General features: G+C 45.8%; 2 protein-coding genes and 1 pseudogene across 2 annotated transcripts; 1 reads left to right on the top strand and 2 right to left on the bottom strand.

The window, feature by feature from the left end:
• Positions 1-25,754: 25,754 nt before the first annotated feature.
• Positions 25,755-26,278, bottom strand: LOC125536496. Its single transcript, XM_048699722.1, has 3 exons — positions 26,078-26,278; positions 25,919-25,981; positions 25,755-25,832 (listed from the first exon to the last, which is right to left on the bottom strand). Exons 1-3 carry the CDS (start codon positions 26,276-26,278, stop codon positions 25,755-25,757), a joined length of 342 nt encoding a protein of 113 aa, XP_048555679.1.
• Positions 26,279-35,153: 8,875 nt separating this feature from the next.
• Positions 35,154-44,961, bottom strand: LOC125541504 (actin-depolymerizing factor 9). Its single transcript, XM_048704897.1, has 3 exons — positions 44,953-44,961; positions 39,865-40,130; positions 35,154-35,304 (listed from the first exon to the last, which is right to left on the bottom strand). Exons 1-3 carry the CDS (start codon positions 44,959-44,961, stop codon positions 35,154-35,156), a joined length of 426 nt encoding a protein of 141 aa, XP_048560854.1.
• Positions 44,962-47,218: 2,257 nt separating this feature from the next.
• Positions 47,219-47,956, top strand: LOC125536495 (annotated as a pseudogene).
• Positions 47,957-72,089: the final 24,133 nt, after the last annotated feature.

The following is a 72,089-nucleotide window of genomic DNA, read 5'->3' as shown; positions in this document are numbered from 1 at the left end:
CGTAAGTAGTATTAGGATCACTTCTTGATCACTTCTAGACTCTCAAACGTGCGTTGCTTCTCTTCTCGCTCTCTTTTGCGTATGTTAGCCACCATATATATGCTAGTGCTTGCTGCAGCTCCACCTCACTACCTTCTCCTACCCATAAGCTTAAATAGTCTTGATCTCGCGGGTGTGATATTGTTGAGTCCTTGTGACTCACGGATACTTCCAAACAGTTGCAGGTGCCGAGGATACTAGTGCAGGTGACGATACTAAACCCAATTGGGAGTTCGACGAGGATTCGGTCCGTTACTATGTTTCTTTTCCAGATGATCAGTAGTGGAGCCCAGTTGGGACGATCGGGGATCTAGCATTTGGGGTTGTCTTCCTTTATTTTGGTTCTGTAGTCGGGCCTTTGATTGTACCTTGGTTGATGTATGGATTAATTATGTATTGTGTGAAGTGGTGATTGTCGGCCAACTCATTATCCCTTTCTTATTCAGTACATGGGATGTGTGAAGATTACCTCTCTTGTGACAAACCTACCATGCGGCTGTGCCTGTAAGTTGTGCCCCGACACGTGGGAGATATAGCCGCATTGTGGGTGTGACAAGTTGGTAATCAGAGCCATCCCCGACATAGGAGCCCCCTGCTTGATCGAATCGCTAACGTTGTTGAGTCTAGAACAAAATGTTTTGAGTCTTAGTATTATATATATATCGGAGAGTAAGATTTTTTTTACTGCTCAGTCCCTTCGTCTCTCTGGTGAGGCCTCCTGACGTAGAAGTTTTGACTCTTCTCTCCTCAAATTTCATGAAAAAAAATTAGAATCATGTGGGTATCCTGGAATCGTCCTGATAGTCTTGTGACGAGAACATTGTTCTTGGTGCCTCCTGACAATTAGTGGTTGTGGCAGTGTCCCGGGGAGTTGAGCTCCGAGGTGTTGTCATCACAATTTTATCGTTGTAGTTCTGGAATACCCGAGTTCGCCGACATCGAAAATCTCTTTTATGCAGTTGTTGGTGAGATAACCTCGACGTCACCCAGTACTAGGGCTTGACTTCGGGAGTATTGCCATAACTCGTATAACGGATGCTTTTCGAAGGTTGAGCTACATGGTTTTCGAAGGTTTCTTGGTTATGTGTTGAAGGATGGATACAGCTGGATGTAGGTTTGTTAGTTTGGGTGAGATATTATGCTTCCCCTGTATCCCCAACACCTGATTGCATAACCAGAAAGTTTAGGGAGTTTCATAGGTGGGAATTCAAGTAACTCTAGTATTTCTTCCTGCAGATATTTGGTTTATGATTGGGTAATCCTTACCAATTATTTGTTCATATACGTACCTTGTTGTTTCATTCATCTACCTTTATCTAAGTGGCTTCTCAACTTAATGGACGTGTGATGATTTACTTTGGAATTCATTCGTTCATCCTTGTTCGAATGTTAAGACTATATGTTGCTATTTCGATCCATTGATTCAGCTTGTATATCTGTCTTTCAAGATTCTAACGGATGTCACCCTCTTCAGGATGGCTCCTCCAACGCGCCAGAATCCGGACCGCAATGATGGGGATCAGTCGAACCCTCTGCCACCACCTCCACCTCCGGAGGCATGGCAAGCTGTCATGGTAGCCACCAACGCCAACACTCAGATGCTTTTGCAACTCTTGCAAGAGCGCAACTAAGGGCAAGGCAACCAAGGAAATCAAGGCCAAGGCAACAATCGGCCTCAGTTTGCTACCCTCAACTAGTTCCTCGCAAACAAGCCGAAGTCCTTCAGCAACTGTGCCGAGGCCACAAACACCGACGACTGGCTCGTGGATATCTGCAAACATTTTGAATGTAGCAATGTCAGACCTGAGGACTTTGTCAAGTTTGCTTCATTTCATCTCAAGGACCAAGCTGTTGAGTGGTATCAACAATACAGAGATTCCAGAGGAGGTCGTGTGATTACCTGGGATGATTTCCGCCGAGACTTCAAAGCTCATCACATCCCACCAAGTGTTGTTGAGAGCAAGCATGAGGAGTTCCGCAATCTCAAGCAAGGCAGCATGTTCGTGTATCAATACAATATCCAGTTTCAGAAACTTGCTCGCTTCTCTAAACAAGACATCCCTGATGAAAAGATTATGATCTATCAATTCAGAGGTGGCCTCAGAGAAGATCTGCAGTTAGCTCTCGTGCTTCTTGAGCCGACTAAGTTCGATCAATTCTATAAGATGGCACTAAAGCAAGAAGCTGCTCAGCTCAAGTGTGAGGTTTCTAAGAAGAGAGTCAGGGATGCAGTTCAATCTTCTTCTTCATCACAAGTGGCAGCTAAGCAACAGAAGTTTGGGTTGCCTCCTCCTACGTTTCGCCAGCCCTACCAGCAGAAGAGTAAAGGTGGCAATGGATCTTCCCACCCACCCAACCCAGGCTATCAGAACAAAGCTCAGTCTCAAACTCCAAGGTCAAGTGCTCCTTATCATCGTCCGCTCTCAGAGGTTACTTGCAACAAGTGTCAGCAGAAAGGGCACTATGCAAACAAGTGCTTCAACCAAAGGCGCCTTCCGCCTCCTCCTCCTGTGAGATCTTCCAGCAATGAAGTGGTCAAGCATAATTCCAAGTTTGCAAAGGTGAACATGATGAACGCAACTTAGACAGAGGATTCTTCAGAAGTGATCATGGGTAATCTTCCTGTTAATGACTTTCCTACAAAAGTTCTTTTTGACACTGGTGCATCGCTTAGTTTCATCTCAAGACCATTTGCATCTAAGCATGAGTTGGCTTTCCAAGTTTTGCCTAGACCGTTATCAGTTGTCTCTCCGGGTAAATGCATGAACGCAAACTCCATGGTTCGGGATGTTTCTATCAAGATGGGAAACTATAAATTTCTGCCTTCTCCAATTGTTCTTGGTGACTCGGATATTGATCTAATTCTCGGGATGGAGTGGCTTTCTAAGCACAAGGCTCAGCTTGATTGTGCTGCCAGGCAGATTCAATTGACACACTCTTCTGAGGATGTGATCATCTATGCCGCTCGCGATGAAACCATTCGACTGTTTTCTCTCAATGAGAAGGGCGAGTTGAATGCCATCTCTCATATTCCAGTCGTTTGTGAATATCAAGACGTCTTTCTAGAAGAGCTTCCAGGAATGCCTCCTCACCGGCCAATTGAATTCGTTATCGATCTTGAGCCTGGCACGGAATCCGTTTGCAAGCGTCCTTATAAGCTTGGACCAGAGGAGTTGAAGGAGTTGAAGAAACAACTCGATGAACAAGAGCGTATGGTTCTGATCAGACCGAGTTCATTTCCATGAGGTTGTGGTGTTCTTTTTGTCAAGAAGAAGGATGGAACGGAACGACTCTGCGTCGACTACCGTCCATTGAACAAGAAGACAATAAAGAACAAGTATCCACTTCCCAACATCAATGAGCTTTTCGAGCAACTTAAAGGTGCCAAAGTATTCTCCAAGCTTGACCTTCGTATGGGTTATCATCAGATTTGCATTCATGAACAAGATATTCCCAAGACAGCCTTCAGAACAAGCTATGGTTCTTATGAATATACTGTCATGTCTTTCGGCCTTGTCAATGCTCCTCCAACGTTCTCTCGCATGATGAACTTCATCTTCAACCCTTACACAAATGATTTCGTCCTGGTGTATCTCGATGATATCTTGGTCTTTTTCAAGAATAAGGAGGATCATGCCAAGCATTTGAGATTGGTACTCGACAAACTCAGAGAGCATCAATTCTATGCGAAGTTTTCCAAGTGTGAGTTCTGGCTTGACGAAGTTCTTTACCTTGGTCACATCATCTCCGTCAAGGGCATCGCTGTTAATCCCGAGAAGGAGTCTGCAATTGTGAATTGGGAGCCTCCTCAGAATGTCAAGAAGCTTCGCAGTTTTCTTGGGCTTGCAATCTATTGTCGAAGATTCATTGAGAATTTCTCTAAGATTGCAAAGCCTTTTTCCAACCTCCTCTAGAAGCATGTCAAGTATGTCTGGACGCCTAAATGTGACGTTGCTTTCAACACCCTCAAAGAGAAGCTGATCACAGCTCCTGTCTTGACTCCTCCTGATGAATCTAAGTCATTTAAAGTTTTCTGTGATGCCGCCTTACAAGGTCTCGATGCTGTGTCAATGCAAGAGAAGAAAGTTGTGGCTTGTACCTCTCGTCAGTTGAAGACCAACGAAAGGAACTACCCCACTCATGATCTTGAGTTGGCGGCAGTTGTCCATGCATTATTAACATGGAGACATCTCTTGTTGGGAAGGAAAGTGGACATCTTCACAGATCATAAGAGCCTCAAGTACATCTTCACTCAACCCAACCTCAACCTCAGACAGACTCGATGGGTCAAAATGATTCAAGAATACAATCTGAGTATTGAATATACTCTAGGCAAGGCCAATGTCATTGCAGATGCTTTGAGCAGGAAGGCTTACTGCAACAGCCTAATTCTCAAGCCCTTCCAACCGGACCTTTGTGAAGCTTTCCGCAAACTAAACCTCCAAGTTGTTCCTCAAGGCTTTCTTGCCAATATCCAAGTCTCTCCTACTTTAGAAGATCAAATTCGTGAGGCACAACTCCTGGATTCCATGGTGAAGAAGGTGAAACATGGGATTGCCAAGAGCCAACCCAAATACAAGTGCTATCGCATTGATGACAAAGACACTCTATTCTTTGAGGACCTGATTGTGGTTCCTAAAGCTGATATAAGGAAAGTCATTATGAACAAGGCGCACAATTCCCTCATATACATTCATCCTGGAAGTACGAAGATGTACCATGACCTCAAGCAGTCGTATTGGTGGACTCGAATGAAGCGAGAAATTGCTCAATTCGTGAATGAATGTGATGTCTGTAGAAGGGTGAAAGAAGAACAACAATGGCCATCTAGTCTCCTCCAACCTCTTGCTATTCCAGAATGGAAGTTTGACCATATTAAAATGGACTTCGTGACTGGATTTCCCAAGTCCAAGCGTGGAAATGGTGCTATCTTCGTTGTCATCGACAAGCTTATTAAAGTGGCTCATTTCCTTCCAATCAAAGAATCTATCACAGCAGCTTAGTTGGCAGAGCTATACACCTCCAGGATTGTCTCTTTGCACGGCATTCCGCAATATCTTCAGATCGTGGAAGCATTTTCACCTCCAAGTTCTGGAACTCCTTCCAGAAGGCCATGGGCACCAACATTCGCTTCAGCACAGCGTTCCATCCTCAAACTAGTGGCCAAGTCGAGCGAGTCAATCAAATCCTTGAAGATATGCTCAGGGCTTGTGTCATTTCATTCGGTATGAAGTGGGAAGATTGTATTCCATATGCCGAGTTCTCCTACAATAACAGCTTCCAAGCGAGTTCGGGCAAGTCCCCATTCAAGATTCTCTATGGCTGAAAGTGTCGTGCTCCTCTCAATTGGTCAGAGATTGGTGAACGCCAACTTCTTGGCAATGACTTAATCACAGAAGCTGAAGAAATGTGTAAAGTCATCCAGGGAAATCTCAAAGTCGTGCAATCGCGCCAGAAGAGTTACTATGACAGCAAGCACCGTGACTTGGCTTTCGAGATCGGAGACCATGTCTACCTCCGCGTCTCTTTGATGAAAGGTACTCGTTTCTTCGGTATCAAAGGGAAGCTTGCCCTAGATACGTGGGTCCTTTCAAGATCATTGGTAAAAGAGGCGACCTCGCCTATCAACTTGAGCTTCCGTCCAACTTCGCAAACATGCACGATGTGTTTCACGTGTCACAGCTTCGCAAGTGCTTCAAGACTCCTCAGCGCACTATCAACTTCGAAGAGATTGATCTTCAAGAAGATGTGTCTTATCATGAGCATCCCGTTGCTATTCTTGAAGAAACCGAGCGCAAGACTCGCAATAAGTCAATCAAATTCCTGAAAGTGAAGTGGTTACACCATTCCGACCAAGAAGCCACCTGGGAGCGCGAGGATCAACTCCGTTCCGAATATCCAGAGTTCTTTCAGTCCTAGATGTCAGGACGAGATCCTCTCGTACTGGTGGAGTGTTGTAACACCCCAGATGTAACTTGCCATATTTGTAACTCCGACTCTTGCCATTTTCGGCTTCAAATTATGAGATTTCCCTTTGTTGTTGGGTTTTGTCGTTGTTTTTCTTTTTGTTCATGTCATGCATTTCATATCATGTCATCATGTGCATCGCATTTGCATTCGTGTCCGTCTCATGCATCCGAGCATTTTCCCCATTGTCCGTTTCGCAATCCGACACTCCCACATGCACTGGCGCCCCCCTCTTGTCTCTTTTCGTGAGCGGGTGTTAAACTTTCTCGGAATGGACCGAGATTTGTCAAGTGGCCTTGGTGCACCATAGGTAGACCGCCTGTCAAATTTCATCCCATTTGGAGTCCGTTTGATACCCCAACGGTTAACCGGATAACCGCAAAAGCCTCTTGTGTGTTGCAGCCCAACACCCCTCCAAAACGGCCCAATAACCCATCTAAACCATCTCTATGTCCTCCATCGTCGTATCACGATCGTGTGGGCGAAAACTGCACCTCATTTGGACACTCCAAACTCCCTCTACCTATATAAATGCATCTCCCCCTCCAAATTCGCAGTTGAAACCCTAGAATTTCCCCTCGCGCCACCGGACACCTTCCCCGCCACCAACGGACATGTCCACCGCCACCGCTCGACCTCTCCCGCGCTGACACATGGCCTCCGCCGCCCACCGCCGTCGCGGCCCGGCGAGCCCGCAGCGGGACCATCCGGCCCATCGCGTCGCGCCACCCACGCGCGTCCCCGCCGCCGCGAGCTCCACCCTACGCCGCCGCCCCGCGCCCGCTCCGGTCGCCATCGTCGATCCGCCGGTCACCGCGCCACTCCGACGCCGGCAGTCGCCGCCTCGCCGTCCGCACGTCCCCGCGCCTCCTTCCTCCATCTCCGGCCAGATCTAGCCGCAGGAGGGCCGGATCCGACAACCTCGAGCTCCGGTGACTACCCTCTCCACTCCGGCGAGCTCCCCGGTCAAACTCGGTTCGCATGCCCGAACCCTAGATCTGGGATTTTTGAGGGTAATTTTCACTAAGTCCCGAATCCCTCTGTAATTTTTATGCCCTGTTCCACATGTCGTATCTCCGCGCTCGTTGCTCCAAATGATGCATATGATATATTAGATCGATCGCCTCATTGAGATCTCCATGCCAGTAGCATTTCCATGCATATTGCTACCCATTATGATGCCATTTTAATTTATGCAAGAGTGCTATAAAATGTTAGCTGCTGGTACTTATCATTTTATGGCGATTTGTCATTTTTGTTACATTTGATGTGAGCATCCTTTGAGCATGAGGTCTACATGAGTTTTGAACTACACCATGCCATCTTTACAGGGGTGCTTGTATTGCATTTTTGTGATCTATGTGGTGACTAGCACAAGCATGCAAACTAGGCTTCGTGATGTTGCTGTTTTCAGGGACTTAGGATTTTGCCAAGTCTTTTTCCTGCTGCTATTTTTGATACCATGTAAACTTGATGCTACAGTGAGATCCATGCTTATTTTGGGATACTTCAGTAAGGTTGTTTTGAACATGTGTTTATGCTCTATCCATCCATGCCCCTGTTTGAAATTATGGAGTGCCCTAGCATGTCTTGTTCTTGCTCTACTTTTGCTATAAAATGTTCCTGGCAGAATGTTAACATGTTAATCAATTTTGCTATGGTTGTTGCTAGTGATGCATGCATCCTATTAACTTGCTCTTGCCATGGTTAGCTTCCTGAACATGTCATCTTGCTGTTGGTATGCTTATATTGTCATGCAATGCTTTGTGGTGAGTGGTTTGAGCTCGCAAATTTGCTATCATAATTATGTTTATGTGATGCTCTGTTTTTCTGCAAAGTCTGAAACTGTTAATAAAACTTGCTATGTTTACATGGGTGCCATCATATCTTTTGTGCCTTTTTGGCTCATGTTCAGTAAGGGACTTTTGATCTATGCTTTTAGTAAAATCATGTCGTGCCTTGGTTTGCTATGTTATGTTCCTGTAGCATGATGTTTGCTTACTCTAAACTTTGCTTCCTGATGTTGTTTTTGTCATGTTAGTATTTTCACGAAGTCTGTGATGCTGATATCTTTTGCACTTCTGCCATGCTTGTTTGAATCTGCTCTTGTGTGATTTAGCCGTACCTCAGTGTTCATGTTTTGTCAAGCATCTCTTGTACATCACTGCCATATGCTTTATTGCTATGTTGGAGTGCAGTAGCTTAGTTTTTTGTTGCTTTCTAAGTGGCATCGTGCTGTTAATCGCAAAATAGCACCATCTTTGTTTTGCTTGCCAGTTGCAAACCGTGCCTCCGTTTCCGGTTATCTTTATATCGATTTTAACTGAAATCATCTCATCTTTCCAGCGGCACACTTGGTTTTCCAAGTTGATGCCTTGATCTTTCTTTCCCTTCCGGAGCACGCATATGCATTGCATATCATGTCTTGCATATCATGACATGTATTGCATCATGTTGCTTGTGCATTGCATCGTGATTGATTGTTGTTCCATTGCTTGTGTTATTGCTTTGGGTAGAGCCGGGAGACGAGTACATGAACGAGGAACCTGTTGTGTCGGGGATATACCCCGTAGTATGACCCGGCCGGAAATATGACCCGGCCGAACTTGGCGGTTTACTTGAGACCCGGCTGACCTGGCGGTTTACAAGCAACCCGCCGGAACATTATGACACACTGGTGACCTGTCGGGCGGGTCAGACGGATGACAAGGCCCAAGGCCCAGAAGGCTTGTTCATGTTAATGGTGGGTCGGTTTATGAGGAAAGCACAAGGAATATTCTCCTACAAAGGAAGCAAGACTAGAACTCCACTTGTAATAGAGTAATCCTAATCCAACTAGGACTAGTCATATAAACCGCCCCTTCAACATATATAAGGAGGGGCAGGGCTCCTCAAAGGGGGACAAGTTTCACAAGTTAGACAGATTAGGGTTAGAAGTCTATAGCTCTCGAGTTAGAGCACCCGTGTAATCGTGGTCATCATCATCAATATCAATGAAGCAGGATTTAGGCTTTTACCTCTACCGTGAGGGGCCGAATCTGGGTAAAACATCGCGTCTCTCGTCCCGCTCAACCCCTCTCAAGCTACCACATAGATGCGTTGGCCACGTGAATAAGTCCTGACACTAAGGACATTTGCCGTGACAATTCCACAACAGTTGGCGCCTACCGTGGGGCATGCGCATGATGGTGTTGAGTTCTTGAAGGGATCTCTTCTAGGGTTCAAGAAGCTCACAATTTAGAAGAAATGAAGACTATGACGAGTAGTAAAATCCACCAGTGTTGACCTGCGTCGCCGAATCCGGGTTGCCACCACGGTCCTGTTAAGCCGCTCCAACTTACTCGCCGAGTCATCATCGCCTTCACTAACCTGGCAACAAAAGGACCAGAGCAACAGCCCTAGATTTGGATTTACACGGGAAGTTAAAAAAAATGAAAAAGAAAGAAGAAGTCAACTGCTCCGGACTCCTCTGCCACCACGGATCGCTCGTTGCCTCCTCCGGTCGCCGTAGCTGAGCCGCCAGTCGCTTGACCCGCCCCTGCTGCTCTTCTTATCGTGAGTCGGCTCCTCCTCACCAACGATTGCTATTCCGGCCTTGCTGTGACCCGCCGCCGGAGCGTATCGGAGTCAGCCACGGCCTCGCCTTCATCGTTTCGAGTTGCCGCTGGCCTATGGGTCGCCTGACTCCGACTCTGACTCTGCCTCGCCCCCGCGGGCCTGCCGGCGCGTTTCCAACCCACCTCCATCAGGAGCTCTGAGCCGCCAGCTGCCTTGGCTTCGCGCTTTCCCTGAGCCGCCGACCTCCGTGGTGAGTGGCTGCGCCGGCTCTCCAGGCGCTGACCCGTCGCGCCGCCCAGTTCCACGACCGAGCTGCCGCTGCTTCTGCTCCCGAGCCTCCATGGCGGCGCTCCGTTCCCATGGTGGCCGGGTCAAGCGGCCGCTTTGTGCCAAACCGAGTCGCCCATGACCCGCCGGATGAAGCAAGAGCCGGCGTGAAGAGGATCTACGCCATCAACAAACAATGGGAAAGGCACATACGTGATTAAAATCGAAAGAAATTATGGTTGTAGGCACAGCCGGCGAAAGTCCTTTAGCGATTTGACCGATCGTTTTCTGTCATGAAGGACGGCATGAATTTGGAGTTGTGCTGATTCGTTGCTGCTGCACACAAACGAGGAGTACCTGTCCACCAGCTAATCGAGTTGCCGCCGTGCTATTGTCTGATTCATGGAAGTTGCAGCTGGTGTGCACAGCCTCCGCATCAAATCCATCTGAAAGGAAAAAAGGTAATCCGCCAGAGCCAGTACATCACCACGTACAGGTACAAGCTCCCAGGAGGACCCGGTGTGGGGCAATCTTAGGCAGAGCGGCCAAGCTCATCGTTCATCCGCTACAGTTCATGGGCGAGAAGAAAATTTTGATTGACAAAAATTTGAGATCGAGAAGATTGAGATTGCGTACGCCGCCGCATGTGTCGCAGGCGATCCGTCGAGTACGACTCTCTGTCCGGGTAGCTAAATCTTACTGTTTTTCCCACAGCATGGAAGTTCGAGACCTATCCAGTTACGCTGTTATACAACTTTCGTTGGTTAAAGTTTTAAGGCGACAGCAACACAGCAATTCACCAGAAGATTTGATAGATCACTATTACTGCCGCGGAGGATTTGCACAGCTCCCACGCGATCCTGAGGCGACTCAGTTTTTCCGGGCATCCACATCGTGGATCTTTGGTGATGGCAATGCCTGCCGCTTCTGGTTGGACCCGTGGCTGAACGGTCTTTCCCCCTCGACAGCGCCCCTTCCTTGGTGGCGCTGGTTCCTCGCCGTGTCCGGCGCTCGCGTACGGTGGCCTAGGCGCTTTCCGACCGTTGCTGGATCTCTGGCATCTGAGGCCTCCTCGGCCCCGCGGCCGCGGTTGAATATGTGGAGCTCTGGCGCCGCCTCTAGATTGTCGAGCTTGTCCCGCGCCCGGACCTGCTTCGCTGGCGCTGGACTGCCAATGGCGTCTACTCTGCTTCCTCATGCTACAGCGCCCTATTTCATGGATCCACGGCCTCTGAGTTTTGGCGCCTCACCTGGGAAACTAGTGCCCCCACCTCGGTCAAATTCTTCATCTGGCTCGCATTTCTTAACCGGTGTTGGTCTGCTGATCGCCTGGCTCAGCGAGGTCTGCCACACGAACCCGTGTGTGTCTTTTGCTGTCAGGAGCCCGAAACACTCCATCACATCTTGGTGGGGTGCATGTTCGCGCGCATCACATGGCACAAGATCCTCTCGTGGTGTTCCCCAACGACGATTGCGCCCGATGGCACCACCGGCTACTTTGCCTGGCTCTCCGCAGCCATGATTCCCCTCCCGGCTGCGCGCAGGCGTGGCCTGGCCACTATCGCCTCCCTCGTTGCCTGGTCCCTGTGGCGACACCGGAACGCGATCATCTTCGACAAGGTTACCCCTTCTTCCTCTTCCCTGATCGCCGCCATCAAGGACGAAGCTCGTTCATGGGCTGCTGCTGGAGCTCGAGGGCTAGCCTCGAACCGTTTTGTAACCTGACATTGTAATTGTTGGGGCTGAGCACCCCCCTACCTCTGCTCCCCCGGGTTCATAGGCTCGCCATCCGTGCGCACGAGACTATGATTCCCATCCCCGTACCTTCTTTTTTTCTCTCCGTCTATCAATGCAATGATACGCTTCCTTAGCGTATTCGAGAAAAAGAAATTGCAAACAGCATCCATGTTTTCCAGCGGCAACTGGGTGGTCCATGCACGGAATGCATGAAATCCCACATGGATTTGTCCCTACGCAAAGAAAAATCAGTTTTGAAAGGATCTACACCAGCTTTTATCAAGATCAGAATTTTTTTATGTTGTTTATCCAGTTGGTCAGCAAGATGGCCAAGGTGTTTCAAGTCGCTACTAGTAGCTTCTGCCGTAAATCACTTTACTATGAGCCGCCATCGGATCTCCATGGGAAAGGCCCGTCGCCACCAACAACTGCCTTGCGGGCACGTTCCTCGTTTTTTGCCACCTCAACCACGGGCTCAAGCGTTGTCTCCATGGCTATCCTCACCTCGTCCTCGAATCCGCTTTGGTGCCGCCCTTGGTGTCATGAGTTGCCGCATCCCCTCTGAATCGTCCAAGGACTCTGTTTCCAACTTGGACTCTGAAGCTGCTGTCGCTGTCACACGTCTGTTGTTTCCTGTATTAGTGCTTCAAGCCGCTGAGTTACTGCTGGGGCCCCCGGATCAAACCAAGCCGTCAGCAACCGCTGACGCAATTCCAAAGTGATTTGATTGATTGCTAGATATACTACTACCAACCGGCAGTGCGGTTCCACTACGTAAAATTCAAGGCTGATTTGACAACTAGTACGGCTTCCACGTGAAAGTAGTCTGCTAGTTCAGTTTTTTGTTCTCCATACAACAGCTACGTAAACACCAGGAATACTACCAGATCAGAGTAAAAAGAAAAAAGAGGGCAGCAGCAGTCACACGCAAAAGCGACCAGGAACCTGGCAATTCAACTTCCATCAAGCTAAGTAATATGGTATCTTGACAATAGTCGAATCAGTTAAACTGTTGAGGAACCGGCAGACATCAAATATTCCACGTGGGATCCGAAGGGAAAGTGAGGCATGCACACACATATTCTGGATAGGATTAATAGTACTCTTTGGACTAGGGCTCCACGATCGGGCATCTGAGTCGCGACTGCTGGTTTCGGCCCTGCTGTCTCCACCGCTGCACTTCTGAGCCGGCACCGTGTGAGACGCCATATTGAGCCAACGAGGCCATTGAGACGCTGGGCTGTCTGAAATCCACTCGGCTGTGCTGAGCCGCCAAGGCTGTATTGAGTCGTCGGACAGTTTTTTTTGAAGGACAGAAATGAGTGGCTAAATTATCGTTGCATGCACTGGAAGTTATTCATGGAACGGCTCGTCTATCACCGTTGCATGCACTGGAAGTTATTCATGGAACGGCTCGTCTATCGTCCAAGCAAATAAGGTGATATCCATCCAATTTATTTTATTAACACATATTGTTTTTATCAAAGAACAATTACTTAGTTCATGATATTTTTCCGCAGGACCATCATTCCTTACAAAAAGGTGTCGCAAAAGAGGCGTGAGCAAATACTATTTTTGCACTAGCGCGTTCGTGCCATGCTGCTCGATGGATATGTGCGCAAATCACCGCCCCCGCTACATCAACACCCGCAACTGACTCATCGTTCGTGCCCGCGGCCGACTCTCCCGCCCGCACGGGATTACAACGCCGCAGTCGGCTCATCTGTTTGCTCCCGCAGCTGACTCAACTATGATTGATTTCAGTTTCACCATGCTGATCATCAACTCCACGGTGATAATTGCTGACCTGACGCATCAGGTGAAATCCATCCAGCATATTTTTATATATTATATATTGCTTTCTTTAAAAGAGCAATTACTCCGGTTTGCAAGTTGTCACATGCAGGATTCAACCCGGTCTATATCATGGTTAATTATGAAGAATCTCAAGCCAGCTCCTCAAGTCGTCTTGCGACTCGGAGGCTACGATGACATGACTTAGCAAATATCGTGAGATTTAAGACCTCGGGTCATTGGAGGGAAGATAACCCGGTGTCGGAGGCTACCGCCATATTGGTGAAAATTTAAAGGCCGTCAGAAAATTTCCGGCTCACAATGATGCTTCGGTTTACAATCCGGCTCACGGGACCAAAGAGAGTTTGTTGCACAACAGAACTCAAACATAGGCACCCGACGATCACAACTCAGAAATATATCACTTGGGGGCTTCCGTCTTATTGAGCTAAGCTATGATTACCCTTTGATCTGGCTCATAGCCACAGTTACAGGTCATTTGGGGGCTTCCTGTTCAAACATAGGTCGTATTCGAACCAAAGAGAGCATAGCTGTCGGTACCCTCTTGATCGGCGCAATGCCAAACCCATTAGGGGGCTTCTTGATCGTATTCGAATCATAGCTTAACCCCTTTTGGATCAGACTTTGATCGTATTCGAATCAGAGTCTTTAAAAAACTCTCAAGGTCATTTGGGGGCTTCCTGTTCAAACATAGGTCGTATTCGAACCAAAGAGAACATAGCTGTCGGTACCCTCTTGATCGGTGCAACACCAAAACCACTAGGGGGCTTCATGATCGTATTCGAATTCTAGCTTAACCCCTTTTGGTCCGGTTTACTGATCGTATTCGAATCAGAAGCCTCATTTTTTCTCTGTTTGGCTTAAGTTTTGTGAAAACAATCTTTGGTTTTGTCTTGAGACCTCTTTTGTTCATATCTGAAGCATTATGTGGTTTCGATTAACCCGGCTTGACTTTGGACAATAAGTCGCCATATATGACAATTATAAACATTTGGAAGTTTTTGGCTTCTAAAGATTGGGTTATCACCCTTACTGCACAGGTCATGTAAACCGGCAATACAAATTAAACATCACAATGGTTATATGTGGGATATTATGACCCGCCCTGCGGTAAACCGCCAAGGGATCTTATGATTTACTTGTGTGCAGGATAAGACTACATTTGGGTGGTTACCCGCCCTGGCTTTTGACGTTAAGTCACCAGGGCATATGTTGTTTAAACTCTATGCAGGATTTACAGAGCTATGACTTACATAAATGATTAAGTTCCAGCCCATCATCAAAGATTGAAATTGGAGTCTCAAAAGGGTTATCAGTTTTTGATTTTCTCAAAGGCTATAAGCCGCCGGGTTATATTATTCAAATCTTTAATAGCCATCATGGCTGGATTTTTATTATGGTTATCAATAACCAATAGAGAAAAGTATACTTTTTGTCCCTCAATTCTTCGCGGAGTCTAGATTTGGTCCCTTAACTTCAAAACCGAATAACTTGCACCCTTAACTATTGAAACCGGACAAGATTCATCCATAGTCACGGTTTTGAGCAGTTTGCGTGCTGTCCTAACCCGGTTTTGACCGTGCCGACTCAAATTCGCGTACTTTTTCCAAATCCAGCCAATGTTTCCAAATTCGGTTACCCTTTTTTTAAATATGTGAACTTTTTAAAAAATCGTGTACTCTTTTCAAATCCGCGTACTTTTTTCAAGTTCGCGTACTCTTTTCAAATCCACGTACTTTTTTAAAGTTCATGTAATTTTTAAAACTGAGTTACTTTTTCATACCCGCGTACATTATTTTGGAAAGAGTTCATGAATTTGAAAATTTTATGTGAACTTGAAAAAAGTACGCGGATTTAGATCTTTTTATGTAAATTCGAAAACATATGTGGATTTTAAAAAAAGCACGCGGATTTAGATCTTTTTTACGCAAATTAGAAAACATATGTGGATTTCAAAAAAGTACACAAAATTTAAAATAGTTCACGGATTTGGAAAAGGTATGTGTATGATTTTAAAAATTACACGACCTTGAAAAAACTCTGTGGATTTAAAAAGAGTGTGAATTTCAAAAAGTTCACAGATATGAAAAATTATGCGAATTTGAGTTAGCACCAGTCAAAACCGGGGTGAGTTAGCACCAAAACCGGTCAAAATCGAGACCAGGGACGAACCTTGTCCGGTTTCAATAGTTGGGGGTGCAAGTTGTCCGGTTTTGTAGTCGAGGGATCAAATCTAGACTTCACCAAGAGTTGAGGGACGAAAAGTATACTTTTCTCTAACCAATATTATGATTGAGGTTTTTAAAGTCGCTTCAGCGCAATGGATATTATTTTATCAATGGATATAATTTATTCTACAATGGAAGGAATAGTCCCGAGTCGCTGCAGGCTTACGACCCGGCACTTGGGGGCTACATTATTCAAGTTGAGATTACATCAAATATGCAAGTCCCATATTACTGCGAGCATGCACCATGGCACTTCGGGGCTAATGCAAAGTCATTTTTACTGGCCTTATTGAAGACCCGACTCATCACATCATAATGAGCCGGCCCTTGGAAGCTACCGATTGCTCCTGTCAGAAATTTAAGGTACACAAGCTTTAATCCATTATATTGAAAGGTTTATTTCTCAGTTGGAAGAGTACAAAGCTCTTAACCTTATGGACGTGGGTTCGAGCCCTGTGGTGGGGGTTACATCATATGATGTTCTTTTCAATAAAGTATATATAAAGTCCCAGCTCAGTATTATCTTACCAAGCTGGCCCTTGGAGGCTACACGTCGCTGCTCAAGTATGCATGATCGTATTTATAAAGTCCCTGCTCATTATTGCATAATGACCCGACCCTTGGGGGCTACACCGGTTGAAGTTTTTGTGAGCATAAGACAATTACATGTCCCAGGTTGATGTAAGCATGGCAACCCGACACTTGGGGGCTACATATATGGAATATTCAGTTTATATGATTGAGATGAACAAACCGGATTTCTTCAAGGTTGCAACACTTATTGGAGCAAGTCTTAAGTTATCACTATGTTCTCCTCTTAAGACTTGGGGGCTACAAGTATTATGTATATAAAGGAGGAACGTCTTCAAATTATCAGTTTTGAGCCAATCAGGAAGATCAATTACATGACCCGGTGTCAATGACAATTATGACCCGGTGCCATCAATATTTATAAACCGGCAATTTTGGCAATGATAAACCGGCAAGTCCTACATCTTCAAGCCTGCTGAAAGTCAGATGAGTATTTCAAAATCAATATTTTTTAAACCGGCGCTTTGGAAGCCGATTCAAGTGGATTATTTCTTACAATATTTCTCTACAAGAGACCAATGTCAACAAATTGACTCTGAAGCTGGCTTATTGACCCAGATTTTTTAGGAGAAGGAAATGACAAGGAGTTAAGGATGATCAGGTGCCGGTTTACAAGAATTCTTAATCCAAAACACAATCTGTCAAATTTGTTCTTGTGTTTGTTTTACAGGATCAGTTTAACATGGATAAATCCAAATTAAACTGGGGGCTAATGTCTGGGATATACCCTGCGATATGACCCGGCCGAACTTGGCGGTTTACTTGAGACCCGGCTGACCTGGTGGTTTACAAGCAACCCGCGGGAACATTATGACACACTGGTGACCCGTCGGGCGGGTCAGACAAATGACAAGCCCCAAGGCTTAGAAGGCCAGTTCATGTTAATGGTGGGCTGGTTTATGAGGAAAGCACAAGGAATATTCTCCTACAAAGGAAGCAATACTAGGACTCCACTTGTAATAGAGTAATCCTAATCCAACTAGGACTAGTCATGTAAACCGTCCCTTCAACATATATAAGGAGGGGTAGGGCTCCCCAAATGGGGACAAGTTTCACAAGTTAGACAGATTAGGGTTAGACAAACAAGTCTATAGCTCTCGAGTTAGAGCACCCGTGTAATCGTGATCATCATCATCAATATCAATGAAGCAGGATGTAGGCTTTTACCTCCACCCTGAGGGGCCGAACCTGGGTAAAACATCGCGTCTCTCGTCCCGCTCAACCCCTCTCAAACTACCACATAGATGCGTTGGCCTCACGACTAAGTCCTGACACTAAGGACATCTGTCGTGACAATTCCACGACATGTTGAGTGCGCTAACGAGGATCAAGCTTTCGACAACTCCGAGAAATTTGCATGCTAGATGACCATACCCTCGAAATCACTTCTATCTTTGCTTGCCAGATGTTCGCTCTATTGCTATGTCACGCTACCTACCACTTGCTTATCATGCCTCCCATATTGCCATGTCAAGCCTCTAACCCACCTTTCCTAGCAAACCGTTGTTTGGCTATGTTACCGCTTTTGCTCAGCCCCTCTTATAGCGTTGCTAGTTGCAGGTGAAGTTGAAGTTTGTTCCATGTTAGAACATGGATATGTTGGGATTTATTATATCTTATTTACTTTAATGCATCTATATACTTGGTAAAGGGTGGAAGGCTCGGCCTTATGCCTGGTGTTTTGTTCCACTCCTGTCGCCCTAGTTTTCGTCATACCGGTGTTATGTTCCTTGATTTTGCGTTCCTTACCCGGTTGGTTGTTATGGGAACCATATGACAGTTCACTTTGAATAAAACTCCTCCAGCAAGGCCCAACCTTGGTTTTAACATTTGCCACCTGAGACTTTTCCCTTGGGTTCCGCAGACTCAAGGGTCATCTTTATTTTAAACCCCCGGGCCAGTGCTCCTCTGAGTGTTGGTCCAACCTGTCAACTGTCGAGGGCCACCAGGGGCAACTCTGGGTTGGCCTAGCGGAAGTTTGGACAATCCGGCATGCCCTGAGAACGAGATACGTGCGACTCCTATCGGGATTTGTCGGCACATTCGGGCGGCTTTGCTGGTCTTGTTTTACCATTGTCGAAATGTCTTGTAACCGGGATTCCGAGACTGATCGGGTCTTTCCTGGACAAGGAATATCCTTCGTTGACCGCGAGAGCTTGTGTTGGGCTAAGTTGGGACACCCCTGTAGGGTATAAATTTTCGAGAGTTGTGCCCACGGTTATGTGGCAGATGGGAATTTGTTAATATCCGGTTGTAGAGAACTTGACACTTAAATTAATTAAAATGAATCAACCGTGTGTGTAACCGTGATTGTCTGTTTTCGGCAGAGTCCGAGAAGAGAACATGGTCTTGTGTTATGCTTGAATGTAAGTAGTATTAGGATCACTTCTAGACTCTCAACCGTTCGTTGCTTCTCTTCTCGCTCTCCTTTGCATATGTTAGCCACCATATATATGCTAGTGCTTGCTGTAGCTCCACCTCACTACCTTCTCCTACCCATAAGCCTAAATTGTTTTGATCTCGTGGGTGTGAGATTGCTGAGTCCTTCTGACTCACGGATACTTCCAAACAGTTGCAGGTGTCGAGGATACCAGTGTAGGTGACGATACCGAACTCAAGTGGGAGTTCGACGAGGATTCGGGCTGTTAGTATGTTTCTTTTCCGGATGATCAGTAGTGGAGCCCAGTTGGGACGATCGGGGATCTAGCATTTGGGGTTGTCTTCCTTTATTTTGGTTCCGTAGTCAGACCTTTTGTACCGTGGTTGATGTATGGATTAATTATGTATTGTGTGAAGTGGCGATTGTAAGCCAAATCTTTATCCCTTTCTTATTCAGTACATGGGATGTGTGATTATTACCCCTCTTGTGACAAGCCTACCGTGCGGCTATGCCTCTAAGTCGTGCCCTGACACGTGGGAGATATAGTCGCATTGTGGGTGTGACAGAAAGCAAGGTTACTCAAGGTAATGAGGTTTGCCCTATATTTAGTGCGTAGAAGTGAATGGTTTGCTAAAGAGCGCAGGGGTCCATAGCTGAATGGAAAAGGCTCTGCAGAAGCTGAATTTCAGTTTGTAACTTCATATGACAGATTATTCGGAATTTACTGTATCAAGCCGCTATATGACTTCTCGGTGGCTCATCCTTTCACAGAAATAATGCATTAAAAAGATTCTAAAAATATGAATTTGATTTGTCAGAATAGTTTTAACCTTGCAACCTTCGAATTTGGGCCTTGTAATTCTGCAATTTGAACCTTGAAATATTTATGGTATTTGTTATATAACTTAATTGCATGTTTAATTTGGTTTTGCAATCATGTCATATTACAAGTACTTCCTCCGTTCCAAATTACACGTCACAAAAATGGATGTATCTAGAACTAAAATACATCTAGATACATCCATACTTGCGACAAGTAATTCGGAACGGAGGGAGTATATATGTTCTTCTTCTGTAGACAGAGTATAGATGTTGTGCAGACAGAGCATATCACATCGCACACAGACCATACTAGAAAACCCGTCGGTGATGAATTGTATACCAGCAAGCGTTTGCCCACAACACACACGGCTTATTAGCAGCAATCGTCTATGTTATTATTGGTATTCGCACACATTTCTGATTACATACATGTTTGCCACACACATCTTGTTAAGTTGAACTATTTCTGTTGTCTAGGCTCATCGCAAACAGTTTATTCGAGTGAACTGTATGCCATATATCGCACACACATTCATCTTGCTGACCGTTTCTGTTGTGTTGCTAATCACAAACAGTTCATCCCAAGTGAACTGTATGCCGTATATCGCACATGCTTTCATCTATCTAACCATTTCTGTTGTTATGCTCATCACAAACAGTTCATATGGATCGACCATATGCCATGTACCTCACACGCAACACTAATCTGAACCGTGTTTGATGTCTCCGTCATCGCAAACAGTTTCCTTGAAGGGTCTCTGATTGGACTGTCGCGTTTGGACCATCCTGCAGTAGTGAATCTCTTCAGTGATGCTCAATCACTTTGGCTCTGGTTGGGTTTTTCCTCACTTGGGTTTCTCTCAAATTCGTGAGAAGAATGGTTGCTCTCAAATGGCAAGTGTCAAGTTCTCTCTAGAGTAGCCAACCAACAAGTGGTTGTAGGGGGCGGCTATTTATAGACAGGGGCAACCTGACATGAAATGTCATAAATGCCCCTTCAAACATGACCATTGTCAGGACAAGGATCCACTCGACAGCTGGCACACGGCGCAACAACGGGCAGAAAATTGAACTCTCAATTTCGTAGGGGCAATCAATTTCCTAGCGATAAGCAGATCGCACTGTCGAAATCCCAACTTCTCAACTTGACCAAATTCGTCAGCGTTCAGATGAACTGTGTCACTGTCACTAGCAAGTTCTTCAGCTGCTCCAGAGGTTTCCAAAGGCTTCAGTCGAAGCGGCAAATGTACGTATAGGTTTGAGCATCACATTGCAAATATATATATATATATATATATATTATATATGTTTCACCTAGACCCCCTTTAACAGTACGGGGTTTTCTATGACTCAAATAAGAAGAAACTACGAAAACAGAAGGCTTCAAGCTCCAAAGTCTTCACATCAATTTCTTCAAAACCCGTACCAATTTCTTCACTTGAAGAAATACATTTTTAGGGGTCGTCATCCGTCGGTTAAACCAAATCTTCACGGACTATAACTCCTGTGTATACTCACAAACACATCAGTCCATCAACCTATTTGTCTTCAATACTTCAAAACCACTAAGGGAGCACTTGATGCATGTACACAAGTGCCATCCGTATCGAGGGTTCTTCTGTGTTTGTTTTCCTTCGTAGCCATAGTATTTGTCACCACTCCCCATCCAAAGATTCTAACTTTCTCGGGAACCCTCGCTTTCCAGATGAGGTCCCAAATGTTGCGGTCATTTGGGTTCCTAGAAGAACTGGAAGTGGTTTGACTTTGCTGGAGCCATCTCTTAGAGGCCAACTTGTAGGCGCTCTTGATTGAAAAAACTCCATTGTTTTCATAGTGGCAAGCAATGCGGTCCTCCGCCTCCGAACCCAGGATATTGATCCGCATATCTCGTTGTCATCAAAAGGATACAAAATTTGTTTAATTATATTTTCGTTCCACTCCTATCCATCAGGCATCATGAGTTGGTTGACCCAACGAAGGCGGGATCTCCTTATGAACCTGTGAATTTGGAATAAGTACCCTACTTTTCATCGCAAAAAAAGTTTTTTTTTAATATTTTGTTGTTATTTTTTGTAGCGGGGAGTATATATACATCTGTTTTAAGATTATTTTGTTGTTTTTTGTAGTGGGGATTGCATGGAGATTACCGAAAAAGGCTTTCGCCCCGCTTTATAGATAAAGCAAACCGCCAAGAGAACACATACAAGGACTAGTTCAGACCACACATACCCACGTCACACACAACAAGAGGTCCAAAGGTACTGCTGAGGGCACAGCTCAACAAGCCCAACACAACACACACGAAAGAACACACAAGGCGCAGCCGAGGCTGGGGCCACGGGACCACGGGGAACACAGACTACTAATCAGGCTCAGGAGGAGGCGGTGGCGGCAGCGACAGATGGACGGCCATCGAGCGAAGGTCGGCGATGAAGGCGGAGATGGCGTCCCGGTCTCGAGGGCGGCTAAGCGGCCGCCAAAGCTGCAAGTAATTAGACAGTTTGAAAAGAGCGTCAGTAGCCCGCCGAAGAGGAGTGCGCTGAATCACAAGTTTATTGCGAATCGTCCATAGGGTCCACGCGATAGCCCCAATGTCAAGCCACCTAATGTGGCGAGTAGGCAGAGGGGGGGCCTCGAGATCGGCGAAGAGGTCAAGGAAGTTGGTGTGGCACCAATCTCCACCCACAGCCTCTCTAAAACAGCTCCAAACGAACTGAGCAGACACGCACGCAAAGAAGATGTGGTTCGAATCCTCGGGGGTACCATAGAGAGGGCAAAGTCTGGAGCCTGTCCATTGCAATTGCGAACCTCGATCCCAGACGGGAGCCGCCCGCGGATACATTGCCACATGAAGATTCGGATCTTTAGGGGCAGACGAATAGACCACACCGCCTGGAGGGGGGAGGCGGATGAGGGGGCAATGGCCAAGTAGAGGAACTTGGTGGAGAATTGGCCTGAGGGCTCAAGACGCCACCTGACCTCATCTAGGCCTGGATCGACCGCCGGCTCGTGGAGAGCGATGCAGTCAAGAAGCTCCTGCCAAGCGGTAGCTTACGGAGGCCCAAATGGCCTCCGGAACGCGAGGCACCCTAAGTCAATAAGGGCCCGTTCCACGGAGATTGTCGGGACGACGACGATGGAGAAGAGGTCGGGGAAGCGAGCCGCAAAGGGGGTGCCGCCCGCCCAGCGGTCAAACCAGAACATGGTCGCTGAACCCGATCCGACCGATATGGACGTCGCAATGCGGAGGACGTGAAAAAGTTGGCTGACTGATCACTACTAGGGAAAAGCCTAGCAGCAGCGCGGGTTTTAGGCCTATCAGCAGTGCGGGTACCCGCGCTACCAATAAGGCGCTACAACTAATAGTTAGTAATAGCGTGGGTTGAACCCGCGCTACTACTAACAAAGTTAGTAGTAGCGTGTGCCACCCACGCTACTGCTATTCAGTACCCGCGCCACTACTAACAAAATAGTAGCAGCGTGTCCATACTACCAACGCTACTAGTATCCTAAATACTAGTAGCGCGCAGTCTTTTCCCACGCCACTACTAACTAATTTATAATTAAAAAAATAAAATCCACCAATTCCATTTTATGCATATAGTTCCCAGTAAACACAACAATAGTGAGCACTGCTGGGCTCCTATTTCATGGTTAACCAGAAACCGAAGGAAATAAATCATCCAAAAAACCTCATTATGCATTGCAACTCACAAATGACCACTTCAAAGAACATGCAAGTATCTATGTCATTAACAATTGCAAACATAAGTTTCTTTTTACTACAGTTGTTGTATGTACTATCACACAGTTCCTCATTCTGTTCTCAGTCAATAATAAGAAAAATGAAAAGAAAAGATAGAGATAATCTGCCGCAATTGCACTTCGGTGTCATGGATTCAGTCTGCCGCTTCAACATCTCATTATCCGGCAGCACTCTGTCGCTATCTTCTACCTATGAATAAAAATAGACCTTGTCAGAGAAGCAAATGTGAAACCTTATTACAACATGTATGCTAAGTCGCTAACCCATAGACACAGCTAGAACAAATGTGGAAACTTTCCATGTTGCCGAGTAAGTATATTAACTAGACAAAGTTAGATGACAGTGAAGCTTAAAGCTGCAGTAAGAAATATTAGATATACACATTTTGAAAATCAACCTCAGAAGTGGATACTCTAGTAGACCTGCAAGAGCAGATATGGTAGTAACCAAAATCCTATAAAGATTCGAGGTTAAAGATTATAAATCCAATTTGTCATTAGCATAAAAATATTAGTTCCATGAAGAAGTTTGTCAAGAGATATTTTCTAGTGTTTCCAAGACAGTGACTGAAACATAATGAAAGAAAACACGTTTCTGCATTTTAATTAGGGGGAGCTTTAGTTCTAAAATACTAGAACTGTGATTGAATGATCATATATACTATTAGAAAAGCAGACCAAAATCCCCGCAGAACAAAACAAACCAAAAAAATTAACTTCCTACTTATAGTGGCAAGAAAATCTTATATGAATGTGTTATAATAAATAATGCTAACCATGAAGTCTTCTTCCATATAACAAAGGAGTGACGAAACCAAAAAAACCTGCAATTCAAGTACGACATGCAGTTAGTTAATTATTTGCATGTCAACAGTTCTAACGTCTAGCTACAGATCTTCAAAGTAAAGATTGTGAACTCTATTAGACATGATTATATCAATTAGACCAAATAGAAAATAATTCAATATGTTGTATATCCATTAAATGAAGTTCAATCTATCTTCTGATTATTAGTGTTTCAGTTAGGTGATTAGTCCTTCTACGGCCACCGGTTAATAGGTGAGCCATGACTTTTTACAGTAAAAAATGCAAAGGAAATAACAAGTTAGTATTTTTCCAAATCTAATTATATGGCCACGTTGATCACACCTTACTAGTGCAAAATGGTTGCCTTTTAAACTATGGAACACAAAGAATCATCATTAGCCGTCAATGCAAATCAGCTTCTCTCCATAGAGAAGAGAAGACGTCTTGGTCTCTTGGATGCATGAAGCACACCGTATATGCTAATCTGATGAGAGCATTTTCTTTTTCAATTTAATCGCGCAATGCCAACATCCCCACCCATAGATGTTTTGTTTGTGTACGAATAGTACATTGTTTTCTTTTCAATTTAATGAGCAAAGTTTAAGGTCCATAGGCTCCTTTGTATCCTGTGGAACACAGAATTCTACATTGATTGAACAAATTGACATTTCAACATTCCTAGAGGCATTGTTGCAAACACCTTGAGAGCGAGCTCAGAGCGTGCACCTGCTACATAGACTAGACTAATCTAATCGCAAGCCGTCCTACTAGTAGCAGTTCATCAAAAGGATCCTACTAGTTCATCTACTAAACTTACATAAACTAAATCTTACTAGCTCAATCAGAATACTATGGTTTCTACAAAACTGTACTTTTGAGTACTATGAGGTGTTTGCCTAAACCAACAAAACTGTACTTTTGTAGCACTCATTTTCTCATACAATCATTCAAAATTCAGAAGTAGAAATAGAAGCTTATGCAGTTGCCGATCAACTGTAGCTAATGGACTATAGAATTCACTGCTCCTCACTTGTGATAAATTAGGCCAAAAAATTGCATGTTCAATTTTGCATCAACTGAACTTAAGAGAACGGAGAAACCGGACCTTGGGTTGTAGCTCTTGGCGACGTATCTCCCGACACCAGGGTTTATCCGCACAATCCTCCGGATTGAGTCATCGGTGTCATTAGCATATCCCACCCACCAACCTACCTGAAAATGAAATTGGCTAGAGTCAAACCCAACAACGCGTGCTGCAGGATGGCATCAAAATCCCACTTGATGGATTATCTAGTGTTTACAACTTTGGCCATATCTGGAACAGACATGCGTGTATTCTTTTGCATATATAAAGGATTGAACAACAGAGGAATTATCACTAGCCATGGTTTGTTATTACTTATATTAGGACCAGCACCTTACTTATATTACACCTCATGGATAGTTGTTCAGCAAACAGAGACCACACTTTACATGATGATGTCCCCTTTTTGCTGAGCTTTTACAAAAACAGGTACTCACATTTGACATAATTTCTCATCTTCAGATGCCAATCCCTTTTGCTGGATGTTTATTATATATACAAAACAGCACAACGGTACACACGCAACTGGGACGATCATGTTTAGGTACAAATATAGTTTGCTAGGTATTAAGGAGCACCATGGACTAGAATTCCTAACTGATGATTCACAAAATCAAGACCAGCATGAAGCTAATTGAGCACTTGGACTGGAACAATGCACTCACACATGGGCGAAAGCTAACGAGGCAAGAGCTTATGGCAAGATGTATGTCCAGAACTGCTTGTCCTTCATGTGGAGTGGGCATAGATCATAGCGGACCTTAGCGAGTTCCTGCAGGGATCACAAATTACAGTTTGAGACCTGAGAGCCATCTCTGTCTTGGGTGAAGTGGAGGACAAGATCCGCGGGAGACCTACCTTGGCTCTGGCGAGCACGAGGACGGTGTGCCGCTGCTGCCAGTCCGAGAGCTCGGCCGCCGACTACGCAGATCCTCCTGCGACAAAGCATAGCACCGTCAGTAATCGAGAGGGAACTAGCAGGGGAGCGGAAATGAGAAGGGAGGAAGGAGGGGGTACCTTGGTGGAGCTGGTGGGGAAGGACTTGAAGGCGCCGGGGGAGAGTGTCCGGAGGAAGTCGAGGAGCTGCGGCGTGACGCCGAGCTCCTCCGCGTCCTCCTCCTTCCCCTCCGCGGCGGAGGGTTTGCTTGGGCCGGTTCCGCCGCTGCCACTGCCGCCGGCTCGGCGGCGGAACGGCCATGGGAACGAGGAGAAGGCCATCGGCGGGTAGGTGGGCTGGGACGGGATGCGGCCGGCGATGGCGATATGATGGATACGAGATTCGTCGGCGAGCTTGATAGAGGCAAAGGTGTCCCGATGTTTCGATGAGATGGTGGCTATCGTTTTCTGTGGGAGTCGACCTTGACGATCCGACTACGAACGTGCGAGACGTCGCGCCTTAGCAATCTCTAAACCAACTTCCGAGGGTTATTGACCACGCCGGAGCACGATCAACCTGACCACGAGGGTCTGTTTCTTGCGAGCAAACGAAGAACAAGCAAGAAACTGAGATTGTAATCTGGATATTGCGAATATAAGATGAAAGTTTTATTGATCAAGGTGGGGTTCTGTTACGTCTTGGTCTGGTCGTTGGACACAAACGAAGTACGCGAAGTTGCAGCTATGGCGAACTTTTAATCTAAACAAAACCCAAAGCCTAAACGATGCCCTAAGGGCTGTATATATGGAGGAGAGATGGGGAATTTCGTGGCCCTTGGTGGAGGGGTCCGAAACCAGCCCTAACTCTTGTTTCCCCACACATACGGACTATAAAAACAGCCTATACTTAAGTACTTCGAAAATACATGGGCCTGGCCCAATAATAAGGTGACGCAACACCTAAAATGGCCTCTGGACGAAATTTATGAAGTGGCATCTTGAATATTTCGTCCCATGCTTCATGCACTCATTATGGTGGCTTCAGAGTCCTGGAATCATCACTTGTAACTCTGTTCTTCTTCCCCTTGCGCATGCCATCATCTCCATGCTTGAACTTGCTCCAAGGTTCATCTTTCTTGTCCAAGCTAGGCCCTTCATTTGTAATCAAAACAAATGTATCCAATTTAGGCAGCATCATATTCTCATGAACATTAGAATCGTTACCAAGAAACTAAAGTACCTGATAATTCAATTGGCGTGCGCGAGCTCTAGTAATTGGTCCAGTGTGTATAGCAGCAGAGGCTGTGGGTGTAATAATGTTATTGATGTCGTCATCATCCTCCCCTTCTTGAAATGAAGCCGTCCTCGACGAAAGTTCATCGTCCTCACCCAAATAAGGCTTCAAATCTGCAATGTTAGAAGTGGGACTAACCCCAAAATCTGCAGGCAGCTCAAGTTTATATGCATTATCATTTATTTTCTCTAACACCTTAAAAGGACCATCAGCACGTGGCATTAGCTTTGATTTGCGCAAATTAGGAAATCTATCCTTACGCAAATGTAACCAAACAAGTTCTCTAGGTGCAAACACAACATGTTTTCTACCCTTATCTCCAGCAAGTTTATATTTAGCATTCATACGCTCAATGTTTTCCTTAGTTAACTCATGCATTTTTAAAATCAATTCAGCACGTTCTTTAGCATCAAAATTAACCTTCTCCGAAGATGGAAGAGGCAACAAATCAATAGGTGCACGAGGTAGGAAACCATACACAATTTAAAAAGGGCACATCTTAGTACTAGAATGCAATGAACGATTATAAGCAAATTCAATATGAGGCAATCATTCTTCCCACATTTTCTTATTATTCTTCAAAACAGCCCTAAGCATAGTAGACAATGTTCTATTGACTACTTCAGTTTGTCCATCAGTTTGGGGGTGACAAGTAGTACTAAAAAGCAGCTTAGTCCCCAACTTAGCCCATAAACATCTCCAAAAGTGGCTAAGAAATTTAGTATCACGATCTGAAACAATAGTATTTGGCACACCATGCAAGCGAATAATTTCACGAAAGAACAAATCAGCAACATTAACAACATCATCGCTTTTATGACATGGTATAAAGTGTGTCATTTTCGAGAACCTATCCACGACAACAAATATGCTATCCCTCCCCTTCTTTGTTCGAGGTAAACCTAAAACAAAATCCATAGATATATCCTCCCAAGGAACACTAGGTATAGCCAAAGGCATATATAAACCATGAGGATTGAGTCGTGACTTAGCTCTTTGACATGTAGTGCAGCGAGCAACAAAACGCTCAACATCCCGTCTCATCTTTGGCCAAAAGAAATGTGTAGCAAGTATATCCTTCGTCTTCTTGACGCCAAAGTGTCCCATTAATCCTCCTCCATGCGCCTCCTGCAACAACAAAAGACGAACGGAGCTAACTGGAATGCATAGCTTGTTAGCACGAAACACAAATCCATCGTTAAGAACGAACTTGTTCCAAGTTCTCCCTTCCTTACAATTCTGCAATACATCTTTAAATTCAACATCATGAACATATTGATCTTTGATGGTCTCCAAACCAAATATTTTAAAGTCAAGTTGTGAAAGCATAGTATAACGACGAGACAATGCATCAGCAATAACATTTTCTTTACCCTTCTTGTGTTTAATGACATAAGGGAAAGTCTCAATGAATTCAACCCATTTAGCATGTCTACGGTTCAGTTTTGCTTGACTTTTAATGTGTTTCAAAGATTCATGATCAGAATGTATAACAAATTCCTTGGGCCATAAATAATGTTGCCATGTTTCTAAGGTCCGAACAAGAGCATATAATTCTTTATCATAAGTAGAATAGTTCAGACTAGGCCCACTCAATTTTTCAGAAAAGTATGCAACAGGTTTGCCATCTTGTAATAACACACCTCCTAATCCAATTCCACTAGCATCACATTCAAGCTCAAAAGTCTCATTGAAATTAGGAAGTTGGATTAAAGGAGCATGTGTCAACTTATCTTTCAATACCGTGAAGGCTTCTTCCTGTGCGGTACCCCAAACAAAAGGCACATCCTTCTTTGTAAGCTCATTGAGAGGTGCAACAATGGTGCTGAAATCTCTCACAAAACGCCTATAGAAACCAGAGAGGCCAAGGAAACTCCTCACTTGTGTGACCATTTTGGGCTGCGGCCAACTCTCAATAGCTTCAGTCTTGGCTTTATCAACTTCAATTCCCTGTGGAGTAACAACATAGCCAAGAAAAGATACTCGGTCAGTGCAAAAGGTGCACTTTACAAGGTTACCAAACAAACGTGCATCACGTAGAGCAATAAAAATAGCACGTAAATGTTCCAAATGTTCCTCCATAGATTTGCTATAAATCAATATGTCATCAAAGTAAACTACCACAAATCGTCCAATGAAAGCACGTAAAACTTCGTTCATTAACCTCATGAAAGTACTAGGTGCATTAGTTAACCCAAAAGGCATGACTAACCACTCATATAATCCAAACTTAGTTTTAAATGTTGTTTTCCATTCATCTTCCAATTTCATACGAATTTGATGGTATCCACTATGCAAATCAACTTTGGAGAATATTGTAGAGCCACTCAATTCATCAAGCATATCATCTAGCCTAGGAATAGGATGATGATAACGAATAGTAATATTATTAATGCCTCTACAATCAACGCACATACGCGACATACCATCCTTTTTCGGCACTAAAATGATAGGAACAGCACAAGGACTAAGGGATTCGCGTATATAACCTTTGTCGAGCAGTTCTTGTACTTGACGCATAATCTCCTTCGTCTCCTCTGGATTGGTACGGTATGGTGCACGGTTGGGTAATGATGCACCGGGAATTAAGTCAATTTGATACTCAATCCCTCGAATAGGTGGTAATCCCGGTGGCACGTCTTGTGGAAAGACGTCAGCGAACTCCTGCAAAATGTTACTGACAGCAGGAGGCAAAGAGGAAGGCACGTCCTCGAATGAAAATAATGCCTCTTTGCACACAAAAGCATAGCAAACAGATTTGCTAAAATCTAGATCATCAATATCAGATTTGGTGGCAAGTAAACATGCACTTTTCAATTTAATTTCAGAAGCAACACTAGATTGTTTATTATTATTAGGTTGCATTTGTTGCTCAAATTCTTTTGCCACAATCTGATTTTCACTCTTATTTTTCTCCTGTTTTGCTTTATTAGCTCTATTAATATCATCTTCTAAAATGGAATCAGGAGTCATAGGAAGCAAAGTAATATTTTTATCCTTATGAACAAGAGTATACTGATTGTTTCTACCATGGTGTACAGAATTTTTATCAAATTGCCATGGTCTACCAAGTAATAAGGAACATGCTTGCATAGGTACCACATCACAATCAACATAATCAGCATATGTAGAGATACTAAAATGCACACGAACAGTACGTGTTACCTTAATATTGCCGCTGTTGTTGAACCATTGGATGTAGTAAGGATGTGGATGTGGTCTTGTGGTGAGAGATAGCTTCTCCACCATCTCCATGCTAGCCAAGTTATTGCACATCCCTCCATCTATGATGACGCAAACAGAACGTTCCTTCACAACTCCCTTTGTATGGAACAAATTATGCCTCTGATTTTTCTCAGCTTGTGTAACCTGCACACTCAAAACACGTTGAGCAACTAAACATTCATACCTGTCAGCATCTTCAGCAGCCATGTATTGCTTCTCATGATCAGAATCATCTCCACCGTGTTCTTCACATGTAATAATAGCCAAAGTCTCCTCATCATAGTCACTAGCGGACTCATACCCACCATCCTCAGTAGCAATCATCACACGCTGAGATTGGCATTCTCTCGCAAAATGTCCTCTTCCCTTACAACGACGACAAATAATATCACTTGTGTGCCCTGTTGATGCCATGGAAGAAGAAGAGCTCTGCGCAGGTCCAGCAGGTGTGCTCTTGGCAGATAGTGGTGGTTGTGCCTGCTTTCTTGTATCACGGCTGGAGGTGGCACCTGATGGAGGTGCTGGTGGAGTGGAAGTAGAGGATGCACGTGGTGTCCATGATGAAGATCGACCTGCAGAAAAGTTAGTTCGCCCCAATGCCTGTCGATCCTGCACTTCACGTTCAGCTTTACAAGCAAGATGGAATAAACGAGTGATATTATTATACTCCTTATACTCTAGGATGGTCTGAATCTCTCTATTTAATCCACCCATAAAACGTGCAAATATAGCTTCATTCTCCTCAACAATACCACATCTAATCATGCCAGTTTGTAATTCCTGATAATATTCTTCTACAGAATTTTTTCCTTGTCTTAAACGCTGCAATTTTTGAAGTAATTCATGTTGATAATATGGTGGAACCCAACGAGTACGCATTGCAGTTTTCAAAGCAGCCCAAGTAGCTGGAATAGGATATAATCTACAATGCTCAGACCACCAAACACATGCAAAACTAGTGAATGCACAAACAGCAGCAGGAACACGTCTCTCCTCGGGATATTGTAAACATGTAAATCGTTGTTCAGTTTCTAACTCCCAAGTAAGATATATATCAGGAACATATCTACCCTCAAATGGTGGAATATTCAATTTTAGTTTAGGGAGATGGTCATGATCTCGTACCTGAGGGTGAGCCCTACCATTGCCATTATTATTTGCATGTGGACGACCTGGTGGTTGCTGTGCTGGTGGTGGCACGTAGTTCTGATTTTGATCAACCTCATCCTCGTAATCTCCGGCAAAATCATCCTCCTCCGCATCAGCAGCAGGAGCCACAGAAGTATCAACAGCAGCACCAACAGTTTGGCCAAGTGCAAGAGGAAGACGGCTCGCTCGGCGGAGGGCTGTTTCACGATGTGTAGGTAGTCGTTGTTGTTGTTGTTGTAGAGGTGCGTTAGGTGCAGCCGGTGGTGGTGGTGGAAGACGCGCGAGCAATTCATTAAACCTGTTATCGAGCTTTGTTTCGAACGTCTTCTCCATGCCATCTATCTTCTCCATGGCCTCTTCAAATCTGTTTAGCACATCTTGCACCTATCCACTCATCATTTGCTGAAATTTATCATGCAACTCCTTATTCGTCATGTTCTCCCAGTCAGTCTCGTCGGCTTGTGATCCTGCCATGGTTAGCAACGATAGAAACACAAGAATATGCTCCTACAGAATACTAACAAGAGGTGGTGATGGGGTCACAAATCCGTCAAGCCAATCTCAAATTCTTACCAGTTCTTACCCAGCAGCAGGCGGTGATCGGCAACCGTCGTAGTCAAAACTCTCAAAGCTTGGATAGAGCGATTACCAGAGAGAGTCAAACGCAGGACGTAGATGTATGTGGAGCTGGGAAGGCTTATAATATGGTAGCAAAAAGGGCCAGCAATAATCAATTCAGAGATGCAAAGTTGAATAAACGCTCAACGACGGTACTGTGCTGGTCCTAGGCAAGACCATGCTAGAGACGCGAGCCTAGAACACTAACAAAATCACGGTGCTGCATATAAACAATGGAGGAGCACACTCTGAATTTTTTTCCTTTTTTTCCACTTTTTTTCCTCTTTTTTTTGCTCCGCAACAAAATTTTTTCAAAAAAGTCTACAAATGGTCTAAAAACTGCCTAGCCAGAATTTTCCAGACTTAGTTTTTTTTTGAGTTTGGAACTATTTTTCTTCTGCGGGCAGCACGGAATCTCAGGAGTCCTACTCTGTCCCAACTCGGAGTATGGCGTGATCTGGAACTCGAAAACAAAGCAACAAATACTGGACTCGGACTAGGACTGGTAGCGGAGATGAATCTGGTGGAACTCGGACTGGTGGCGGCGATGAATCTGGTGGAACTTGGACTGGTGGTTGTATATGGCGATGGTATAGCTGGACTCGGATTGGTGGTGGTATATGGCAGCGGCGATGTATATGGTGGGGTGGTGGTATATGGTAATGATGTTGACGATGGTGCGGCGACGGCGTGGCAACCTGTGAACAGAACTCGAAACTCTAAAGGACTAGACGCTAAGACCAGCAACTTGACACGACAATGCAACCGCAAATTCAACAAAGCAAATACAGAAAAGATTATGCAAAGGCTCAGATTGGTTCGGATAGGATGAACTAACCCTAATTTTTTTTGGCTTTTTCGTAGACTGTAGGTATGAAGAAAAGACTCGATCTAATCTACGAAAAACTGTAAAATCTCACTGAGCAACCTGAAAATATGATACCACTTGATAGAGGCAAAGGTGTCCCGATGTTTCGATGAGATGGTGGCTATCGTTTTCTGTGGGAGTCGACCTTGACGATCCGACTACGAACGTGCGAGACGCCGCGCCTTAGCAATCGCTAAACCAACTTCCGAGGGTTATTGACCACGCCGGAGCACGATCAACCTGACCACGAGGGCCTGTTTCCTGCGAGCAAACGAAGAACAAGCAAGAAACTGAGATTGCAATCTGGATATTGCGAATATAAGATGAAAGCTTTATTGATCAAGGTGGGGTTCTGTGACGTCTTGGTCTGGTCGTTGGACACAAACGAAGTACGCGAAGTTGCAGCTATGGCGAACTTTTAATCTAAACAAAACCCAAAGCCTAAACGATGCCCTAAGGGATGTATATATGGAGGAGAGAGGGGGAATTTCGTGGCCCTTGGTGGAGGGGTCCGAAACCAACCCTAACTCTTGTTTCCCCATACATACGGACTCTAAAAACAGCCTATACTTAAATACTTCGAAAATACATGGGCCTGGCCCAATAATAAGGTGACGCAGCACCTAAAATAGCCTCTGTACGAAATTTATGAAGTGGCATCTTGTATATTTCGTCCCATGCTTCATGCACTCATTATGGTGGCTTCAGAGTCCTGGAATCATCACTTGTAACTCCATTCTTGTTCCCCTTGCGCATGCCATCATCTCCATGCTTGAACTTGCTCCAAGGTTCATCTTTCTTGTCCAAGCTAGGCCCTTCATTTGTAAGCAAAACAAATGTATCCAATTTAGGCAGCATCATATTCTCATGAACATTAGAATCGTTACCAAGAAACGAAAGTACCTGATAATTCAATTGGCGTGCACGAGCTCTAGTAATCGGTCCAGTGTGTATAGTAGCAGGGGCTGTGGGTGTAATAATGGTATTGATGTCCTCATCAGAGCTCGCTGGACTGGGGGGGGGAGGGGAGGGCAGCGGCGCGAGACGGGGAGCGGCGGCCACGCGGCCGCCGGCGTGGCGCACGCAGCGGGGGATGGAGGCGGAGGGGATCTGGATCGGGCGTTGGTGGATTTTTTTTAGACAGACATGGGTTGAGTGGTGTGGGACGGTTGCGGGTGGGAGTGTATCCAGCGGGGGTGGGTGGCGTGGGAGACTAGTAGTAGCGCGGGTGTCTGACCTGCGCTATGGCTATCCACGTAGTAGTAGCGTAGGTTTTACAACCCGTGCTACTACTACGGTTGGTCCTGGGAGGTACGGTGGAAATAACTTAATAGTAGCGAGGGGTAAAAACCCACACTACTACTATCAGGTTATTAGTAGCGCGGTTTTCTCAAGCTCGCTACTGCTAATTAGTAGTAGCGTTTGTTTTTAAACCGCGCTGCTACTAAGATTCTGTGTATAAGGTTTTCCCTAGTAGTGGATTGCCAGAACTGGGATCCACTAGATCGTTGACAGAAAGCCAGAGGTTGGCCACGTAGGTACTTATTCTTAATGATGTCCAACCATAACCCGCCGTGACCCTGCGAGATGCGTCATAGCCATCGGGAAAGAAGGACGATATTCATGCATTTCGAGCATATGATACCGAGGCCACCTTGCTCTCAGGGCTTGCAAATGTCGGGCCAACTAACCGGGCAAATGCACGAAGATTATACGAGACGTGTGGATTGTACTGAGAAGCCTAATGACCTATTTCATCTTTTCAGATGCATTGGGAAGACCAACAAGTTGCATACATCCATGCACCTTAGAAAATTGGAACACGCACATGGAAAAATAAACAACGGAATTAAGAAATCATATGGGCATCAATGTCGACAGAGCTTATCCCGAAGACTGAAAAATAGCATATGGAACAAATGATGTAAACGATAATTGTAAGCGAGAGATATTCCCATGCCAATTAATCCATGGGCATGGCGTGCGCCGTCGATTGCGGAAGGGTTTCATATGGATATATTCATTGTACGTTGTGAAGCTGGAGTATATGTACTTGTGCTTCATTAGTGAGCTCGGCTTTTTATGATGTCGAGGCTCATTTCACTGGGGTCGGTCGCTTGGATCTCGCACTGGATGCCGTCCATCTCCCTCCTGAACCTGTCCTTGGAGCTCGCATAAAGCATCTTGCTCCTTGTTCTTGCCGTGTCAGGAGACCTATATTATTGAAGTAAGGAAACACTCCATCATTTTAAGTGAAGACATCTATGTCTGTCCATAAATGTTATGCATATGGGGAAATTAATTAATACTCCCCCATCCCATAATACAATGTGATATTATACGAAAATATCAAATGAAGACCGAGCTTCATGTAGGCCTTAATTTGAAAACTTTAAAAGTCAAAAATTTCAGTTTCCGAAAATTCCAGAGAAAATACACATATAACTAGAAATTTACATGCGTGTAAATTTTCGGGACGAAATACGTTAAAATGAGAGCTACAAAAAATAAACAAATATGAGGCTTTTTAGCATATGTATTGTTTCATGCTTACAGTCCTTGAGTTTTTTTGTGTGGCTCGCAATTCAAGGTATTTCATCCTGAAATTTTACACGCACATTACATCGTTGTATACATGTGTATTTTTTTTGAAATATTTAGAAACTGGAAAGTTTAAATTTTGAAATTTTCAATATTAAGGGGCTTTATGGAGTCGGTCTCCAAATTGTCCCACTCTTATTATAATTGATATATGAGTAAAATGGTACTGAAACTAGTTATCCATAAGGTATATGGATGTATATATTCGAGTATCCAGAAGTAATCCAGTCAATTATGATTATTATAGTGCACCACAATGTCATAAACTGTAGGAGGATCAAAACAGTGCTTCCAAAGGTGTCGAATGAACACACACCACAAATCTATAACTTTTCGACCAAAATCAGGCAAAACCATTTCTCAGTTGGTGCCAACGAACCTTCAATCAACATTCACATATAACCCTATATTTTTTTTCTCAAAACTATAAATTTTGAAAGGCATTTATGTGCGTGCTCAAACTATCGTTACCAGAGTATTCTGGAATGTGTAATAGTATCTCCAGCAGCCCTTCCTCTCCCCCACCACACCCCAAATATGACTAGTATATCTATCTATATAACTTTTTTTCGATAAGGAGGAATACCTCCAGCCTCTGCATCGACCCAGGGCCGGCCCTGAGGGGGGGCGGGGGGGGGGGGGGGGGGGGGCGCCCTGGGCCCCCGAGATCTAGGGGCCCTCCCAGGTGTAGTGCACGTGTAAAGGTAAGTAGCCCATTGGGCCATAGCTTCACGTAGAAAAACAGGAAGCAGCCCAGGTCCAGAAAGGAAGGGATGGCAGTACGCAAGTAAATTAGTGTACGATTGTGAGGAAACAAATCAGTCGTAACACACGTAAATCACGTCCTTCCGTTCTGTTTATTCCATACTACCGTGAGACAATCTCCCTCCAAAATAAAAACAATCGTGTGACGTGATTTATTCTGTAATTTCCTATATTCTCTGTTCTCCGCAGGCTCCAAACCCTAGTTCCCAAGTCGCAGAGCCTATTGAAAATAAGCATTGGAGGGCTGATTGGTATCGATGCGCTGTACACGATGACGATGCAGCATGAACATCGCCTAGCCCTGAAAATTGGCAGTGCTGGAGTGGGGCGCACATGTACATCGCCGAGTGTGTGCCACCAAAAATTCACATCACAACATCGCCGAGCGTCCAATGATTGATGCCGATCTAATCAATTTGAGGTATTGTATGTCATATTACTATTCCCTACTCCCCGCAAAGAAAAATTCACTATTCCCTACAATTTCAAGTAAACCTTTGTTCTTTGAGGAAGAAACAATTTGATAAAAGTAGTTGCCAAAATAAAATTCTTGAAGCTGAGAAGGACTTTCATGTTAAATATTTGTTTGCTTTGCTTGATATGAACCACTTCACTGAACTAAAGGATTTAAGGAAGTCACGGTGTTTAAAGATTTATTCGGATTACTGTGCATGTGATTGTTCCATCTTAGATAAAAAAAGCTTTTAAATTTTGAAATTATTATTGAACCATATGGGATAAACAATGCATGAAAGAGCTTAAATGGTTAGACAACATTATGCATCAAGAAGTGGATGACATTGACTTCAACATCGACACAATCATAAGTCACTTTACATTGAAGAATCTTACAAGAAAATTTGAAGATAATATGCATTTGATGTTTATATTAAGGGCCCCAAATTTTATGTTCGCCCCGGGCCCCCAAAATCTTAGGACCGGCCCTGCATCGACCGATGCACACAACCATTATATTATATTATTCCACATAGCCAAACAGACCAAATACATCGATCAAACCAAAGCCACCATCCTGATCACTAATCCCGCCACTCCTAGAAGACTGATGGCATGCCCTGACCGCGTATCAATACATAACATCTATTCTAATGGCCTCATGAAGTTGCTCGCTAGCAAGCCGAGAGCACCAACCGGTCTAACTAGACCCTCTGCGCTCACCGGATGCGCATGTTCTAGGATCAGCTGTCCCATCTTTAGTAGTGATCAATTCATTCATCTCGCTAGGCCATACTACTGTCGATGTCACCACGACGCCAGACAGTGCCACCATCCTGCATGCGTCCATCCACATGCCCCCACCACTGAAACTCTATTGCGCCATGCCGCCGAGACCAGTCGTCGATGATGCGGTAGAAACCACGTTGCTCCGCCACATGTGCACTCTAGTCGGCACCTGCTCCAAAATGATGCCTCCAGCAAGGAGAGTGGCGCGAGACGTCGCCATTGTCCGATCCGGGAACGGATCTAGGGTTTCCTCGTAGCAGGCCGAAAGAAGAGACACGACATGCTATGACGATGCCTTCAATAAGATAACAACGCTAAGAGACGCCTCCATTACCGTAGTCGAGGCTCGGTCTTCACCGATTATCTTGTCATAGATCCGAGGACAGATCCGCCACCACCTCCTGGTCGGCCGCCACCACCACGCAAGTGCACAACATGGGTGACCGCCGCCTCTGCACCGCAATCCTGGCCGAACTTGACCAGGAAGCCCGACCCAGGGCCATAGAACGGGGAAGGGATCCCCAGATCCAGGCAACTAAGCCAAGGCCTCCGAGCTAGGACAACGCACAGGCCGCAACCGGCGTCACGCATCACGATCCGGAGCATCGCCAGGCCCATCCGGCAGCAGTGGCCGTTGCCGCCCACAGCTCCAAACTGCCGCGCCGAGTGCCGGCCCCACCACTGAGCAAGGTACCCCGCGGCTACCTTCCTCGGGGCCAGCCCTACGTTTGCCAGGGAGACCTCTCTGGCGGCGACGAGACTAGGAGGGGAGGGGGTGGAACCATGGCGGCTAGGTTTTTTTTTTGAGCCGCTAGGGAGGCGACATGGGGCATCTCGGGTTTTCTCTCAAAACATTCCCCAAACACGCCCTTCTTTTTTTTCGCGGGTGTACAGGCCCTTCACCTTCTATCAGCTCCCTCAAACCTCACCCCTCTCCTATGATTTAATAACTCAATTAAGAATGCTAAGGCTATGGTGTCGGCCACCATCCAAAATATAAATAAACAACAACATGCACATTAGTAATTTTAAGTAAGATAATATCCAATAGAATAATCTGTGTCAAATTAGCATAGATTAGCACAAAATTGTGATTAGCACAAATTATCACTAATTAGCATAAAATTGTAACATACAAACTCCCGATCTCTTCTACATGTTAGTGTCGATTAGCTCCAAGTTATCACTGCTTAGCATATAATTGTCGGTTAGGAAGGATTAAATAGCTAGCGAGCCTTTTAGTCACACCCTTCAGAAATTGATCAGGGGGGGGGGGGGGGGGGGGGGGCGCTACATGGAGGGTCACTCTATATATGAGACCGACAACTATCCATAAAAACTTTGCCCTGACATTGATCCAAACGGCTCTTGCAATATCAAAGGCCCTCTTGATTGGTAATGATTAATATGTAATGAGATCGTGGTTGTAGAAAATTTTCAGCATTTGCTTGAAGGGGTTTTTTTCCAGCGATTTGTTTATCCTGCCTTTACTTACATATTGTTTTAGAATACAAGCATTCCTTTTTTGCAAAAATATATATCTTTAGATGTGTTGTCTACAAATGGTTATATTTGGACTACCTATAAATACTTGGCAAATATTAATTGATTTTTTTACCCGAAACTGTGAGAACTTCTTCTAACAGCATTTTTTAGAGATTTTCCAAGATAAAAAAGTTTTTTATATAAAGAGGAAGAAGCAGAAAAAAATCTATGCTACTAGAATTACAACAACAGTATATGCGATTAAGAAAACTTATGGTGAAACATCGTATAGCAGACATTGAGGATATTCAAAACGACGAGTAAATAAGAAGGAATGATTGTAGTGCCGAATAAAGCTACACACACAGAGTTATTAGTGGGTTGAGTCACTTGGCAATTTATGCTTGGCCATGGGTGGGGAAATCGGCCCACCCCCTGAAAATCAGAGGGGGGGGGTGGTTTAGTTAGTTGGAATATGCCCGTAGAACCTCCGTAATGATGCGTGAGTCTAGCACTTTTGTTGTAGTGCCTCTTATAGGGTAAGTTGTTTTTATTTTTTGCGGGTAAGTTGATGGACTGAGAAGTTCAAAAACAAAAGTTGGTGGACTAAGGCTACGTTGCAATGGGAGAAAACACATCACAATCATGAATACGCACGTGGTATAAGTAGGCCCATACCAGGAGAAGAAGAAGATCTTGCTCTTTTGGCAGTTCTCGTCGGTTACGAAGTCGAGGTCATAGACAGCATAGCGACACTCATCAGCTGGGAGGCTGTTTGTGAATTCTTCGTAGCCGTAACTAGTCTCACCGAGCCTCTCCACCTTGATTTCCATCGACTTCTCATCGATCTTGAACACGATGAACCTGAAGCTTCGTCTCGCCTTCAAGTCCGAGAACTTGATCTTGCAGTCATCATGCACAGCCAGACCAGATGCAGAGTTCGCCTAAAATTTATCCGACCATGCACATTGATTGATCAAGAACCAGATCAGAGAGAGAGAGAGAGAAAGAGAAAGAAAGAGAGGGAGAGAGATAGATATAGAGAGAGGTAGATAGATAGAGAGATCACCATTTTTGTGTGTCTTCAAAGCCCCCTACACGATGTGGGAAACCGGAGATGGAGCTTGGAGGGGAGAGAGGAGAAGGAGAGAGATGCTAGCTGCAAGGGGGAGAGAAGGTTTGCGCGAGAGGAATGTCATGGGGGGGGGGAGCGAGAAACAAGGGAAGGTAGAGGAAAAATAGGTTGAAAAGAAATTAGCACTCCGTTTGAGGTCATGCGCATCTCTTGGTCATGGGGAGTCGACCACTCAACAAGCAAGGCTATTCTTGACTTAGTCCCTCATTTTTTATGTTTAGAACTTTTAGCTTGTACGAGAGTTATTCCCATCCAAAGCATGATCGCCCAATGCAAATCATGATATTGTTTCTTAATTTGAGGTTCAACGTTTATGTAAATTCTTAGTGCCTTTTAGGTGTCTAGGCTCCTCTAAAATAATTTTTTGTATTAAAGCTTGTGAAAGGCGTCTATATAAGTGTTCTTGCATTGGACATGACCTTAGGCACCCAAGAGAATAAATATTATGTAACCCTCCGAGACCGATGTGCCAAGTGTCCTCCAGTTATTCGCTGTTGTTGCCTTGTCTTTGCTTGCATGTCATGCATCTCATATCATGTCATCATGTGCATTTCATTTGCATGCGTGTTTGTCTCATGCATCCGAGCATTTTCCCTGTTGTCCGTTTTGCAATCCGGCGCTCCTATGTCATCTGGTGTCCCTTTCTACCTCTTTCGTGTGCGGGTGTTAAACATTTTCGGTTTGGACTGAGACTTGTCATGCGGCCTTGGTTTACTACCGGTAGACCGCCTGTCAAGTTTCGTATCATTTGGACTTCGTTTGATACTCCAACGGTTAACCGAGAGGGACCGAAAAGGCCTCGTGTGTGTTGTAGTCCAACACCTCTCCAAAGTGGCCCAAAACCAACCTAAACCTCCTCCATCATCTAGGCCGTTCGATCACGATTGCGTGGCCGCAAACCGCACCTCATTGAGACTCTCCTAGCTCCCTCTACGAGTAAATATGTGATCCCCTTCGAAATTTACGGTCTAACCCTAGCATTCCTCTACCTCGCGCCACGGACAAAAATCCCCGCCGCCGGACATGTCCGCCCTCCACCTCGCTCCGGCCAATGACGTCGCGCCACGTCACCTCGCCGCCGCCGCCAGCCTATCGCGCGCTGCCACCTCACCGTCCTTTCTCTCCCCGCGCTGCCGCGGCCCTTTGGGCCCGAGGCCGGCCCGCCCGGCCCGAGCTGCCCGCGCCCAGCGCCGCTCCTCCCACGCGGCCGCCCGAGGCGCCCGCATCGCGCCGCCTCTCCACCGGCGCCCTCCGCCGACGTCCGCGCTCGCCGGCGCCGGCCGGCCTCCCCTCGCCGGCGCAGCAGCCTTGCCGGCGTCTCGCCGCAGGCGCCATGGCCTCGAGTCCGGCCATCGTGGCTCTACGCCGCCTCGTCGTCCGACCTCGACGGCCCCGCCTTGCTCCGGCCACCGCACGCCGGCGCCGTCCCGGAGCTCCGGCGAGCTCCGCCATCTCCGGACGCCTCGTCCTTCTCCGATGAACAATGTTTCCGGCGAGATCCCGATCTGAATCTAGATCTGGGGTTGACTTTCTTCCCGAAACCTTAATTATTTTGCTATCTTCATCGCATCATAACTTCCTCACCGTGGCTCTGATTCGTGCGTGTAGCATATCAAAATGTTCGTCTCGACGAGTACATCATTTCATCTCACTGCATAATTTTCATTTGAGCTCATCTTTATGCCCGAAATGCTGTTGGAAGAGGGCTATATGAGGATAGTTTCAGATCTGTTTCAGCAAATGCACTTTTGTCATTTTTGCCATGATTAATGTGTGCATGCTATGATCCTGAGCTCTACATGTGTTTTGAAATATGCCATCCCATCTTTACAGGGGTGTATGCCATGTATTTTTGTTATCTTTGTGGTGACTAGCACAAGCATGCAAAGTAGCATACTCAATGATGCTGATTTCAGGGACTTAGAATTTCACTAAGTCCTTGCCCTGTCATTATTTTTATGCCATATGTTCATGTTGTTTCCTAGTGATCCGTGCCTCTTTTGGGCATGATTAGCAAGGGTGTTTTGTAGATATTGTGGTGCTCTATCCTTCCATATCTTTGTTTGCATTTATGGAGCACCCTAGCTTGAGTCAATCGAACTCTACTTTTGCTATAAAATGTCCCTGGCAGATTGTTAACATGTTTAGCAATTTTGCCGAGCTTTTTGTTGTTGATCCGTGCATGCTATATTGTTGTTCTTGCCATGTCTAGCTTCTATGCCATGTCTACTTGCTGGGTGTATGCTTAGATTATGATTCCATGTCTTGTAGTGTGTACATCGAGCTCGTAAATATACCTACTCGTTATCTGTTTTGCCATGCTCTAGTTTTTCACTAAGTCTGAATCTGTTTATATTTTTGCTATGTTCACATGCTTGCAATTGTATTTTCTGATCCCTTTTGGCTCATGGTCACTAATGGACTTTTGTTATATGCTTTGCGTAGCTTCATGCCATGCCTTGATTTGACATGATATTTTTCTGTAGCGTGTACTTTTCATGCTCTAAAGATTGCTTTCTGATGATAAATTCCTGACATGCTGTTAATTTCACCAAGTCTGTAACCTGTTATCGTTTGCACTTTTGCCATGCTTGTTTGAATCTGCTATTGATTGAATTAGCCATAGCTCAGTGTTCATCTTTTGTCAAGCATCATGAGTGGATCCCTGACATGTATTTTGTTGCCATGTTTGAGTGCTATAGCATGTTGTTCTTGATGCATTTAGAAGGCTACTTGCTGTTAATCGCAGACCGGTGCCATATTTATTTTGCTTGCCATTTCCAAACCGCGCATCCGATTCCGGTGATCTTTATATCGATTTCAACCGAAATCACCCCCCTTTCCAGTGGCACTCTTGGATTTCCATGTTGAGTCTAGGTTCAATCATTCATTTCTAAATCATGCATATGCATCACATGTCGCATCCCGCATATCATCCCATGTTTTGCATCATGTTGCTTGAGCATTGCACGTGGTTGATTGTGTTCCTTTTTGCTTGTTGTTCTTGCTTGGGTAGAGCCGGGAGATGAATACATGATCGAGGAGCCCGTTGAGTACGCTTACGAGGATCAGGGCAACTCTGAGAACTTTGCAGGCAAGATGACCATACCCTTGAAATCACTTTTATCTTTGCTTGCTAGATGCTCGCTCTTTTGCTATGCCTATGCTACGATACCTACCACTTGCTTATCATGCCTCCCATATTGCCATGAGCCTCGAACCCACCTTGTCCTAGCAAATCGTTGTTTGGCTATGTTACCGCTTTGCTCAGCCCCTCTTATAGCGTTATTAGTTGCAGGTGAAGATTGGAGTTCGTTCCTTGTTGGAACATGGACATTTTGTTGGGATATCACAATATATCTTATTTAATTAATGCATCTATATACTTGGTAAAGGGTGGAAGGCTCGGCCTTATGCCTGGTGTTTTGTTCCACTCTTGCCGCCCTAGTTTCCGTCATATCGGTATTATGTTCCCGGATTTTGCGTTCCTTACACGGTTGGGTTATAATGGGAACCCCTTGACAGTTCGTTTTGAATAAAACTCCTCCAGCAAGGCCCAACCTTGGTTTTACCATTTGCCTCACCACCACCTACTTTTCCCTTGGGAGTCGCACTCCCGAGGGTCATCTTTATTTTAACCCCCCCGGGCCAGTGCTTCTTTGAGTGTTGGTGCGAACTGAGCTGCCTGCGGGGTCACCTCGGGGAAACTTGAGTGTTGGTTTTACTCGTAGTTAGTCTTATCTGAGTGTGCCATGAGAATGAGATATGTGCAGCTCCTATCGGGATTTGTTGGCACATTCGGACGACTTTGCTGGACTTGTTTTACCATTGTCGAGAATGTCTTGTAACCGGGATGCCGTGTCTGATCGGATTGTCTTGGGAGAAGGAATATCCTTCGTTGACCGTGAGAGCTTGTGATGGGCTAAGTTGGGACACCCCTACAGGGATTGAACTTTTAAAAGCTGTGCCCGCGGTTATGGGAGGATGGGAATTTGTTAATGTCCGGTTGTAAAAAACCTGAAGTTTATCTTAATTAAAATACATCAACCGCGTGTGTAACCATGATGGTCTCTTCTCGGCGGAGTCCGGGAAGTGAACACGGTGTTCGAATTATGTTCGGCGTAGGTTGCTCTAGGATCACTTCTTGATCATAGATTCTCGACCGTGCTTTTGCCTTCTCTTCTCGCTCTCATTTGCGTATGTTAGCCACCATATATGCTAGTCGCTTGCTGCAGCTCCACATCATACCTTTACCTTACCTATAAGCTTAAATAGTCTTGATCGCGAGGGTGTGAGATTGCTGAGTCCCCATGACTCACAGATACTTCCAAAACCAGTTTGCAGGTGCCGATGTTACTGAGCAGGTGACGCAACCAAGCTCAAAGAGAAGCTCGATGAAGATTGTGTTCGCTATGTTGTTCCGTTTTCAGTTGATCAGTAGCGGAGCCCAGTTGGGACGATCGGGAATCTGTGTAGCATTTGGGGTAGTCTTCTTTTATTTTGGTTCCGTAGTCGGACCATGTGTGTATCTGGATGATGTAATTTATGTATTTGTGTGAAGTGGCGATTTTAAGACAACCATGTATCTTTTTTCCTTATGTATTATTTGGGTTGTGTGAAGATTAGCTCACTTGCGACATTGCTTTCAATGCGGTTATGTCTCTAAGTCGTGTTTCGACACGTGGGAGATATAGCCGCATCGAGGGCGTTATATGTTATAAAAAGAAGAAACATAAACATTGCCCCGCATTTCTGCATTATAATCTCTCTGTTGAGATATTCATACGGAAATTTATATTCATTCTTTTTTCCTATGATGCTGAAAAAGCCATAAATGAGATCTCTTCTTTCTTTTGGAGGTACCAGAGAAGAGCTTAACAAGAAAGATAGCTAGGTAATAGACTTAGGAGGTGCAGCCATTATTGAAGGATCCATCGGCGTACACGATGGGGATGAAACAAAGTGAGGGTGAAGTTGTCGTTGCTAGAGATAACACTAATAAATATGACACTGATAGTAGACAAATTACTTCTATAAAGAATGTTGGAGTACCCGTCTCCTGGGGGCACTCGTGCTCGCGCCGCGCCGATGTCTACGTGGCAGCTTTACCCCCGTCCAATCGGGCCAGATTGTTCCTCACCACGCCAACGGCCTCAAGGGTCCATGACCCGTGGGCCGCGGGCATACTCGGGGCCACCTTTTCTGTAATGTTTCTGGCTGCACCTGCATGTCCCGCGTTGTGCGCTGGTCGGAGTGGCCGTCGACGCGGCTTACTCGGTTGTTGGCTTATGCTGGGTCGGATTATGTTAGGTATCTCATATTCAGTTGTTGGCCTGCGTTGGGTCGGATTATGCCGGGTACCTCTCATTCAGTTGCTAGCTTGCACTAGGTCATACCACTCATCCGATGTTGTCGGATCGGTGGAGGGTCTGCTACCTTTCGTGTGTTGTTGACGGCCTTGTGCGTTGCTCGGAGTGGCTTTTTGCCACAGCTTATTGGGATATTAGCCTGAGCTGGGTCGGATTATGCTGGGTGCCTCTCGTTTGGTTGTAGGCCTGCGCTGAGTCATGCCTCTCTTGTGTTGTTGCTGGGTCTATCGAGGGCGGTTGCTTTACGGCTCCAGTTTGCCGGGTACTTTTTGTGTGCTGTCGGTGGTTGGTTAGGCGGTCCTTAGGGATGCTACTTCTCGATCCTTTTTGGGCAATGTCGTGGTGCTCGGTTCATCCAGTTTGGTGTTATCAGCTTTGGCACAGTTTAGCCGCTCTTGGTCTGTTGTATGTGGCCGGTTAGGAGATCACTGGGAGGTTGCTTCTCGATTTGTTCTCTTTTTAAGGGTGGTGCTCGGTTCGTATGTGTGGTGTCACCTGAACTGGCATGAGCTGATGTAATTGAAATATAATACTTGAGGTTGTTGATGGTATACTTTTTACTGTTTATGGTCTCATGACTTTCATCGTTTGGTTTTTAAGATTGTATCTGTGAGTACGTTGTTACTGTCTAGGTATTCTCGCTGTATGGCGATCGCCATACTGCAGCCCATAGGTCACACATCCTGGAAGAATGAACCATTTCACTGTCTACGTCTTGGAAGAGTGGCAACAACGGTTATACGTATTAAGTACATTATGTCCGAAGATAATGTGTGCGCCATTGTTTTCCCTTTTATCCTCTTACCATGCACGGATGCGGGTGCCGTCGGTGGGGTGGTACGCATGTTCACTTTTTTTGTTTGTTGATATGTGCTCTTTTAGAGCAATTTCAACGGGGTGATCCATTTCATCCGCTGGCGTTCGGTTGGATTGACGCGGACAGAAAAGTTGTCCCAACGCGCTGACTTAAACGGACGCGTGTTCGTTTGGCGTCCGCCCGCTGACCCATTTTTGACCCATTTTTTAGTCGGATTTGCGTCGGCGCGGACACGAGACGGACGGGCGCGCGCCTTCTCCTCCTCCCGGGCCTGCTGGTCGGTGCCAGCCTCCACCCCAAAAACCCTCCCCCCTTGCCATGGATGACGACCTCGACGCCGCCGCCGGCCTCGCCTCCCTCCCCTCGTGCGGCATGACGACCGCCCCCTGCAAGACCACCGACGCGCTGAAGCCGCAGAAGACGCTGACGCCCGAACAACGGGCAAGGGAGTCGGCCAAGAGGAAGGGCCAGAGGCACGCGGCGGACGTGAGGGATGAAGCCATCACGGCGGCCGCCATCGTCGCCGTCGCGTAGTAGGAGGTCACCAACGCCCGCGCCGCGCCGGCAACGAGGGAGGCACTCTATATGCTAGGGTTAACCCCTAGCCAGCTCAGCCTCGTCAACGCCGTCGTGGCCGCAGCCAGCACCGGCTCATTTATGTTCCCTCGGACGGTGCTGCCCGACTCACCCCGCGCGTCGGCTTGCACCCCGATGCCCGGCTTCCACATCTACCCGCAGGCCTCCCGCCTCTCCGGGGAGTGCTTGCCCAAGGTGAGCGTGGTGGCGCCTTCCACGCCCGCGCCCGCGCCCATCGACCTCAACGCTACACCGGTGGCCGGTGGCTCGTCATCCGGAGGCGCGAGGAAACGCGTGTGGTAGATGCCAGCCGACGTGTTGCGAGGTGCATGCAACCTGTTCGACGGAATGCCAGCCTCTGGCTCCAACGACTACATGTAGAACATGATCTTCGAGGGTGGTGCGTCGGCCGCTGGCTATGATCCCGACGAGACACAAAACCAGGAAGGCCGAGGGGCATTCATGCCATCCACCTTTGATCAAGATCAGGCTGCCTTCATGCGTGATCAGGTCGGCCTGGACCTGGACGACTTCCCACTCGACCACGAGTTTCCGAAGGACTACGGGCAAGAGGAAGAGGACGAGTGCGACATTGAAGAGGAGCCTTTGTTCGAGGACGAGCTCACCAATGAAGCCACCGGGGCGAAGCCAAAGCGCAAGAGCAAGCGGACCAAGGCATACACGGCGGCCAAGGACAAGCTTCTTTGTGAGTGTTGGAGAGACATTGGGCAAGACCCCAAGACGGGCGCCGAACAAAAGCATTCAACCTTTTGGATTTGTGTCCACCGTGAGTTCCATGAGCGCAAGAAGTTTCTGCCGTACCAAATAGTAAGCACGTACGGGTGGGTGTCCATTTCGAAGCGATGGGGGTGATCCAACAAGAGTGCAACAAGTTTTGTGCCACTCTTGAGAGCGTCAAGGCCCGCCCCGTGAGCGGCATCGGCATGCAAGACATGGTATGCTAGTAAGGCGCCCTCTTTTGTGTCATCAAGTTTATGCTTGCATGTTCATTTGCATACCATTTGCCAATATGCTTGCACGAAATACATTTGTAGGCATTCAAGGTCCAACACAATGGCAAGTGCTTCAACCTCTCCCATTGCTTTAGGGTCATCAAGGATGAGGAGAAGTTCAAGCGCAATATGCCGCCCTCAAGTAGCATGGGGGGAAGCAAGCCATGGAGGAGGTTGGGGACGGCAAGAAGGCACGGCTGCGGGGGAAGAACAACTCCATGAAGGAGGACAAGCGGGATGCAGCGTCAAACGCCTTGATCGCAAGCATGGAGGGCATGATGAGAAAGAAGGACTCAATGGAGGAGGAGCGCTGACGTTACAAAGAAGAGCAAATGAACGCCTTCATGGAGATCCAAAGGAGGAGGCTTGAGATGGACGCGGAGAAGCAAGCCAAGATGCTTGAGATGGAGGCGGAGAAGCAAGCCAAGATGCTAGATATCGAGGCCGCCAATGCCAAGACCAAGGCGAAAGAAGTGGCCCTCACGAGTATGATGACCGGAGTGGAGATCATGAAGGTGGATCTCAACACCGTGTCGCTAAGGAAAAGGCTATGGTTCGAGAAGATGCAGGCCGACATGCTCATGTTCGACAACGAGTGATCTACGGCGGCAAGGGCCATCCTTTTTTTGTATGCTGGCAGGTGTGCTGGCATGACCACGGGGCTGCGATGGCGTGGTCGAACTCAAATCTCATCTCTTTTTTTGTGCTCGCATGTGTGCCGGCCGCTGGCGAGCGCGCCAGCATGAACTGTGTGGTGATATTTTGAAGCTGGCATTGTATGCCGGCGCTGACATGGTGCCGGCATGAGACATGACCGCTGGCATGATCTATGGACGCGTGCCTTTTCTAAAAATTGAGTGTGGACATGAAATGGGTCGGCGCTTTGGACGCACTGCCGACCAAATCTAAAACAGGGCGGACGCCGGGCGGGCGGCCGACCCAAACGGATAAAAAGCGGACAAAAGCGCCGTCCATTTGGGTCGCCCGTTGGAGTTGCTCTTATGCTTTGTGCTCTGTGTGTGCCACATTCGCCATTCCCTGGTTTCGTCCGCACAATTAGTTTCTGGCCCCATAGGTTAGGCTCGTGCTTCCTGTCATTGTATTGCCCCCGCCTCGCATTGCGCATCGTCCATGACTCCACCCCGGCGGAGCGTGAGGCGATGAGACCCGCGCGGCTCCCGGCAAAGCCGATAGAGATCTTCAACTGCACGGCCATGGAAGTGCGCTCCGCTAACCCCATCCGATGGGGTCACTGGAAGTGCCTCTTCAGGGCCATGCCCAACTCTGATCCTTCGCTCTTGGCTCCCGACGCGAAGGAAGCCGCCCTCGCTGAACTTTGCCTACGAACCCCTCTACGTCCAAACTCGTAGCCAGAGCAAGGCAAGTGTATAGAAGGCATGACAACGCTAACCTGTCGGGGGGATTTCATAACCGGGCAACTGTACGCGAGAGAAGCAGTCAGCGCGGGCGGTACTGCCAAAAGGCTGACAACGTCCAAGTCTAGGGGCTCGAGGAAGGTGGTGACCTTGCCCTTCTACGGGTGACCCGGGTAGGGAACCAATGAGGCTTGTCGTTGCGGGAAGAGGAAATCCCTATTTGCCGCGCGTTGCGGCAAATTGTCGCCGTATGGCACCGAGGGAAGGGCACCAGCAAAGCTATTGGGCCAGCCTATTCGACCAGTTCGTTGGTACTAGTTTGGAACCTTTTTTTCCTCCTGATTTTAGTTTCTCTATTTTACTGTTTCCTTTTTCTTTTGTTCCCTTTTCGTTTCCTTTTTTCCGTTTTCAAGTTTATTTTACTTTTTTCAAAAAATGTCTGGAAATTTCAAATATTGTTCAAAATTCAAACTTTTGTTCCGATTTTCAAATTATGTTCACATTTTTAAAAAATGTATGCTAATTTGAAAAAATGTTTTCATTCTCAAAATTTGTCCACAAATTAAAAAAATGTTCTTGTTCTTAAAAAAAATGTTCGCATTTACTGTATTGGTACCCTTTCTCAAAAGTTGTTCACAGATCTAAAAAAATGTCACCTTTTCCCTTTCTCAAAAATTGTTCTTTTTTAGAAAAAATGTTCGCCTCTTACAAATTTTGTTCATTTCTACAATTTTTTTTCCTTTTTTTCACAATTTGTTCACGAATTGTTATAAAGTAATTTTAATTTTGTTCGCTTCGTTTCAGAAAATGTTCGGTAAATCAAAAAATGTTCGCTTCGTTTCAGAAAATGCCTGATAAATCAAGAAATGTTCACCTTTATTAATTTTGTTGAAAACCAAAAAATATTTGTTTTCCAAAAAGTTCCCATTTTCAAACATTTGTTCACAAATTCAAAAAATGTTTACATACTTAAATTTTGTTCACAAATGAAAAATGTTTAGGAATTCATAAAAAATGTTCCTATTTCCAAATTTTGTTCAGAAATTCAAAAAGTTCTAGAATTTCAAAAATTATTCCCATTTGGAAATTTGTTCGCCAATTGAAAAACATATTTTCATTTCCAAAATTTGTTCACATATTCAAAAGATGTTCACTTTTCAAAAATTGTTGATAAATTGAAAATGTGTTCATATGTTTAATTTTTGTTCGAAAATTCTAAAATATTTGGAATTTCAAAAAATGTTCTTGTTTTCCAAATTTGTTCACATATTCTAAAAAATGTACAGTTTAAAAATTTGTTCATAAATTTAAAAAATGTTCATGTTTTAGAAATTAGTTCACAAATCAAAATATGCTCGAGTTTTTTGAAAATAGTTTAGTTTTGAAAAGAAGTTATGACCTTCCCAATATTGTTATATGTTTTGCAAAAGATGTTTTGCGTTTACGAAAAGTAGTTCATAATTTAGAAAATATTCTCGTATTTAATTTTTTGCTCCTACTTGGTTTTAGTTTCTATTCAGTTCCTAAATAATGTTTGCGTTTCGAAAAGTTTTTCCTTTTTACGCTTGAAATTTTAATAGAAGTTTTAATATGTAATTGTATGCAATAAACCTCTGTTACTACAGTGGCTATGGACTTGTTCAGTTCTTTAATGCTGGCGCTGCATATTTGTCAAAGTAGCTTGTGTGTCGTAGTGGTGAGACCGCAGTGCGCATCTACATTAGTTTGCGTGTTCGATTCCTGGTTATCGCTCTTTTTATTTTTGCGATTTTTCATTCCACGGAGGAGAGCTAGTGGGCTGGTCCAGGTGAGTCGACTCGAGTCTTTTGAAGCGGTTGAAGAGATTGCGAAGAACGTCAACTCGAGAGTCACGCTGTGTTGAGACTCCTTCATTGACCTTGGACAGCCTGTCCCAGATAAGCTTTGTTGTCTCGAAAGCACTCACTCTGCCATACTGCACTTTGCTCAGATGGCCACATATGATGTTCTTCGCTTGAGAGTCGAGTTGCTTGAATCTCTTCACATCGGCATCGTTGATGGTAGGAGTGACAGAGGGAACGCCATTTTCCACAACGTACCAGAGATCGTTGTCAATTGCCTCAAGATGCATACACATCTTATTCTTTCAGTAGGGGTAGTCCGTCCCATCGAAGGTAGGACACCCAGCAGAAATCTTGATCATACTTCCGGTTGACATAACTAAAATTTCAGGCGGTTAAACCAAAATCACACAGAACAAGGAAGTACCTTGCTCTGATACCAATTGAAAGTGCGTTAAGCCGACTAGAGGGGGTGAATAGGCGATTTTTATGAATTTTTCACTGAGGAATTTCAGGAAGAGGAAATTCCTAAGAGAAGAACTACTTGAAGCGGAATAAGTACTCAGATGTAAACATAACAGAACATAAGCATGGTCTTTATGATGAAATGAAAACGAGCACATAATACAGAAAGCGTAAACACGGGATAAAACAGGATGAAGACAAACAGACTGAAGAAATTGAACTGAAGAAATTGAGGAAGTCTTCAGTCAAAGTCTTCAGACAGATATGAACAAGCACACAACACGGTAATGAGGAAATGGAAGGGTTGAGGAAATAGAACCAGTAGGCTTGGTGAAGACAATGATTTGGTAGACCAGTTCCAACTGTTGTGACAGTTGTACGTATGGTTAGGGCGGTTATGTATTCAAACCTGAGGACACATAGTCCCGGACACCCAGTCCTGAAGACGCAGCTCAGGACACTTAGTCCTCACCGTATTCCCCTTGATCTAAGGTCACACAGATTTCCCCCAATCACTCGTTGTAAGTCTTAAGGTGACTTCCAAACCTTCACAGACTCAGTCACTCGGCGATCCATAATTTCCTCTTGGATGTTCTAGACCATGACGCCTAACCGTCTGGAAGATGCGCAATCTTCAAAGGTAACAAGCGTCAGATCCGCGCATGATCAATCTCTTCAGTGATGCTCAAGTACTTTGGGTTTGTAGGTGTTTGGGTTTGGGTTTTCCTCACTTGATGATTTTCGCTCAAAGTCCTCGGAGGATGGGATGCTCTCAAATGACAAGTGTCAGTTTCTCTTGGAGCAGCCAACTAGCTAGTAGTTGTAGGGGCGGCTATTTATAGCCTAAGGAACAGCCCGACATGATAAGACATAAATGCCCTTAAATGATGTGACCGTTAGGTGGGAAGATATTTTGGGACAGCTGGCGCGTAGCACAACAACGGTCAGAAATTTGACTATCAACTTCCTCAGGGCTATCATGTTCCTCACTTGTAGGCAATCCACACTGGCGAATTCCTAACTCCTCAGTCAGAACAAATTCCTTAAAGACCATAAGAGCTTCGTCTCTATCACTGAAGAAATTGACTGAACCGCATGAGATTTTCAATGGCTTCACTCGAAGGGATTTGTAGGTGTAGGATTTTGAGTTGAGCATCGCTTGGAAACTTTTCCTTAGTATTTCCTCGACCCCTTTTAACAATACGGTGTTTCCTATGACTCAAGAAAGAGAAAATGAAACTATGAAAACAAAAGTCTTCACGCTTCATGTTCCTCGAATGAATACTAAGTCTTCACGGTCACACCAATTTCTTCACTTTCAAAGTCTTCAATCGAAGAACTTCATTTTTAGGGGTTGACTTTCTCTGTAAATATCAAACTCCTCATAGACTTAGAGCATCTCCAACCGCGCCCCCAGAAAGGCCTCCCCAGGCAATTTTTTCGCGTCGATGCCGAAAAACGGCCCAGTCGCGCCCCCAGGAGCCTGATTTTCGCCGGCCTGGGTTGAAATCAGCGCCGGCGGATTTAGGCCGAACCCGGCGCGCTGGGGGCGCCCGGGCGAGTTGTTTTGGGGCGAAGCAGCCGCGGGACCACCGAGTCAGCGAGACCGGCGCTTGGTCGCCCTCATTGCCTCGGTTCCCGCGGGAATCAATGCCAAGGCTGCCGCACTTCCGTCGCCGGTCAGCCTTGCCATTGATTCCTCACGGGCGACGCGTCACGGGGCGGCGCGGCAACGCCTCCCCTCCCGCGCATGCGTACACATGGGCGTGGCTATATAAGCCGGAGGCCTCCCTCACCTCTGGCTACACCAGCCCTAGCCGCCGAGCTCTCCCTGTCCCGTGCGCCGCCGCTGAGCCTCCCTCTCCCGTGCATCGCCTCCGAGCCCTCCGAGCACTCCGACAGCCCCGACGATGGCCGAACGGTTCCCCGACGACGAGGCGGCGGCCAACGGCTGCGGCCGCCGCTCGCTCCGTGAACAGGAGTCGTGGCTCCTGTTCAAGGCCAACATCCCGGCGCCGCCGGACATGCGCACCGGGCCGATGGGGTGGAGGCTCAGCAACGGGGGAGTGCCCATTGCCCCGCTGCCGACGCTGTGGCGCGCGCCCCCTACTTCGCCGTCGAGGTAGAGCTCGTGCGTGCCTCCCTCACCGACGAGCAGCTCGCCCTCCCCCAGTACGCCACCGACAACCACGTGACATGGGCGGCATACTTTGAGCACCGTCAGGAGCAGAGGCTGGCGTCCACCAACGAGGCGCGGGTGGTGGGTGGCACGAAGAACAGCGAGGGGCGCCGCGTGTGGTGGGGCGTCCCCGGCCGCACGCTCGAGGGCGTGCTGACGCACCTTGAGGGCGGCAACAACCCGCCACTGGCATACCCTCCCCCGGCGGCCGCCCCCGCCCACCGCCGACGCGCCGGGCAATGGATACCCAGGAGGTTTGGCTCCTCCTTGACGTCCTCCTCGCACTCCTCCTCACGCTCTCCTTCCCACTCCTCCGGCTCTCCGGCGCTGCTCGGCATCAAGGCCGAGCCCGCGACGGAGACGCCGCTCGACCAGCGCACTCGCAGCGCCGACATCGTCATCAACAAGGGCGGCTGGTGCGCCTCCTCACCGGCTCCTCCGCGCTTCATCAAGCCAAAGACGGAGCAGGGGCTCACGCCGGTGAAAACGGAGCCGGGGCTCCCCGCCATGAAGACAAAGCACGGCGACGTGGAGCTCGACGACGAGGCGGCCCTGAAATGGGCGCGCGAGGACTTCCTGAAGATGGACAGGGAGCACCAGTGCGCCGCCCTGCGACGCTTCGAGCAGCGACGCCGGGGCCGCGATGAAGGAGGAGTCATCGTCCTTGATGACAACAACGACGACGCACCACCGCCGCCGCCACCAGTCCGCCATGGCGGCGCTGGGCAGGGGTCCAGCAGGGACGGCCGCGTCAAGGAGGAGAAGGCCGACGACGACGGCGGCGGCGAGGATGGCGGCGACGACGGCGACTACTCGGCGTTCAGCGATTTCTTTTTTTAGTTTATATTTGCTATGTACCGCGTCGCGAACATGTCTAATATATGCCATAGTTTGCCAAAATTTAGCCGTGTTCAAATGAACTTTGCCGAACGTTTTTTTGAAAAAATTAGACGCGTCTGGGGGCGGCCCTGGGCCGGCGACTGGGGACCAACTCACCCCCAGGCCCCTTTTTTGCGCCGGCTAGCCCCCAGGCTGCGATTTTTGGCGCCCCATCGGGGCCAACGGCTGGAGATGTTCTTATAGACCTGTGTACACTCACAAATGCACCAGTACTTAACCTATAAGTCTTCAATACACCAAAATCACTAAGGGGCACTAGATGCACTTACAGTTAGTGGTTTAGGGGTTAAATCTGCCTATAGGTGGCGGAATGCTTTTGCAATTATGAGCGATGGACCCATCTAGCCATGAAGATATCCATGTAGATCCTTTCGCTGGTGTTTTCTTTGCTAGTTTTGAGTGTTCGCCCCTTTTTCTGTGTTGTCGGGTAAGAGTAGGGATTCCATAACGCTGGCCATGGGGCATCAAGACGGGCCTAACGCACATCCACGGGGCATTAGGTTCCCATTGCTTGTTAGTTATTCCTGGAAGGAACATTCTGTTTTCCGGTCGACCACGGTAGTGGGAAACTTGCCTCTAGAAACACTCTTCCATGCGCCGTCCACTCAGAGCATGGTTAATAGTATAGCCGGCTGCTGGCTATAACATATTGTCACATCATGTATAGACAAGCTTATAGTCGGCAAGTATAATAGATAGATTCAAATAAGTATTACTTCATTGATACATGGTCCACCTCCCTCTCTCACAAAGTGTCTAGGAGCTTGTGCTACAGACGGCTGTTAGTTAGTAGCCCACTTCTCTTCTCTATCCTCTTCTCTCTCTGCCAACTCGACAACAATATATTATTTTAAGTCTTACAGCACACCCACATCACCTTATTATACTTGCTCTCAAAACTACAGAGCTCCAACGTTGAGAAAGATAAAAGTGGGGTTACATTCGACAGGACTTGGTTGCCGTTTCCTCCCTTTTCTTATCCTCGCCACGATCGATGGAGAGGAGTCGTGCTGAGAAGCACGGTTACCGAAAAAGAGATGCGGGATGCAGCGTCAAACGCCTTGATCGCAAGCATGGAGGGCATGATGAGAAAGAAGGACTCAATGGAGGAGGAGCGCTGACGTTACAAAGAAGAGCAAATGAACGCCTTCATGGAGATCCAAAGGAGGAGGCTTGAGATGGACGCGGAGAAGCAAGCCAAGATGCTTGAGATGGAGGCGGAGAAGCAAGCCAAGATGCTAGATATCGAGGCCGCCAATGCCAAGACCAAGGCGAAAGAAGTGGCCCTCACGAGTATGATGACCGGAGTGGAGATCATGAAGGTGGATCTCAACACCGTGTCGCTAAGGAAAAGGCTATGGTTCGAGAAGATGCAGGCCGACATGCTCATGTTCGACAACGAGTGATCTACGGCGGCAAGGGCCATCCTTTTTTTGTATGCTGGCAGGTGTGCTGGCATGACCACGGGGCTGCGATGGCGTGGTCGAACTCAAATCTCATCTCTTTTTTTGTGCTCGCATGTGTGCCGGCCGCTGGCGAGCGCGCCAGCATGAACTGTGTGGTGATATTTTGAAGCTGGCATTGTATGCCGGCGCTGACATGGTGCCGGCATGAGACATGACCGCTGGCATGATCTATGGACGCGTGCCTTTTCTAAAAATTGAGTGTGGACATGAAATGGGTCGGCGCTTTGGACGCACTGCCGACCAAATCTAAAACAGGGCGGACGCCGGGCGGGCGGCCGACCCAAACGGATAAAAAGCGGACAAAAGCGCCGTCCATTTGGGTCGCCCGTTGGAGTTGCTCTTATGCTTTGTGCTCTGTGTGTGCCACATTCGCCATTCCCTGGTTTCGTCCGCACAATTAGTTTCTGGCCCCATAGGTTAGGCTCGTGCTTCCTGTCATTGTATTGCCCCCGCCTCGCATTGCGCATCGTCCATGACTCCACCCCGGCGGAGCGTGAGGCGATGAGACCCGCGCGGCTCCCGGCAAAGCCGATAGAGATCTTCAACTGCACGGCCATGGAAGTGCGCTCCGCTAACCCCATCCGATGGGGTCACTGGAAGTGCCTCTTCAGGGCCATGCCCAACTCTGATCCTTCGCTCTTGGCTCCCGACGCGAAGGAAGCCGCCCTCGCTGAACTTTGCCTACGAACCCCTCTACGTCCAAACTCGTAGCCAGAGCAAGGCAAGTGTATAGAAGGCATGACAACGCTAACCTGTCGGGGGGATTTCATAACCGGGCAACTGTACGCGAGAGAAGCAGTCAGCGCGGGCGGTACTGCCAAAAGGCTGACAACGTCCAAGTCTAGGGGCTCGAGGAAGGTGGTGACCTTGCCCTTCTACGGGTGACCCGGGTAGGGAACCAATGAGGCTTGTCGTTGCGGGAAGAGGAAATCCCTATTTGCCGCGCGTTGCGGCAAATTGTCGCCGTATGGCACCGAGGGAAGGGCACCAGCAAAGCTATTGGGCCAGCCTATTCGACCAGTTCGTTGGTACTAGTTTGGAACCTTTTTTTCCTCCTGATTTTAGTTTCTCTATTTTACTGTTTCCTTTTTCTTTTGTTCCCTTTTCGTTTCCTTTTTTCCGTTTTCAAGTTTATTTTACTTTTTTCAAAAAATGTCTGGAAATTTCAAATATTGTTCAAAATTCAAACTTTTGTTCCGATTTTCAAATTATGTTCACATTTTTAAAAAATGTATGCTAATTTGAAAAAATGTTTTCATTCTCAAAATTTGTCCACAAATTAAAAAAATGTTCTTGTTCTTAAAAAAAATGTTCGCATTTACTGTATTGGTACCCTTTCTCAAAAGTTGTTCACAGATCTAAAAAAATGTCACCTTTTCCCTTTCTCAAAAATTGTTCTTTTTTAGAAAAAATGTTCGCCTCTTACAAATTTTGTTCATTTCTACAATTTTTTTTCCTTTTTTCACAATTTGTTCACGAATTGTTATAAAGTAATTTTAATTTTGTTCGCTTCGTTTCAGAAAATGTTCGGTAAATCAAAAAATGTTCGCTTCGTTTCAGAAAATGCCTGATAAATCAAGAAATGTTCACCTTTATTAATTTTGTTGAAAACCAAAAAATATTTGTTTTCCAAAAAGTTCCCATTTTCAAACATTTGTTCACAAATTCAAAAAATGTTTACATACTTAAATTTTGTTCACAAATGAAAAATGTTTAGGAATTCATAAAAAATGTTCCTATTTCCAAATTTTGTTCAGAAATTCAAAAAGTTCTAGAATTTCAAAAATTATTCCCATTTGGAAATTTGTTCGCCAATTGAAAAACATATTTTCATTTCCAAAATTTGTTCACATATTCAAAAGATGTTCACTTTTCAAAAATTGTTGATAAATTGAAAATGTGTTCATATGTTTAATTTTTGTTCGAAAATTCTAAAATATTTGGAATTTCAAAAAATGTTCTTGTTTTCCAAATTTGTTCACATATTCTAAAAAATGTACAGTTTAAAAATTTGTTCATAAATTTAAAAAATGTTCATGTTTTAGAAATTAGTTCACAAATCAAAATATGCTCGAGTTTTTTGAAAATAGTTTAGTTTTGAAAAGAAGTTATGACCTTCCCAATATTGTTATATGTTTTGCAAAAGATGTTTTGCGTTTACGAAAAGTAGTTCATAATTTAGAAAATATTCTCGTATTTAATTTTTTGCTCCTACTTGGTTTTAGTTTCTATTCAGTTCCTAAATAATGTTTGCGTTTCGAAAAGTTTTTCCTTTTTACGCTTGAAATTTTAATAGAAGTTTTAATATGTAATTGTATGCAATAAACCTCTGTTACTACAGTGGCTATGGACTTGTTCAGTAGATGGATCCAGTAGTTTGGTGACACGGCTCTTGTAAGGGGTGAAGTCAGTATCCGGCTCTATCTCCACTGTGAGTGTGGCCTCCATGGCGGGGTCCATCCCTCCGCTCTCGGATGGTGCGACTTGCTCCGAATTGATGGACGGAGTAGCTGCGGATGCGATCTCCCGAATACTGTCTGACGGCACAGTTACGTCATGCTCGTCAAGACTGTACGGCGTGTCCGCATGGGCTCGAATCCATCGAAGATCAACTCTCCGCGGATGTCGGCCGTGTAGTTCAAGTTTCCAAATCTGACCTGATGGCTAGGGGTGTAGCTCTCAATCTGCTCCAGATGGCCAAGCGAATTGGCCCGCAGTGCAAAGCCGCCGAATATGAAGATCTGTCCGGGGAGGAAAGCGTCACCCTGGACCGCATCGCTAGCGATGATCGAAGGAGCCATCGAGCCTTATGGTGATGACATAGTGGAACTCTCAATGAAAGCACCAATGTCGGTGTCAAAACCGGCGGATCTCGGGTAGGGGGTTCCGAACTGTGTGTCTAAGGCGGATGGTAACATGAGGCAGGGGACACGATGTTTTACCCAGGTTCGGGCCCTCTTGATAGAGGTAAAACCCTACGTCCTGCTTGATTGTTCTTGATGATATGAGTATTACAAGAGTAGATCTACCATGAGACCAGGGAGGCTAAACCCTAGAAGCTGGCCTATGGTATGATTGTCTGTTGTCCTACGGACTAAAACCCTCCGGTTTATATAGACACCGGAGGGGGCTAGGGTTACACAAGGTCGGTTACAAAGGAGGAGATATACATATCCGTATTGCCTAGCTTGCCTTTCACGCCAAGTAAAGTCCCATCCGGACATGAGATGAAGTCTTGAATCCTGTATCTTCATGGTCCAACAATCCGGCAAAAGGATATAGTCCGGCTGTCCGGAGACCCCCTAATCCAGGACTCCCTCACGGACCATCGTTGCCGTGATCCTGCAGCCCCTGCAAACGGGGAGCTCCTATTCAGCGCAGTTAGCACCGGGGAAGCCAACCGGCGCCCGCAGCGACGCCTGGTGGGCCGGCCCATTAATACTTGTTTTATTTTCTGCTTAAATCCCCAAAAAGATGTGGGTACCAAGATTCGAACCATGCTGCAGGGTTTTAAGAACAAATGCACCGACCAACTCACCCATCACACTTGATGTGCCCGATTCCTTTTTTGATATTCAAAATGCAACCCGTAAAAAAGGCATTTGTTTTCCTTTCCGTTTTTTCCTTTTTTTATTCGCAACGGTTAACTGGTTCCACCGTTGATTTGTGATGATACAAGAACGTGGAGACTATAAGTCACTTGATCCTGCTGATATCCTCGAGAGACTAAACACTCATGAGTTCCAGCTTGCTGAGAAGAGAATTCTTCATATGGACCAAATTCTTCATATGGATCTTAGTCCTCATACGGACCAAATTCCTCATGTGGATCAAATTCCTCAAAAGGATCAAAGTCCTCATATGAACATCGTCGTGCTAACCCTTCTGCTTTGCAGGGAAGATATAAGGATTATGGATATGTGCATTATTCATCAAATCATTATGTTCATAAATCCTTAAAGAATTTCTCATCTTACTCTTATGCTTACCCTAACCCTTCATATGTGAAACGAAGTGGATTGGCATCTATGCCACCTTTCTCTTATGGAGCTCGCAGAATGATGAACTCTTTGCCACCCCTTCAAATGTGGGTGGTGAAGAAAAAGAACTGATCTCTTATGTAGGGCCAGGTATCCAATTGAACATAAACGTCTGAAGAATTTGGTGGAGACCTAAATATGCTTGAAAGGATGCAAGCTAATCATGAAGAAATGAATTCTCATTTCTCACGTCCTCATACTGCTTTATCTATTCTATTGCTTGATGATTTTGATCTGATGAAATTGATATCATATTCTTCACTGATGAAGTATATGATTTCGTAAGCTGCACTAATTCATCTGTAGGATGATCAACCCAAAGCCACTGAGTGGGTCCTCGATAGTGGATGTACAAATCACATGACTGGTGACAAGAATCTATTAATGGATGCTCCCTTATCTCCATCACATCTGAAGTATATCACCTACGCTGACAAAGGCAAAAGCAAGGTATTGGGTCTAGGTAAGGTTGCAATCTCAAACCTGATCGACCACATGGACAAAGTCATGCTTGTCGAGTCCTTAGGGTTCAACCTCATGTCTGTCTCAATGCTTTGTGATCTTGATATGGTTGTTGTCTTTGGAAAATATCCTTGTGTTGTGATCATGGAAGATGACAATTCCAAAGTCTTCAAAGGCTTTAGGAGAGGAGTTTTGTATATTGTTGATTTCTCTATAGGACCACAACCTGCTACATGTCTACTTGCAAAAGCTTCAGAAGGCTGGCTATGGCATCGACGACTTGGTCATGCTGGGATGAGGAACTTGCACACGCTCACGAAGAATAAGCATGGCATTGGCATCGGGGGTGTCAAATTCCTCAAGGACCATTTGTGTGGAGCTTGTGAAGCCGGAAAGATGACCAAGGCCAAGCATCCCTCAAAGACCATCATGACTACCACTCGTCCATTTGAATTGCTTCACATGGATCTCTTTGGCCCTACTCACTATGCCACATTTACTAATGTTGCATCTTTATATGGATTTGTCATTGTTGATGATTATTCTCGATATACATGGGTGAATATCATCACTTACAAAACTGAAGTGCAGGAAGTCTTCAAACGATTTTCCTCGAGGGCTTCAACCAACTTTCGTGTGAAGATCAAGCACATCAGAAGTGACAATGGAACTGAGTTCAAGAACACTGGTCTTGATGACTATCTTGATGAACTTGGTATCACTCGTGAGTTATCTGCTCCATATACTCCTCAGCAGAATGGCGTCGTGGAGCGCAAGAACAGGACTCTCGTTGAGATGGCTTGCACTATGCTTGATGAGTATAAGACGCCTACTCGCTTCTGGCCTGAGGCAATTGATACTGCGTGCCACATCATCAACAGGGTATATATTCACAAATTCTTCAAGAAGACTGCATATGAACTCCTCACTGACAAGAAACCCAATGTGAGTTATGTCAAAGTCTTTGGTGCTAAATGCTGGATTAGAGATCCTCATCACAATTCTAAATTTGCATCAAAAGCACATGAAGGTTTTATGCTCGGTTATGGTAAGGACTCGCACACCTACAGAGTCTCCAACACCTATCACCACAAGGTTGTTGAAACTATAGATGTGCGGTTCGATGAAACTAATGGCTCACAAAGAGAGCACCTACCTCCTATGACAGATGGAATACCTTCCGAGGAATCCATCAAGTTCAAGGCTACTAAGGATGTCATTCCTACCGAAGAATCTGTTGAAGAAGTCATTCCAGAACGTGAAGAACGTCATGCTAATGCACCTGAATAAAATGGTGCTGAGGAAAATGCTGATCAAATTCCTCAACGACAACCAACTCATCCTCGCATTGCAAATGAAGTGCAGATTGAGAAAATCATCAGCGACATCAACATTCCAGGTCCTCTCACACGCTCAAGAGCTTCACATTTATCTAACTTTTGTGGGCACTTTGCTTTCGTCTCTATCATAGAGCCCACTAAGGTAGATGAAGCATTTCTGGAGCCTGAGTGGATTCAAGCTATGCAAGAGGAATTACATCAATTTGAGCTCAACAACGTCTACGAACTGGTCAAACGTCCAGATCCTCGCAAGCACAATATCATTGGCACAAAGTGGATCTACTGCAACAAGCAAGATGAAAATGGCCTTGTGGTGAGGAATAAGGCACAACTTGTAGCTCAAGGCTACACACAGGTTGAAGGAATTGATTTCGATGAAACTTTTGCACCTGTTGCTAGACTTGAGGCTATTCGCATATTACTTGCTTATGCTAACCATCATGATATCATCTTACATCAAATGGATGTGAAAAGTGCATTCCTCAATGGTAAGCTTGAGGAATAAGTATATGTTGCTCAACCCCCAGGTTTTGAAGATCCAAAGCATCCTGACAAAGTTTTCAGACTCAATAAGGCCCTCTATGGCCTCAATCAGGCCCCTCGGGTGTGGTATGATACTTTGAAGGAGTTCCTCATGAAGAAAGGCTTCAAACCAGGTTCACTTGACCCAACTCTTTTCACAAAATCTTATGATGGTGAATTGTTTGTGTGCAAAATATATGTTGATGCTATCATTTTCGGCTGTACTGACCAACGTTACAGTGATGAATTTGCCTATATGATGAGTGAAGAATATCAAATGTCTATGATGGGAGAATTGAAATTTTTCTTAGGTCTTCAAATTCGTCAACAGTACAATGGCATATTCATATCTCAGGAGAAATACCTCAAGGATGTACTGAGGAAATTCGGCATGCAAGATTGCAAAGGATTCAAAATACCTATACCCACAAATGGCCATCTATGCACTGATGAAAATGGTATTGACTTCGATCAAAAGGTATACCTCTCCATGATTGGTTCTTTATTGTATTTATGTGCATCTAGGCCAGATATTATGCTTAGTGTTTGCATGTGTGCCCGATTTCAAGCTACACCAAAGGAATCACACCATAAGGCTGTGAAGCATATTCTTATGTAGCTCACACACCAACACTTGGATTATGGTATCCCAAGGGCTCATCTTTTGATCTCATTGGGTATTCAGACTCTGACTATGTTGGTGATTGTGTGGACCGCAAGTCAACATCAGGAACATGCCATTTCCTTGGACGATCCTTGGTCTATTGGTCCTCGAAGAAACAGAACTGCGTATCACTGTCTACTGCTGAAGCTGAGTACATTGCTGTTGGTTCTTGCTGTGCTCAATTGCTATGAATGAAGTAAACCCTCAAAGACTACGGCATCAATATGAAGAATGTGCCTCTCCACTGTGACAATGAGAGTGCCATCAAGATTGCGCATGACCCAGTTCAGCACTCGAAGACAAAGCACATCCAGATTCGTCATCATTTTCTTCGCGATCATGTGTTGAAGGGAGACATCGCTATTGAGCATGTGAAGACTGAAGAACAGTTAGCCGATATCTTCACAAAGCCCTTGGATGAGAAGAGATTTAGCAAGTTGAGGTGTGAGCTAAATATCTTAGAATCTTTGAATGTCCTTTGAAAAGGACACACATCCTAACACTTATGCAAAATCGATGACTTAGATGTGCAACACACGAAATAATGTTTATATTCAATCAATGAAGACTAACCCTCTAAGTGTGAAGAAATTAACAAAGAATTTGATTCTCAGAACACTACGACAATTGTACGCGGTGTTTGAAATCATCATTCTTATACGGTGGGTCACGCCACCACCAAAAGTTTAATATCTTCAATTTGAGTTTTTGAAATTCCTCAGTTGTTCATTTTCTTCAACTTTGCAATGTCTTCACTCTTTCCGTTGTTGCTCTTCATTGGCAATATAGATATATATGAGTTTATGTCCTCTTCAACATTCACTTATTGCTATTTCTTCAAGCTGCTTGTTCTGCTAAGTGAATGTGATCGGACCCTTCCCCCTCTATGCTAAACTCAACCCAGTCTATTCACAAATTCTTCATGTGCGTTCTATTTGAAACTCATTCAAAATCTTCACTGTGTCCTTGTCAACCGAAGAATTTGTGAATGAAATCTTAAACTTATCTTATCAGAATTTTCGGCTTTTGCCGATCAAACCGTTCCACCTTTTCGTGATATATTATTCTATTCACCCACTATCGCACACGACCATCACCTCTCTGTACGTGGGTGACACATGTCACGCGAATGAGAAGGGTCAGGGGCACGTTCGTCCAATTTCCTCGGGCGAGCAGTTTTTCACTTCGGCTATAAATACCTCCCCCCTTCCTCACTTCATTTTTACTCCACTCGACCTCACTCCCTCGCTCGAGCTCTCAAACCCTAGCGCTGCCGCTACTTCCATCGTCGCCGGTAAGGAAGAGCTTCACTGCCTCGACCTCGTCGCCGCCGTACTCACGCCGGTTGTGGGTTTCTTCACTCCACTGCCACCATAGCTGTCTTCCTCAGCCAAGTTAGGGCGTGGAAGATATGAACTGACGAGCTTCTAAATCTACCCTTCACGGTTCGCCGTGTTCTTCATCAAGGGTAATTAAAAGTTACTTTTACTGCCCTTGTTGATTCTGATGTTTTCTGCAAATCTTCAAAAGGTGTTTATTCCTCAAATCTTCACACACTAAACACCTTACATATCATCTGTTCTTGATCTATTTCTCTAAGCATCATTTCTCTTCAATATTCCTCAATTGTGTGGATTTTCAAATCTGTACAACTCTGGAACCTAAGTGAAAGAACGCTTAGTGAAATTCGTCAAGACTCATCCGGTCAAATTCCTCAAACTTGTTCTTTTTGCAAAAACTTCTAAGAACGCATATGACCTCTCCAAATTCTTTGCACCTATACTCTGTTCACAGGTACACATGTCTGCTGCTGAATCTCCAGGTTCTCATCAACTTAACTCATTTGCAGCATTCCTTGAGAAAAGTTGCATACCTCTTCAGAGAACTCAATAGTTCAAAACCTCAGCTGAAGAAAATGGCTGATGGAAAGAAACCTTAGAAGGGAGGAAAGAAGCTGCAAGTCAACACAACGTTTGAGATCCCTGATGACATTTACAAGGATTATTGCACTCCTGATGAGGCCACACATGGAAAGGAGGACAAAAATCAGCGCAAGGTGCGCATACAAAGGATAGAGAGGAGATGGGCATGAGAATGGAGAGAATATAGATATGTCACTCCAAAATATATGAAGAAATTTGCTCTTCACCCTCCTTTCCTAAGATCTCCATTGGCACCTGGCCAAGAAGCTGATCCCACTAGCCTCAAACGCAGTGAGGACTATCCTGATGAATGGGCAAAGCATCAAGCTAAGTTGGCCAGACTAGCAAAAGAGGCAGTGAGGAAATTCAATGAAGACTCTGCTGCTGCTGCTACCGCTACCGAGGCCTCTGCTAGCAAGCCGAAGAAGGCCATGCCTAAGAAGCCTGCACACAAGCCCAGTGCCCCTTCTTCTTCAATGCCCTCACGACCAAGCTCTTCTGCTAAGCCCTCACGACCATTTCCTCAAGGCGCCCCAGTTCCTCAAGTTGCAAAATCCTCAGCTCCTCCGTCAAAGTTCTCAGCACCTGCGCATCTCACCTCGTGCCAAAGGACAACAGACATCTCTATTGCCTGCAAGTTCATCAGCTCCTTTGCATTCTTCAACTGGCCCCACTTTGCTGAAGACCAAGGCCACTGCTAGACGAGGCACTAGACCAAGTCCTCAAAAGAAGCAGGTCGCCTTTTAAGTACCATCCTCTGAGGACGAAGCTAACGATGAAGAACTTGAAGAAATCATCAGAGACATATAGCAGAGGGCCGCTAGAGCCAAAGGAAGTGAAATTCCTCTCTTACTAGATCCAAAGTTGATCCTTGAGTACATGGACCTCTGGCACAAGGACCCTAACACTCCTATGCCAGACTTCAAGCTGACTTATGGCTAGAGTCATATGCTGACCGCCTTCATAGGCAAAGAAAAATGGAAGTTTGAGAAGGCCAGGCAGCTGAAGAAAGCGCAGTACAAGAAGGAGCGCCTTCTGAAGAAAAACATTGTGAAAATGACCACTGATGAACTCATTGCTTCTCAGACGGAGATCAAAAACCTCAATGATGAATTTGACGCGTACCGTGCAGATTGGCTTGGTGCCAAGGTCAGATTTGTGAAGTTAGCTGAACAATTCACTACCAATGTTGCAGCTCCAACGCAACAAGAAATTCCTTAGGCTGAAGCATCTGCTCAGCCTACTGAAGAAAATGCTAGCACCGCTGATGACAATCAGGCTACTGAAGAAAATGCTACTACCAGGGCTGATGACTGCATTCCAGCCGCTGATGAAACTGCCAGGGCAACCACTAGTGTTGCGCCTGAAGAAACTGTCAGGACAGCTGAAGCTTCAACCGCTGTGCCTAAAGAAACTGATCATGCCAGGGCAACTGCATCTGTTGTGCCTGAAGAAACGGAACCAATTTCCTCTGCTCCTCTTGCATCTACACCAAGTCCAATTCTTCCTTCTGCATCAGAAGCGAAGAAGACCAAGGCTGCGGAGCATGCACCTGTGAAGAAACGGAAAGCATCAACTTCATCAGAATCTTCAGCTACTAAGAAGATGAAGAAATTGACCAGCTCATTTGAAAATCCGATTGATGCTGTTCCAGTCTCGAGCATGGCATCAAAGGAACTCGTTCCTTTTGATGAAGAATACGTGATCCGAAGCGGATCCGAGGAAGATATTCCTTCTGCTGCTTCTTCAGGCTAGTTGGATGAAGAAATTGAAGTGGATGCAATCCCTTCAACCCCGGTTGTCTCATCGCCCACGCCCCAATGTTATGTCATTCTTAATAATTTCCCTTCATGTTTCAGGATTCACAATTTATCAAGAATGAGGTATTTTAATCCATTAATCTCTTCGTTGGAGTTATCTTGGGTTATATTTCACCTAAAGCTTTCCCTAAGGATTGTTGCTATTTATCGTGCTCATAAATGAACCAAGTTCTTCATTTATCCTCCTGGTGAAATAATTTTCTCGTCTCCTTGTTCACATCAATCCAATCTATTGTTTTTGTATGTGGCAGAATTTCACCTCAAGATTTTGAGATGTTTTTCCATAATCCCACAACAAGCTTACTCTTTTCGCTGTTGGTTTTCCAACAACTTCATTGGACCCTTCTCCTTAAGATGCTTTTCAAGCTCATTTGAGGTAGAAGATGTTGTTTTCTCCTCCGTTCTTTTGATTCCATTCTTACATTTGTTCCGGAGGCATTGTGATGTCGCTCTCTTCGACCCATTAGCTTGTTTTGTCAAGATCATGTTCAATTCCTTCCATTTACAATTGTAGTGCTACCCAAATTATATCATTCTTATTCCTTCTCTATCTTATTTTAACCGGAGTGTTGTGTCTATCATTCCTATTCTAACCAGAGTCTCATCCAAGTGCTATAATTTTTCCAAGTGCATATTCTATGCCTTCCATTTCCAATCGAAGTGTTGTCGTAATTGATCCTTATTGTTCCTTGTACATCTCGTTTCTACCGGAGTGCTTGCATGTAGTTCTTGTCCATTCCAACTCATTTCTTATGTCTTTCTACCTACAAGGTTCTTGTAATGTTCCTTGTTTCTCTTATCTAACGGAGTGTTTTCAACTTTCTTCATCTTTGTTGTAGTCTTGCTTTCAAGTTGTTCAACCTCTGAAGGTTATTTGGTTTCACTCTTTTGTCAAGAAGCAACTTAGTTTTACCTCTTCCCTTCCTTTTCCGCTTCCCTCCGGTGCCATCCTAGATCTCAGGACGAGATCCTCTTGTAGTGGTGGAGTGTTGTGACGCCCCAAGACCGGAGCTCCAGAAGCCTTCCATGTTTTTCGTTGTTCGTCATGTGATTTGTTTTTGCTTGTTGCTTTCCTCATTGCATTTTTGCATTGCATCATGTCATCATGCTCATCATGTGCATTGTGAGTTTCATCTTGTTGAGCTTGCACCATGTTAGATTTTGTTGCTTCCCTATGCCTTTGTCCCATGCATCATCTCCTTCTCTTTTCCTTCTATTTCCTTTTTTTTGCAAGTGCCACATTCCCCTTCTCTATTAATGTTCTTTCTTTTCCTATAAATTCTCGACCATGCCTTCAACCTCTCTGCCAAATTTCATCTCATTTGACGTTGTTTTGGTTGGGTTCAAAATTGCATCAAGTTTGAAGTTGATTCAAACTTGGTTTAATTTTCTACCTTTAAAAATGCCCAAGGCAATTTACTAAAATAGGGTATAACTCTAGGGTCTTGAGGATATTCTCATATCTCTCATACACCTCTCCTTTCACCCTGTGCATTTCTCTTTATTTTTCTGTCTGAACAAAAAGAAAAGAGGAGTGAGTAGCACTGCAGGACCCAACCACCACAGCGCCTCTGACCCACTTGGTCCTTCTTCCCCGAGACAGCCCAACCATCCAACCGCACTGCAAGCCTGTCAGCTACCTGGGCCTCCTAACCCCCCGCAGCCTTTCGGCCCAAGGACAAGGCCCAGTCGCACCCCACCTAAACCCTGGCTCAATCCAGCCTTGATCCCCATCTCCCTCCAGCGCCGTCACCCATGTTCCCGATCCTCACGCCCCCACTCCTCCCTCCTCTCGCATGGGCGCTCGCCCGACCCATGGCCTCGCCTTCCTCCCCGACAGCGCCGTCCTCCCAGTTCCCCCTCTCTCTCCGCCAAGTGCTTGTCCAGCCGGAGTGCCTGCCTCCCCGACGCCCGACCTCTTCCTCACGCCCGCGCCTCCTCCTCCCTCTGTTTGGCCCTCAAGCGCGTAGCCCTGCGACCTCGTCCCCGCTGCCAACTCTCCTCGCCGAAGGAGCACCGGGAGGAGTGGAGCACCGCCGTCGTCGCCTCATTCCATGCTTCCCCAGGGTCTTCATCGCGAGATCCAGCAAGTCCGGCGCCTCCCCAAGCCCAGCGACCGTCCCGGTCACCTCCGGCCGCCAGGACCCTCCAGCAAGCCGCTGTTGCCTCGGCTTCATGGAACCATGCCGCGGCACCCCAGTCACCTGCGACCTTCGGTCGTCTCTGCTTCGTCCTCGCCTCACGTCATGCCTCTGCTCACGTACGTGTTCACCGCGCCGCCGTCGCAGCGCCTCCCCAAGTTCTACCCCTACGTCGTTCGGCTACCACCACCAACGCCTCCTCGCTGCTGCCTGTCCATCTGCAGCCATAGTTCGGCAGTAGCTCCACGAACACCTCCACCGGTGCCTCCTCGTACCTCCTCGAGTTTGGCCACATCACGACCCGTAGGACGCCTTCGTGGGTTCTTTTCGCCAAGTACCGACGCCCGCAGATTTTGGGACGCGCCAAGTTCCCGTTAAAGATGTTCAACTTCATCTGATGTGGATTTCGACAAGTAACACGACGCTCGGAGCCCTCGGATACGTCAAGTTTGACTACACTGTGAGACGAAGAACGCCAAGTACCTCTCCGAAAACGAACATGTACCACTACGTCCGGAGGCATCCTCCGTCAAGTCCAACAATGACTATGTACAAATATCGGCGACGCCGAACGACTACGAAACGTGAACCTCTACTTCCCCTTCAAAATGTGTCCCACTATCATCGCTCGAACGTCTACGAAACATGTACCACGACCATCGCTGAAGACCCCATGGACGTCAAGTTCCGTGTCGTGACCCTGAACATCTATGGACATGAACCACTACTTCCCTCGACGACCCGTGAAAGACTACTTCCTCTACGAATCGATCAACTTCGAAACGCACGCTTCGAAGGTATAACCCTGAGACGACCGTCCGAGAACGATTGCATGTGTTGTATGAGGTGCACCCGTTGTCTGCACCATGTCCGTAGTGTCTCTCGCTTCCATGATGTCGACACTTGGGACACCCAGTTACCCGGAGGACCCCACCTTCTATCGCATGTCATGCTCCCGTCACTTTTGCTTTTGCACCGGTATCTCCATGAGCTACAGGAACCGATATGGTGCCGTGGCATCATTTTCGGATTCGTCACCGTGGCATCCTTTCTTTCTACCACGGTGACAAATGCTTCATAATGCTCATGTCAACTTTTAATAAAAATTGCATAAACTTGCACATGTCATCCGCATCATGATAAGAAAATCAAGAATGTTTAAAATTGTTGTTTGCTTTAAATTGCTAAATGCATATAGGGATCTACCGGAATTGTTGTTTGATGTTTTCGGCCCCATTTAAATTGCTTAGATTGTGTAGTTTACTTTTGCTTCTTCTCTTGCCATGTTTAACAATATTTAATATTGTTGGGTACCTAAACAGGAGAGAACTAAATAGTCGATGTGGTGTTCCGTCAATATGCAACCCGTTGCATATTGAGCTCCACTTAATTTTTAGTTTTTGTTGTTGCACTTTGCCATGCCATGCCTCATTAAACCGGTCATGCATCATAATTGGTTGTGCATCATGTCATGCTTATGTGATGGTTGTTTACCATGTTGTTTGCTTCTTTCCGGTGTTGCTTCTTCGGGTTAGTTCCGATAACGTCACGTTTGTGAGGATTCGTTCGACTATGTCCATTTGTCTTCTTCATGGACTCGTTCTTCTTCCTTGCGGGATCTCAGGCAAGATGACCATACCCTCGAAATCACTTCTATATTTGCTTGCTAGTTGTTCGCTCTTTTGCTATGCCGTGATACCTACCACTTGCTTTATCATGCCTCCCATATTTCCATGTCAAGCCTCTAACCCACCTTTCCTAGCAAACCGTTGTTTGGCTATGTTACCGCTTTGCTCAGCCCCTCTTATAGCATTGCTAGTTGCAGGTCAAGTTGAAGTTTGTTCCATGTTGGAACATGGATATGTTGGGATATCACAATATCTATTATTTTAATTAATTCATCTATATACTTGGTAAAGGGTGGAAGGCTCGGCCTTATGCCTGGTGTTTTGTTCCACTCTTGCCGCCCTAGTTTCCGTCATACCGGTGTTATGTTCCTTGATTTTGCATTCCTATGCGGTTGGGTGTTATGGGAACCCCTTGACAGTTCGCTTTGAATAAAACTCCTCCAGCAAGGCCCAACATTGGTTTTAACATTTGCCACCTAAGCCTTTTTTCCTTGGGTTCTACATACTCAAGGGTCATCTTTATTTTAAACCCCCGGGCCAATGCTTCTCTAAGTGTTGGTCCAACCTGAGCGATGTCCGGCGCCCCCTGGGCAACCAGGGTCTATGCCAACCCGACGTCTGGCTCATCCGGTGTGCCCTGAGAACGAGATATGTGCAGCTCGTATCGGTATTTGTCGGCACATCTGGGCGGCTTTGCTGGTCTTGTTTTACCATTGTCGAAATGTCTTGTAACCAGGATTCGAGACTGATCGGGTCTTCCCGGGAAAAGGAATATCCTTCGTTGACCGTGGGAGCTTGTGATGGGCTAAGTTAGCACACCCCTGCAGGGTTTGAACTTTCGAAAGCCGTGCCCGCGGTTATGGGCAGATGGGAATTTGTTAATGTCCGGTTGTAGAGAACTTGAAACATAACTTAATTAAAATGAATCAACCGCGTGTGTAGCCGTGATGGTCTCTTTTCGGCGGAGTCCGGGAAGAGAACACGGTCTCATGTTATGCTTGAACATAAGTAGCTTCAGGATCACTTCTTGAATACTATTAGCTTCTCGATCGTGCTTTGCATCTCTTCTCGCTCTCTTTTGCGTAAGTTAGCCACCATATATGCTAGTGCTTGCTGCAAATCCACCTCACAACCTTTTCCTACCTTTAAGCTTAAATAGTCTTGATCTCGCGGGTGTGAGATTTGTGAGTCCCCGTGACTCACAGATACTTCGAAAATAGTTGCAGGTGCCAATGATGATGGTGTAGG

This window comes from Triticum urartu, chromosome 2, assembly GCF_003073215.2.
Source record: "Triticum urartu cultivar G1812 chromosome 2, Tu2.1, whole genome shotgun sequence".
Lineage (NCBI taxonomy): Eukaryota > Viridiplantae > Streptophyta > Magnoliopsida > Poales > Poaceae > Triticum > Triticum urartu.
Note: the sequence above shows the minus strand (reverse complement) of the source record. Positions and strands in the feature narration are given on the sequence as shown.

Coding starts and splice junctions, on each gene's coding strand:
- LOC125536496 (XM_048699722.1), bottom strand. CDS start 26,278: ATGGCCTTCTCCTCGTTCCCATGGCCGTTCCGCCGCCGAGCCGGCGGC. Junction 25,982..26,077: donor TCCCCACCAGCTCCACCAAG/GTACCCCCTCCT, acceptor GGATCTGCGTAG/TCGGCGGCCGAGCTCTCGGA. Junction 25,833..25,918: donor TCGTGCTCGCCAGAGCCAAG/GTAGGTCTCCCG, acceptor TGATCCCTGCAG/GAACTCGCTAAGGTCCGCTA.
- LOC125541504 (XM_048704897.1), bottom strand. Junction 35,305..39,864: donor AAGATCTTCTTCTTCTCCTG/GTATGGGCCTAC, acceptor TCAATAATATAG/GTCTCCTGACACGGCAAGAA.